The sequence below is a fragment of the Scardinius erythrophthalmus genome (assembly GCF_964197995.2).
Source record: "Scardinius erythrophthalmus genome assembly, chromosome: 1".
Taxonomy (NCBI): domain Eukaryota; kingdom Metazoa; phylum Chordata; class Actinopteri; order Cypriniformes; family Leuciscidae; genus Scardinius; species Scardinius erythrophthalmus.
Window position 1 is genome coordinate 21,073,575 of NC_138221.1, and position 72,089 is coordinate 21,145,663.

Here is a 72,089-nt window from a genome sequence, read left to right on the forward strand (position 1 = left end):
CGGATTAACTTATGTAGCTAAATTTATATTACAATCAGTTAATCAGTTCGTCCAGTGAACACTCATTATTGATCATTTATTAATTCTAAGAAAAGGTTATTTTTCATGGGCACAGGAAAATAATTCTTTTTTTAGAATGTACAGCGCTCAACAGCATGTACTGTAACAATATCTAAAATCATTTAGGTGACATTAATCTGCAGGCAGAATCAGAACCAGGGAGCTCATATGTATTGTGCACAAGTTTTATTAATTAAATCACGAACACAACTTACACACAATCACACATACATGGGTAAAATGGTAAGTGACAGAAGAAAGACGGAAACGGAAACAGGGAATGAAGCTATGGAAAAGATTAATTCAACATCAAAAGAACATCAGCTTATAATTTTCAAAGCACATCATTAAGAGGATTTTACTGCTTATACTAAACCTCTCTTCAGTCAGTCAATTGTACGATACATGCATTGCCATTGAGGTGAAGAAGTTTTGTGAATTTCCTGACATAATGGTTCTGTGAGTCAATGGCGATGAAGTTGCAATCGGATTTTTTCTGTGTTGAATGAAGAAGATATGATTAACTTGTATGGTTAGTTTGACTCCATCATAGTCGAGGAAGTTGCACATGGCTTGATGTGTTGGGCCTGCTGACCCGCGACCACATGGTTGGACCTTATGGTCGGACGTTTCCGGTCCCACACATGCACAGCGACCAGTGGAAGCAGGGAGAGAGAGAAGAGCTTGTGTAGATGACAAGCAGGAAAATTCCTCTGTTGGGAGGATTTATGACTGCCTCAAGTGTGGTTAGACATGGGCCTTGCCGTTTTAGTCCATTTATACTTATACTACGATAGATATAACAAACACACACTGGATTCTGTAAGGAGGTAACATACACTAAAGTGTGAGTCATTAAAAGAGTATTAATTAGATAGGAGACAGGCGGGGTTACATTAACTAGTAGTTCTCTCATAAAGTATGCATTAAATTAATACAAATGCAAGAGACAGTATACAAGACATAATACTATTAAACACACAATGTCCTGGGATGCATGTTTCATTTATAAATCAGTTTGTCTATAGATTAATCCAGGAAAGTCTGTTTTAAGGGCTATGGATCTTTCCTATAGCCCGATTCAAATTACTTTGGGGGGGATGGGGTCACAGACACCTTGTTTTGTAGTCGAAAGGGGTTTTAAAGATTCTTTGTTATATTTAACAAATACTTGTGTCTGATTTGTCTCAGTTGTTACACAGGTCTCCCCTGTTGGAGTAGAATTGGCTAGGTGGCACTGTGACAAAAAACAAGAGGGTCTTACAACTGAAACTGAAAGTGAAACTGCAGGAATATAATATTGAATCAAACACTGATGTAATAGACTAACAAAGCATTTATGAAAGCAGTGACTGTGTGTTTGAGTGAATAGATTCAGTCCTGCTCTGTTACAGCGTCACTTGCAGTGCATTGCTGCATTTCAGCATAAGCAATGTGACACATACTGTAAGCTTCTCTGATCAACAGAAGCCGAAAAAGAAGCTTTAACATTCATTGTTTTAAGAGTCCATTTCATATATAGTTTCCATATATTTACAATAACAAGAGGACCAACACTTTGAGTTTGAGTTTTGAGTTTGTGTTTGATCATTATTGAATCTCTCATTGCACCTCACACATCTTTTGTCTCACTAGTTTCTGTGTGGCTCTGATTGCAAGTCGAAGTCCCTTTGATGGCTGATTCCTATAAACTCAGCCTCCTTTGACTCTTCTTCTCCTCAGAGCTCACCACCACCTTCCCCATGTCTTCATCTATAGCTGTTATGAAAACATCAGAAATCATTTCCCGTTCAGCTTCCTGTCGTGACTCCTCTGCTAAACGCCAGTACATTTCCTGCCATTCTGTTAAAATGCCCCCTTTCTGCTTCTGTTTGAGCTGTTCCACTTTCTCATGCAGTTTCTGCTTCTGAATCTCCCGAATGCATTTCTCTGTTCCCTCAAACAAATCATTTGTAAAGTGTCCTCTATTTTCTTCTACCATCTTCTCTATTTTACTGAGCAGATCTTTGAAATGTGGGAAACTGGAAGACTCATTGTCTAAACAGAAGAACCTGTTTCCACAACTCTCTACAAGTTTTTTAAGATCTGGATCACTTTCCTGTAGAAACTCTTCAATGGTTTTCTTTTTCTTCTCTAACTGATCTTTATGGGTGAAGAGGATCATTGTGTATTTGTTTATCTTTTCTCCAAACACTTCTTTAAGCTCCATAATCGTGTTTTTCTCCTCCTCAGTGAATCGACCCAGTTTAATCACGATAATAAAAGCGTGCGGTCCAGGTGACGAGTATGTTATGCATTTCACTAATTCAGTAATAACCTCCTCTTTATTGAGTTCATTATCATAAAGTCCAGGTGTGTCGATCACTGAGATCTTTTTACCCATCCTTTCAATGGTTTCTAACTGGCACTGTTTCGTCTGAGAGTTTGAACTCATGGAGGATTTGAACACACTTTTGCCAATGATGGTGTTTCCAGTGGCACTTTTCCCAGCCCCAGTTTTTCCCAGCATAACCAGCCTGATCTTGTCTTTCTTCTCAGGAATCTGAATCTCATCTTCAGAACTTTCTCCTGAAACTACATCAAACAGAAAACACAAATCAGTCATGGTATCAGTGTGATTTTTGAATTCTACAACACATGTAAGGCATTTGCAGATAATCATAACTAATTACAGCACAATAATATCACTGCTTTACATTTAATGAACAGGTAAGCATAATCCACCATCTATTACTGAAGTAATTAACAATAATAGTCAAGTCAAGTCATCTTCAATTATATAGCGCTTTTAACAATGTAGATTGTCTCAAAGCAGCTTTACAGAGATAAGCGTATAATTTAAGGTAACAGAGATTGTTTCGGCTTTACAGCAGAGTTAAGTTATTTCCATCTAAAGTTAGTTTTAATTGATTTGGTTCCGTCGCAATGATCATTTGTTATTAAATTAGGGGCCGCTAAGACGACACCATTCTCTCTACACAGACTTTAAACGCGAACCTGTGAGAAACACTGATGGCGTTCACATGCGCATTTAGAATGGGTTCTATAGTTATGTGCGTTTGAATATACGCAGGTTTGGAATTCCCTACAAGCCAAGCCTAAACAAAATACTTGTCTTTCCTTATAAATTTTGATAAGGAATTTTATTTTATTTGTTGCTTTGGGGTAGGACCGCGAGACGAATTTTCCCGACAACGCCTTATCTGTAGAGTGGTAGTGGGATCCTCCATAGGGAGAGACTAGTTGGCACTTCAGCACTGCGTTGTCATCGGTCCAGGCGCAGGTCCTTCGTCAGATCTGGATACGGCCTGGATCCGGCAGGCTGCAAGAAAAACCTTGGGATAAACACAGACACTAAAATTAGCGTAGATGCCATTCTTCTCATGATGTAACGAGTACATCAGGATTTTTGGGAAGTGTTCCCGGTTCCGGCTGACCTAATCTATGCAGCATAACATTAAATTATAGAAGTCTATAATGTATTGTGTATGCTAGGTCAAAGAGATGTGTCTTTAATCTGGCTTTGAACTGACAGAGTGTGTCTGCTTCCCGGACAATGGTAGGAAGACTGTTCCAGAGTTTTGGTGCTAAATAGGAAAAGGATCTACCGCCAGCAGTCGACTTTGATATTCTAGGTATAATCAACTGGCCGGAATTTTGAGATCGTAATAGACGTGACGGACTATAATGCGTTAAGAGCTCGCTCAAGTACTGCGGAGCTAAACCATTCAGTGCTATGTAAGTAATCAGCAATATTTTAAAATTTATGCGATGTTTAATAGGGAGCCAATGCAGTTTTGACAGAACCGGGCTACTATGGTCATACTTCCTGGTTCTGGTAAGAACTCGAGCTGCTGCGTTTTGAACCAGCTGTAGTTTGTTTATTAAGCGTGCAGGGCAACCACCTAGTAGAGCATTACAATAATCTAGCCTTGATGTCATGAACGCATGAACTAATTGTTCCGCATTTGTCAATGAGAGCATATGACGTAATTTAGATATATTTTTAAGATGGAAAAATGCAGTTTTACAGATACTAGACACGTGACTTTCAAATGAAAGATTGGTATCAAAGAGCACACCCAGGTTCCTAACCGACGACGAAGACTTAACAGAGCAGCCATCAAGTGTTAGACAGTATTCTAGGTTATTACGTGAGGAAGTTTTTTGTCCAATAATTAGAAACTCTGTTTTTTCAGAATTTAGAAGTAGGAAATTACAAGTCATCCAATATTTTATATCCGCTATGCATTCCGTTAATTTTGTGAATTGATAAGTTTCGTTAGGTTTTGAAGAAATATAGAGCTGAGTATCATCGGCATAACAGTGAAAGCTAATGCCATGTTTCCTAATGATATCTCCTAAGGGTAGCATGTACAGAGTGAACAGCAGCGGTCCTAGTACTGAGCCTTGTGGTACGCCATACTGAACTTGTGATCGATGAGACATCTCATCATTTACTGCTACAAACTGATAACGGTCAGATAAGTATGATTTAAACCATGCTAGTGCATTTCCCGTAATGCCAACATAATGTTCTAATCTATTTAAAAGAACGTTGTGGTCGATGGTGTCAAATGCAGCGCTAAGATCGAGTAACACTAATAGAGAGATACAACCACGATCGGATGATAAGAGCAAATCATTTGTGACTCTAACGAGTGCTGTCTCGGTACTATGGTACGGTCTAAATCCGGACTGGAAATCCTCGCAGATATCATTTCTTTCAAGAAAGGAACACAGTTGTGAGGATACTGCCTTTTCTAATATCTTTGACAGAAAAGGTAGATTCGAGATCGGCCTGTAATTGACTAATTCTGAAGGATCAAGTTGCGTTTTTTTAACAAGCGGTTTAATCATAGCCAGCTTAAAGTTTTTTGGTACGTATCCTAGAGACAAAGATGAATTAATGATATTAAGCAGAGGATCTATGACCTCTGGAAGTATTTCTTTCAGTAGCTTAGTCGGTATAGGGTCTAACATACATGTTGTAGATTTAGATGATTTAATGAGTTTAGTAAATTCTTCCTCTCCTATAGCAACGAATGAATCAAATTTTTCCTCAGGGAGACTACAATACACTGCCTGATGCGATACTGTAGTAGACGGTTGCATAGTTATAATTTTGTCCCTGATATTATCAATCTTATAAGTGAAGAAGTTCATAAAGTCATTACTGCTGTGTTGCTTGGAAACTTCGGTGCTTGAAGCTTTATTTTTCGTTAGTTTAGCCACCGTTTCAAATAAATACCTAGGATTATGTTTATTTTCTTCTAATAGGGTTGAAAAATAAGCAGATCTAGCAGCTTTTAAAGCCTCTCTGTAAGTAATTGAGCTCTCCTTTCATGAAATGCGAAATACCTCTAGTTTTGTTTTCTTCCAGTTGCGCTCCATTTTTCTGGCTGCTCTCTTAAGGGCCCGAGTGTGCTCGTTGTACCACGGCGTTGGACTATGTTCTTTAATCTTCTTTAAGCGCAACGGAGCAACTGTGTCTAAAGTGCTGGAAAAGAGAGAGTTAAACGTTTCTGTTGTAATATCTAGTTCTTCTAAGCTATCTGAGATGCTGAGATGATGAAACTGATTAGGAAGATTATTAATAAAGCAATCTTTCGTAGCAGAAGTGATAGGTCTCACATATTTGAAACACGGAGTCGGCTTTGCAGCCTTGGCTAAATGCAAATTACACGAGACTAGATAATGATCTGAGATGTCATCGCTCTGCTGCAGAATTTCAACGGCATCCACATCTATTCCGTGTGATAATATTAGATCTAGAGTATGATTACGACGATGAGTAGGTCCTGACACGTGTTGTCTAACTCCAATTGAATTTACAATGTCTTTAAATGCCAATCCCAATGCATCTTTTTCATTATCGATGTGTATATTAAAATCACCAACAATTAGTACTTCATCTGCAGTCAATATTAATTCTGATAGAAAGTCCGCAAATTCTTTGATAAAGTCTGTATGGTGCCCTGGTGGCCTGTATACAGTAGCCAGCACAAATCTCAAACGTGATTTATCATTTATATTATATATTTTTACATTAAGCACCAATGCTTCAAAAGAATTATATTTAAAACTTGATTTCTTAGTGGTTTTGAAACTATTACTATAAATTACAGCAACACCACCCCCTTTGCGTTTCAGACGAGGCTCATGTTTATAACAGTAATCTTGCGGGGTTGATTCATTTAAAGTAATGTAATCGTTTGGTTTTAGCCAGGTTTCTGTCAAACACAGCACATCTAGGTTATTATCTGAAATCATATCGTTAACAACGAGTGCTTTTGAAGTAAGCGATCGAATATTCAGCAACCCAAGCTTTAGCATTTGCTCATCTGTATTATAGCTGTTTTTTATTTGTTGAACATCAATTAAATTTTTAACCTTAGTTGGGTTTAAACGTTTTTTGGATTTCCAAATTCGGGGAACAGACACAGTCTCTATATGATGATAGCTAGGTGAGAGAGGCTCTATGTGATGGGATTTATCTGACCTTGGTGACGCGAGGCCGCTAGCAGACAGTCGGTTTAGCCAGTCTGTCTGCTTCCTGACCTGAGCCCCAGATTGTCATGTTTGAGCTCTAAGACTATGAGCCATATTACTAGAGAGAAGAGCAGCACCATCCCAGGAGGGATGAATACCATCTCTTTTCAACAGGTCAGGTTTGCCCCAAAAACTTTTCCAATTGTCTATGAATTCTATATTATTAAGCGGACACCACTTCGACAGCCAACCGTTAAGCGAACATAATCTACTAACTATCTCATCACTCCTGCGAACAGGAAGGGGGCCAGAGCAAATTACAGTCCTTGACATCGTACTTGCAAGTTCACACACCTCTTTAATATTAATTTTGGTGATCTCCGACTGGCGGAGTCGAACATCATTAGTGCCGACATGAATAATGATCTTAGAGAATTTACGATTAGCATTAGCCAGCACTTTTAAATTTGATTTGATGTCAGGCGCTCTGGCTCCCGGCAAACATGTGACTATGGTGGTTGGTGTCTCTATTTTCACGTTCCGTGTAATAGAATCGCCAATAACTAGGGCACAATCATTCTCAGTGGGTGTTTCACTGAGCGGGGCAAATCGATTTGTTATGGTAATCGGAACGGAAGAGTGGTTTTTAGATCCGCGACTAGAGCGATCCCTCACTGTCACCCATTTGCCCGGCTGCGCAGGCTCTACTTCAGCCAGAACCGACTCATGTAAAGTGTGCACTATTCTATGCGCATCCAAAACATCTAAAGCACTAGCACTCTTACTATCCTCAATTAAAGTTTGGATGCGTGTTTCTAATTCTGAAATCTTCTCTGTCAACCTAACTGTCTCCTTACATTTATCACATATAAATCCTATATTGTCGACAGAGAAGCCTATACTAAACATGTGACATGAAGTGCAAGTGACAATAACAGGACAAGACATTACTCACCGTGTTTGTTGAGTGATTCTTACTCACCTGAGCTTTTTATGAACTCAAAGGCGCGGACGCGCGAGAGAAAAATAAATAAATAAAATAGCTGAGCGCACGGGTGGCGCGTTAACAGGCTAGCGAATTACTAGCGTTTTGTGCTAGTAGTACTAATAACAAAAGCTAGCGATGTCAGGTTAATCTGAGATGTTGGGTAAAATGTAGTAGTATAAACAACTAGAAATGGTAGTAAAATGATGGTTCAAAACAAAGAAATATATGGCTAAGACGGAGCTTATCGCACCGAATCAAACAAACACACTCACAGCAGGCAGCGAGGCAGACAGGAGCAATCGATCAGATAATAAAGCAACTTACAATTGCTTTCAATCTCCTTGCTGTCAGTCCTCCTCATTCGTTCCATGATATATTTTCCTCCGTTCTCCATCATCACTCCTTCAATCTTCTGCAGTAGATCTCGTTTCTGATCTACTGATTTACTCCTGTTATTGAAACAGTGAAACTTCCCTTCACATTCCCTCACCAGTCGCTGGAGATCCACATGGTTTTCCAGATATTCATTAATGGTCTGTGGTTCATCCAGATTCTCCAGATCATCCTCATGTGTGAACAGAATCATGATGTACTTCTGAACTTCAGGACCAAATAAACATTTAATGAAATCCAGGATCTCTTCCTCATTTTCTACAGGTTCCTCTAGAGGAACGGTGAGCAGAACTGCACTGAGACCTGCTGAACATAGTTTGATCAGCTTCTCCTTCATCATCTCCAGCTTCTCTTTATTCAGATCTGGATCCAGTAGATCTGGACAATCAATCATACACACCTGCTTCTCTCCGATCTGAGTTACTTCATCACAAACTTCAGACTCATGCTTCTTAAGCTTAAACCTCTTTTGTCCCAGTATAGTGTTTCCAGATGAGCTTTTTCCAGAACCCTTCCTACCCATCAGAAGAATCTGGATCTCTGGATCATCTGAACTGAAGCTGATCACTGACATTTCTGAAAGAGAAAGAACATATGGATATTTATGGTATGTTTATTAAATATTTTTTAAAATTTGACTTAAAATTTGTGATTTTCTCCTTCAGTGATTCTGCTAGTTGACATCAGGTGTCTTCAATAATGATCAATCATCACTCAATTAATCACTTAATTATAAGTGATAAGGCTAACAGCGGTGTGCTCTCATTGGCTGCTGAGTTTTTGATTGACAGCTTATTGACCTGGAAGTGAAGACGTCAGTGTGTGTTGTGTTTACAACGCAAACACTGATCACCATAATGGTGGCTTACAATTGTGATTATTTTCTCCTTCAGTGATTCTGCTTGTTAATATCAGGTGTCTTCAATAATGGTCAATCATCACTTAATTATTCACTTAATTATCTCATTAACTTTAACACTGATTCAGTGTTAACACTCTTGAGTGTGGAGTCAAATAAACTCCCAGGAGAGTTAAATTTAACACTGGAGTTTTTGCAGTATAGAAACAAATTCTGATGCATTATTTTCCTGTTATCACTGTAAAGCTGCTTTGAAACAATATGTCTTGTAAAAAGCGCTATATAAATAAAGGTGACTAATTACTACTACTATTACATTTTGAGAAAATAATTACATTATATACATTTTATTACAACAATAAGGTAATACTTATTACTTAATACATTATGTGCAGTTTTTACATTTTGAGCTGCTTCAAACTGTTTTCTGTTGGTTTTTGGCTTTGCTACTAATCTTGATTATAAAACTATTTTCTTGTGCACTACAAATACTGCCTCCCACCACATACACACACACACACACACACACACACACACACACACACACACACACACACACACACTTAAACAGAACTTTAATGTGAATCTCTCCCACTAAAGTTACAGTTCCCAAACTTTTATTTAGAGTAAACAAAAAGTCAATTGCAATCCAAAATGAATTGTTTAGAGTTTAATATTCCCCCCACCCATCTAAACTAAACTATCCCTCAGACGGTGTCTCTTACCAGAAGCTGCTGGAGCCGTCGCCATCTTCCATGGATCTGACCGATCACAAGTCCATGAAAACACTTCACAGGAAAAAAAATGTGATTCACATCATAAAAACATCTTGATATATATTTGCAATGGTTTATAGTGCCATCTTATCTGCATAAAACACATCTTGTTCAGCTTTAGTTTCATTTCTGTTCTGCTCCTCACTGTTGCAGTTACATCATCTTCCTGTTGTTTTCCTGTGGAAGATTCCTGGACATTACTATTTTTTTAGTACAGTCTACAAAAGGTCCTTGACTGGAAGTTGAGAGCAAGAACGATCACGGAGACATTCAGCACAAATGAACCAAGAAACAGCAAGAGTTTGTTCAATAAACTTTATTAATTCTGTCAGTAATAATCTCCCACAGATGCTGAACACACTTATTCCACTAATGCCAAGTTCACACTGAACGATTTTAGGCCCGATTTTTGCTCACCGACAAATGTCTGAAATCACAGGAAAATCGGTGCTCGCTCAAGCGTGACAATCACGCAGTGTGAAAGATGCGATCTGAGAGAATCGCAGACGAGTCGCCAACGCCCATGAGATATATGGCATGCTAAATATCTGGACCTGATTCACAATCCTGCTGTGAATGTGTTCTGACTGAAAACTACATCGACAATGACCTACAGCCAATGAGAGTGCAAGATACAGGGCATATTAGATACAATTAGATATATCTACAATTATATCAAATAGAAACAAAGCACAAACATTTGCTTGACCAGCAGCACATTGCAAAATTATTTATTTACCCCCAACTCTCTTAGCAGAACACACAAACTTTGCTTCCCTTGTCTCCCCAACCATTTCCTCCTGCATAATGTTTTTTTTTCTCCTTTTCACTGCAAATCAGCGCACAGACAATGTGGATAGCAACTTCTTGCAGGCTATCATTTTTCATATTTAATGTCTCATGCACACGTGATCTCGCATTATTTCCTTATCACTTCTCGCTTGTGTTTGGTTGTGAAACGTAGTTTGAGGACCAAAAGCAGAAATTGTCAGCTATTCTTTCTTTTGTAAAGTCATGCAGTGTGAAACCTGTTGCAGATCCATCGTGTAGTGTGCACACATCAGCAACTGAATGTTTCCCCAGATAGTCGTGCAGTGTGAAAAGAACAATGACCCGACTACTTTGACAATCGTGCAGTGTGAACTCGGCATTACAGTCACATGACCAGATCAATAAAGCCCTGTATGAAATCATCTTGAAGCAAGTTGATCGCCTGAAACCCCTCCACCAGCCGTAGAAATTGAAGTGAATCAGCACAGAACCGCATTCACACTACATGTGTTTCCATTAGAGATTTGCACAAAACTTTTGCGATATTTTCTAAATGACGATAAAAAAATATTGCGAAATGACGCCGTTTCCATTAACCAATGTTATGCGACTAAAACATATTTTTTTCCTCTAAGTCATTAAAAAATCATGGCGACTGATGTTAGTACTGTAGGTTTACGAAGGCTATATCCCAGCCACCGTACTAGCCATTATTATTATGGAAGGAGACGTAGGCGTGTATCCAAGCATTAATGGCAAGGACAGACTCTTATACTGTGAGCGCCACTATTTTCTGGGTGTTTCTCCCTCATTTCTGCTTCAAGATCTTGATAAATTGTGTTATTTCTTTGTGGTTTAGAATCCAGTATTCCTGTGAAACTTTTGTTTTTATGAGTTTAATGAAAATCTCTGTCCCGTATTCTGTCCAAACACACCATGCCATCTACGTCAGGTGATCTGTAAATAAGCAAAAACTGTTTCCATTGCAGTTTTGCGAAATATTCCTTTGTTGAATTGCCTGAAAAACCACCTCATGCGATTTAGCGATATATGAGAGTTTTTGCAAAATTAACGTGTTTCCATTGGGGGTATTTTAAATTTGCAATTTCAGTTTGCGAAATTTGAAGGCTAATGAAAACGCGGCTACTGACATCAGTTTGATTCAGATTCATGGTTAAAGTTTCAGTGCAGCTCTGATCTGAGGTCAGGTCATTAACGCTCGTCAGTTTCACAGTGTCCACAAAGACAATGGGCTAAATGTACTTCGCAGAATCTTCTGGAAGGCTTTGGCCGTGTGCAGCACCTGAAACACACAGAGACTCACTTCAAATGCAACACATTCATACTGTAGTTCACACATGAAAAAACATGTACACTGTAGAACAATCAATAAATCAGTAGCTAATTATTATTAAGGCTTATTGATTGATAATTTAACAGGAAAATATATACAAGTCTGTTTAAACTGGAACACTGGAACACAATCTGAGTTTGTCTTAGTGACTGATGAACATCTGAAGCTCTGCTGACACCTACTGGCTCCATCTACTCACTACAGCCCATCAATTACACTGATTTTGTCCAATAAATACTTTAATATGAATGAATAAAGTGCATGACATCTAATTTTAGATTGATTAGTTAGATTATGTTATCAATTTAATTTAAAATGAGTAAATTCAGACTGTATATGTTTTCATATTGAGTAAATAGATTTTTTTAATAATTTAAAACAGTTGTTTTTTTGAAGGTTAGATATTTTTATCAATTGAATTTAAAACTAGTATTTAAAACTGTATTTTTTCAAATATTTGAATAAATTGATAATTACATTTTTTAGATTTAGAAAAATACATAGGCTATATATTTAAAAATGTTTCAGTTTTTGAGTAACTGGTTAATCTTCATTTATTTTAAATTGGATACGCTTAGACCGTACATGTTTTCATATATTTGAGTAAATTGCCAATTTTTTTTTATAAAAAAAAAATGTTTTAGTTGGTTAGATTTTGTTACTAATTTCATTTAAATAAAGTATGTTTAGACTGTAAATGTTTTCAAATATTTGAATAAAGTGTGAAACAAGTTGTTGTTTTTAGGATATTTAAAAAAGTGAAAATTGCTGAATGATTGCTCCATGATGTTGCAAAAGTTAATAACTATGAGAATCACAAAGATCTTCTTGAAATGCATTTTTCTTTATTTTCTGCTGATTCATGTTTTCTTTTGTTGAGACAGGAGAGCGAGTTTGACAGAAAGGAGAACTAATGAGTCAGTCTCTCCCTGGTCAGTGTCGTAAAATGGTGGAGTTTATGATCAGCTTTGGTTATGTTGTGAATTAGGTCAGACTGCACCTTCAGGTTAAAGTTTAACAAAATGCATTCAAAATTAAATAGCATTGACACATAATGCTAGAAAACCTTGGATCACACCCCAACACAAAAATTGCTATTCAAAAAAAGACACTAAAAAGACCGACTTTACAGAGACGCAAACAAGCTGTTTGAGCTGAATGTGTAAAATTTAACGTTCTTTCACTCTTTTGTCCTGTTGTTGACAGACTAAAGTGTGTCGAGTGTGTCAGAAACTGAACTCGCATCTGTATAGAATGAGAGAAACACCTGAACACTGTTAATCAGCTGCTCTTTTATGTGCAACTGCCAATAGGCAATTTTAAATACACAAAGAAGCTCCTAAAAAATGAAAGAAGAAATAGTTATAGTAGATAATGAGTCATTTTTGTTCAGCTGTTTGTCCAATGTTGTGTGTGTCTGATCCTTGTCTCTCACTGATTCACACACACGTCTGTTTTGTTGGTTTCTCTGTACTCCTGATTGAAAGTTGTAGGAAATGGTGCAAACAGAGTGACTGTGACATTACAACCCCTCCTGGAAAGGTGTGATCCAGGAATGTTGATCTAAAGTCTTGTTTATACTTCCGATTTCCGTGTCGAGGCCTTTATACTTGACGCACTCGCTGTTGTACTACTGTATTCTTTGAAATGACAGGAAGCGACTCAGAGTAATTGTCCTCTAAACAATCAGGAATCAGCGGTGAGAAGAAGAAAGCTACACACGTGAATGTTTATTTTAGTACACTTCACCAAAACCTCACTTCAAAACAATCGTATAAAGCAGGGGTGCCCAATCCTGCTCCTGACGATCTACTGTCCTGCACAGTTCATCTCCAACCCTAATCAAACACACCTGCCTTTAATTTTCAAGTGATCCTGAAGACCTTAATTGGTTGCTTCAGGTGTGTTTGATTAGGGTTGGAGATGAACTGTGCAGGACAGTAGATCGGCAGGAGCAGGATTGGGCACCCCTGCTTTAGAACAAAATAAATGGATATGAGATCGTAGCCTATACAACTATATTAACGATCTTTCATATTTTCTAATTTCACTAAGCATTTTCATTTCGTTTCTTGAACATTTTTATAAAACATGGACCTTTATTTTTTTATTAAAAAGGGCTTATGTCTGCTATTGTTGGCTCATTTTTTAAATGTAAGCAACTACTAGACGCACAAATTGGCGGTGGAGACGGACACGCCACCGGTGAGGTGAGATGTACTCGCTCGGCCAGATTCGGCTCGAAATCATGCATCTTTGGATGTGGAGCCGTGCGCGCACTTATAAAAACTGCCGTGCACACAGCCCAGTGAAATGAGGCCATGCACACCCAATGCACACGACTGCCCATACTGAGATTACCTCATTTTTACGAATTAAACGATATTTAGTACGAGTATAAACCTAGCTTAATGGTGCTCCAGGCCACAGCCAGGACGGCGTCCCACTGCGGTGTTGCTGGTGGTGAGGGTCTCCACGCCACCCTGGGGACGAGTGGCGGGAACGGAGTCGATGGAGGTGGAGCCCTATACGCAGACAAAGATTGAGTTTTACAGAATAATGACACTATTGTCTTTAAAGCTGCTTTAAAGCTGAATCTGAATTTGTCTGTATTTGATTCTGTTATTTTCCTGTTTAATACTGTGAAGCTGCTTTGAAACAATCTAGCTTGTGTAAAACTCTTTAAAAATAAAATTGAAAGAAATGACGGTATTGTTATTGCAAAACCACCATTTATTTTTTAAATCTTTACTTGGTTAAACACACAGGTAAGTAAAAAAAAAAAGAGTAGAGCTAAAAAAAGAGTTACAGTAAAAACGGTCAAGTAATTGGGATTGACCCCCCTAGTGTATTGTGTGTCTGATCATTGTGGTTTTTCACTGAATCACACACATGCTTTTTCTGATAGAAAGCATAAATGCCCTGAAACGACCGGTTCCTTTGCTCTCTGCTTCCTTTCTGGCTCTCACTCCCTCCTCACTGGTCAATGTCAGGGTTTTCCCCTGGGGTTGCAGATTTGTAAAGGAAAGGTCAGAAAAAGATTGCTCAGCTTCTCGTCGTGACTCCTCTATTAAACGCCAGTATATTTTCTGCCATTCTGATTGAGTGACCTTTTTGTGCTGCTTCACTTTCTCATCTAGTTTCTTCTTCTGAATCTCCTGAATGTGTTTCTCTGCTTCATCAAACATGTCATTAGTGAAGTGTGTCCCTCCATTTTCTTCCACCATCTTCTCTATTTTACTGTGCAGATCTTTAAACTGTGGGAAACTGGCAGACTTGTTGTCTAGAAAGAAGGACCTGTTTCCACAACTTTCTACAAGTTTTTTAAGATCTTGATCACCATTCTGTAGAAACTCTTCAATGGTTTTATTTTTCTCCTCTAACTGATCTTTATGGGTGAAGAGGATCATGGTGTATTTTAGTATATGTTCTCCAAATACTTTTTTGAGATGTTGCACTGTGTTTTTCTCCTCCTCAGTGAATCGACCCACTCTTATGACGATAAGAAAAGCATGTGGTCCTGGAGAAGCGTATGTTACACATTTCACTATTTCTGTTTTAATCTCATCCTCACTGAGTTCAGTATCATAAAGTCCAGGTGTGTCGATCACTGAGATCCGTTTACCGATCCTCACTGCAGTTTCTGACCGACACTGTTTTGTCTCAGACTTTGAACCGGCTGTAGATTTGAACACGTTTCTGCCGATGATGGTGTTTCCAGTGGCACTTTTCCCACATCCAGTTTTTCCCAGCAGAACCAGCCTGATCTGGTCTTTCCTTTCAGAAGACACATAAATCCCATCTGGATCTTCAGCTGGAAACTTTGCTGAAACTAGAGATAACATCAAATCAGTAACAAAACACTCCAGGGATTCTTGCCATATGCCTAACAAACTAGTGATGTGCACTTAGTGCACAAATCACTAAATATATATATATATATATATATATATATATATATATATATATATATATATATATATATATATATAAACTTACAATTGATATGAAGTCCTCTTTTACTGTCAGTCCTCTTCATTTGTTCCAAGGTCAATTTCCCTCCGTTCTTCATCGTCATTCCTTCAATCTTCTGCAGGAGTTCTTGTATCTGACTATCTGATTCTCTCTTGTTATTGAAACAGTGAAACTTTCCTCCACATTCCCTCACCAGTTGCTGAAGATCCGCATGATCTTGTAGATATTCATCAATGGTCTGTTCAAGATCCTCCAGTTCGTCTCCACGTGTGAACAGAATCATGATGTACTTGTGAACTTCAGGACCAAATAAACTTTTAATAAAATCCAGGATCTCTTCCTCATTTTTCACCGGTTCCTCTAGAGGAACTATGAGCAGAACTGCACTGAGACCTTCTGAACATCGAGAGACCAGTTGCTCCTTCATCATCTCCCTGTTCTCTTCATTCAGATCTGGATCCAGTAGATCTGGAGAAATAATCACATGTACCTGCTTCTCTCCAATCTGTGTTTCACCTTCACAAACTTCAAACTCATGCTTCTTTACTTTAAACTTCTTTTCTCCCAGTATAGTGTTTCCAGATGAGCTTGTCCCAGAACCAAATCTGCCCATCAGGAGAATCCGGATCACTGGATCATCTGAACTGGAGCAGAACGCTGACATCTCTAAAATAAAAGTATAGAATAAGATCAGAACCAGGTCAGGTCAAGTTATCATTCTTCTCACTGCAAGCCAAGAGTAAAAAAAAAGTGCAAAACACACATTCTAAGAAATGCTGGGTTATTTATTTTAATGTTATTATTTATTTTGGGTTGTTTTTGTGTAACTCAGTTGCTGCGATCATTTTACCAACAGTACTAATCTCTGCCTGTAACACTAGTCTTCTACATACAACAGAGCAGTGGAGTAGCCTACTGACAAGGGGGTGTTTGAACACTGACAGTATGCTAAATATCCCTAGCTAAAATACATAGGTTGTGGCCAATTTCCACAAGTATGCAAGCCCTAAGAGGCTTTTCAATATTTTGTGTTCTTGTCTTTTTGTAAACTTGACATAAATACCCGGCCATTATCTGACAACAGCATTAATTTAATGCCATACCCAGTCAACACTATGATCTCACAGTGATGTCACCATGTGGTCACAACGTCAGCAATCTGAGTTCACAGTGTTCTAAAAGTGTAACCTCACAGCACTCTCACTGTGTGCTCAAACTATGACCACAATATGAGCTCATCCCAGCTAGAAATGTTATTGTTCTATGAATGTTTTGAGAGCATTATGTTATGTTCTTGTAATATTTTCTGTAGCTAATTTTATTTTTGTAACCAGAACGTTCTCCTAAAAGGTAGGATAACACTCTCTATAAACATTTCAAACATGTTTAGTGATGACATTGATAGAACATTATCCCCCCTAACATTCTTAGACAGTTATAGCGGGAAGTTTCGATGTTTAGAAACAATGTTTAAGAGGTTTACATGTTGAAGTTTGTTTGAAGAGTTTGGTTTGGTCACCATTGTAGAGGTCAGTGTTTGCTGTAGTTGGGCTCTTTGGTCTTTACTAGGGCTGGGCGATTTTGTTATGCGCATCTCATCAGTTAAGCCGGTTCCTTGATTGTAGTAAATGCCGCTCCATCTGAAAGCAGGTGAAGGCGATTTACTACAAAGAGCCGTAGTTAACTGACAAGCTGAGCCATATCGCATTAATATCGCGGACGTATCGGCAGCAATAATTAATGCGATATGGCTCAGTTTGTCAGGTAACTACGGCTCTTTGTACACAGCAAAAACTCCAGTGTTAAATTAACACTCCTGGGAGTGTATATGAGTCCACACTCAAGATTGTTTAAGTTAATGAGATTAATTTAGTGATGATTGAACATTATTGAAGACACCTGATGTTAACAAGCAGAATCACTGAAGGAGAAAATCACAAATTGTAAGTTACCGTTATGACGATCAATGGTTGCTTTAGTTGGACTCTTGACCCATATATTATTAACTTTAGATTTTTGTCTGTTGTTTCTGAATTATAATCACCAGTTGAACAAAAAAGTGACTAATGATGTTGGTTATGTTATAATCTTGATCACTGAACTCATTAAAATCCTTCTTTCTGACTTCGATTTATGTTGTTGGTTAGTGAATCTGCATAAATGCCAAAAAAGGATTTCTTAAAAGTTGTAAAAACAAAAATCATTCTTTTAGGCACAAACAGATGTCAAGATTCAGTCTATGCATCTCAACAATGGTGAGGAGCAGAATATTCAATTAGGAAAAGTAAATTGACAATTCAGATCATAATTTATCCATACCGCAATGCATGATGGGAGCCATTAATGAGTTGTGATTGGTGGCAGCCACTGCAACATGCTTTATTATTGTCACCATTGTTGAGATTCACAGGCTGATTATTGATGTCTGTGTTTTAAATTAATTTATCTGAATGTCTTTTGAGCAGAACAATGTTTATTACATATTTTGAATTATAAGTAAAATACTAATAATCATAGACTGAAGAATCAGTAAACTGCTGCTAACAAGTATACCCAGTCAACACGTTGATCTCACAGTGATCTCTCCATATGACTACAATGTGAGTTCACAGTGAGCTAAAAGTGTAACCGCACTGTGCACTCACTGTGTGCTCATATTATGGACACAATGTGAGTCACCCCAGCTAGAAATGTAATTGGACATGGACTCCAACATCACTCAGATGTTTAATTAAGTGATTAATTGAGTGATGATTGAGCATTATTGAAGACACCTGATGTTAACAAGCAGAATCACTGAAGAAGAAAATCACAAATTGTAAGTTACCATTAAGGTGATGGGTGTTTGCTTTAGTTGGGCTCTAGACCATTATATGTTTACTTTAATATTTACTGTTGTTTGTCTGCTGTTATTGATTTATAACAGTTAAATGAACAAAGTAAAATGTTATCTTATAGTGTTGGTTATGTTTTGACATAATCATGCTGTGATCTGAAAAAGGAAACTTATTGAGACAGATTGGTTTAACTTGTTAGCAGCAGTTTACTGATTCTTCAGCCTATGATTATTAGTATTTTACTTATAATTCAAAATATGTAATAAACATTGTTCTGATCAAAAGTCATTCAGATAAATTAATTTAAAACACAGACATCAATAATCAGCCTGTGAATCTCAACAATGGTGACAATAATAAAGCATGTTGCAGTGGCTGCCACCAATCACAACTCATTAATGGCTCCCATCATGCATTGCGGTATGAATAAATTATGATCTGAATTGTCTATGTAATTTACTTTTCCTAATTGAATATTCTGCTCCGCACCATTGTTGAGATGCATAGACTGAATCTTGACATCTGTGTGTGCCTAAAATAATGATTTTTTTTTTTTACAACTTTTAAGTAATCCTTTATATTATATCAAAAATTCTGGGCATTTATGCAGATTCACTAACCAACAACATAAATCGAAGTCAGAAAGAAGGATTTTAATGAGTTCAGTGATCAAGATTATAACATAACCAACACCATCAGTCACTTTTTTGTTCAACTGGTGATTATAATTCAGAAACAACAGACAAACAAAATCTAAAGTTAATAATATATGGGTCAAGATTCCAACTAAAGCAACCATTGATCGTCATAACGGTAACTTACAATTTGTGATTTTCTCCTTCAGTGATTCTGCTTGTTAACATCAGGTGTCTTCAATAATGTTCAATCATCACTAAATTAATCACTTAATTATCTCATTAACTTAAACACTCTTGAGTGTGGGCTCATACACTCCCAGCAGTGTTAATTTACTGGAGTTTTTGCTGTGTACAAAGAGCCGTAGTTAACTGACAAGCTGAGCCATACCGCATTAATTATCGCTGGCGATACGTCCGCGATATTGATGCGATTTGGCTCAGCTTGTCAGTTAACTACGGCTCTTTGTAGTAAATGCCTCTCCATCTGAAAGCAGGTGATGGTGATTTACTACTAATCAAGGAACCGGCTTTACTGACGAGATGCGCATAACAATATCGCGATTTAAATTGCCCAGCCCTACAATCAGTGTATATGGGGATGATTAGAGGCCAAGGGGAAAATTTGGCCAGGATGCCGGGGTTACACCCCTACTCTTTTTTTCCGAAGGACATCCTGGGATTTTTAATGACCAAAGAGAGTCAATACCTCGGTTTAACGTCTCATCCGAAGGTTGGTGCTCTTTGACAGTATAGTGTCCCCATCACTATACTGGGGCGTTAGGACCCACACAGACCACATGGTGAGCAGCCCCTTCTGGCCTCACTAACATAGCTTTTAGACATGCACTTGCAAACTTCCCTAAGCACATCCCCTCGGGGGAATCTCTGCCGCCATTTTGAAGTGTGTTCCACTTAGTGAAGTGGACGAGGGAAGTTTATATGGACAGACCCTCGCTCCCTCAGGACAGTCAATTTTGACTGAGGGAGCGAGTCTACTTTATATGTTCACTTCAGTCAGCTCTATATACCACAATGCAACACGATTGTGATGTCAATGCATATTGCGTTTAATTCACCCCATCACAAATAACTCTATGATATATAAAAAATAACAAAAAAATGTAAACAACTTAAACACACCAATATACACATAGAATGCTGCATGAAACAATTTTGTAAGGAAAAAAAAAAAAAATCAACCCCAAAGTGATCAAGGGCTTAGCACGTTCCAGTTCAGCCTATTGCAGTTTCCGCCAGTAGTGGGCACTCATGTAACATAAGCAATGACGTACATTTGAGTTAACGAGGCAGAGGGAAGTTAGTGAGTGAATTGCATGACAATTTTGAATGCAGTCTTAGTTGTTTTTTTGTCTTCCTTTGTTCAGTTTTCCCAACCCTCTTTAATTGTCATGGTAACAGATATGATTAGTTTTCAGTTCAGCTGTGTGTTATTAATTACCCTCGTTAATTAATTACCCCTGGTGATGTACAGATGACACCATTGTCAAAATGATCCCCATTTACACAGATCAAAATGACTAAAAACCCTGTATTCTGCTGCCAGGCCAGTAGATGGCGATGACTGAACACGTAATACCGCATTTTTATCGTTTACACAGAGACCGTTTTCAAAAACTTGTACTTTGAAACCCTTTTTCAAAAGTTTGTGTTTTCAGGCACCCAGAACACCATTGTCATGTAAAATTTTTTTTTTACATTTTCATATTTTTTTTATGTTTTTAGGTGAAAAACAGCCCTAAGTTGCTGGTCATGTCAATGTATAGCGGTTGTGTTTGTTTGCCTGCCTTGTTTGGAAAACCTTCTGTGTGGAATATTAAAGCCTTTTGACCCTGATCTTCATCTTCATCATGTTTCCTGCAACCGTGTGTGACACTATTGCTCTTAGAAAAATGAAAACGGAATGAAAAATTTAATTAATATACAGGGAGGGTTTTTTTGGATCAGAAAGAGACCACTTACTACATTTAAAACATTTGAAATGACAATGAACATTATTTGATATTCTTACATATTTGGCTATTTGACATCAACCAAAGAAAAGCTAACACAAGAAGAACGGGGACCAAGAGCCCTACTAAAGCAAACACCGATCACCACAATGGTGACTTCAAATGAAACAAATATCAACATCTAAACCTATTTTAACTCCCACTAAGATCTTCTATAGATGTCTGACAGAAATAGTCAAAGTATCTGGATTTTATGTCTGTGATTAAGGGCAGCACAAGTGTCTGAGCCAGAAAGTCTTTCCTTCAGATCTGGTTTCTCTCATGATCCAAAGATGTGTGGTTTACATATGTTTCCTTTATGTTCATGATTTTTGGACAAACACAAACTGTCTGTGAGTTGCTTTGCAATTACATTGAAATAAACATGAGTTTTAATTTAATGCATCCTGAGAGTGTTTATTTGGTCCAGAAACAGTATAAATTATGTCTAAATGAGACCATAAATGATGTTGAAATATGTCCACAATGGCCACATTTGAACTAGTTTTTTATTTAAACCTTGTACGGAGGATCCATGAACGTCTATATCAGACGTTCAGAACACGTCAAAAAAAGACGTCATAAAACTTTCATTCTAACTCCTCAGTGGACATCTCTTCAACGTACGACTTTTCTGACAAAGACGTTGAAAATATGTCTTTTAGCAATCATTTTGCTTAGTGGGTAGATATAAACAAATATAAATGATTTCAACGTTACACTTATAGAACAAAGGGGACAGGTAACTGTTCAGGAAGAGACTAAAACTCAAATCCTTGAAAATGAAACTAAAGAGAGCATAACTGTGAAATCTCTGTGAACCACCATTTACATATATATATATATATATATATATATATATATATGTATATGTATATGTATATATGTATATGTATATATATATGTATATGTATATATATATATATATATATATATATATATATATATACTGTATATAAAGTACAGTTACACATTTCCTACATCACATTTCCTACATCAAGTTTTTATTAAACAAAAACAAGAACTGTGAAATGACTTCTCCAGCCGCTTTTTGTATCACTTGCACAGAAATACAGATTTGATATTCCTCAGAAATAATATATGTGGCCAGTGAAATATAAACACTGAACTCAATACAGTCTTGCATTAAAATAATAATGTACATAATACAATTCTATTCATGGATTAATCTCAATGTTTAGTTTTTTCCAGCCACCTACACTGAGAAAAAAATAATACTTTGGACCAACTTAAAAAAATACTCTGATTTGTTACAGCCAAATTTATTCATTTTTCTTAAATTATATTTATGGTTTAGTTCAAACTTTAAATTTTGATTTTATTTTCATTTTGATACAAATAATTATTTTCCAAAGACAAATACTTTCTTATAAAGTAAACAAATAATTTATTATAAAGACCACACCATACTTAATCAACACATTTTCTTTAGTCTTAAGAGAAAATGTTAATTAATGTCGGTCAATGTGGTATTTTTTTTTTTTTTTTTTTTTGCTTTTTACAACTTTATTTTGTAAGGTAAACAAGAATTTTTACTTTCGATGAATGTTTTAAGTCAGTGTTTCATTTAGTTTATAAACCATAAATAAAGACAACTTCAAATGCCGTTTTTTAAAATATAAATCATATACGTAGTTATAAAAAACACGTTAAAAATAACCAAAAATAATTTCTGCAGTCACTGTGTTCTGCACACCAACACCAATTAAAAAAATTGTTCATTGCCATTTTTTTTTTTTTATGGGGAGTGTCAAACTGACCGAAACAGGCTAAAATAGAAAGCATGCTTTTAATAAATTAGCCCATTATAAAAATAAATTAGTCTTTTCACTATTTTTTTCAGAGTACAATGATTGAATTATAGGCCTTACCACAATAATTCATACTTTATACTTTGGATAAACATTTAATAAAAAAAAAAATAATAAATCGGTTTGGCAGCAACAAACACAGTCCTTGAGTCCGTGTGGAGAGATGTCTTACCTGAAGGTGCAAAGGTCCAACTTTTTATTTGAAGGTTGAAGATCGATCTTTAGTGAATGCGACTCCAGACAGATCACAAGAGTAATGCTTCTTAGAAACCAAAACAGCACAAAACATTAATAAAGCACACTCTATAAATAAAACACGTCGAGGATTTAGTCAAAAGAAAAACGTTGAGGACAGTAGCAGCAGTGTTAAGCTGTACTTACACTTCAAATGCTCCTACTACAGTTAGTTTACCTGTTCTGTGTGTTACCTGTGAGAGACGGAGCCTGATTGGTGCACAACACTCAATAAACATGATCAGACACTGACCGATGACCCGCTGAGCTAATGATTATCTACATGATTTCAATAACAGTCACATAAACAGATCTGATAAGCCGCTATGTTCAAGATGGCCGACTCACTTAAGCAGCTGTTTGATTCTCACATGCACAGAACTTGTCATACTCTATCAAAGAGTTCAACTTCAAAACATTATGAATTTAAATAATTATTCATTCAAATGTGCAAAAAAAATGGAAATATCAATCTTAGCAAAAAATAGTTTGTTGTAAAAATAGCAAGTACACATTTCAGTTATTTATTTCTTGTAAATCTATAATTTGTGATAGCAATAAATACTTTGTTACTATATAAATGCTTGATATGGAGAGTTACATTTTCACTAGTTTAAATGTTAATTCCTGATATCTGTAAATGTATTTCAACATGTTTAATTTGGTATTAGTGATATCTAACACAACAAATCCGCCATCTCTCATCACTACACAGTAAAATCCCCAGTGTTAAATCAACACTGCTCAGAGCACATATGGTCCCACTCTACAGAGTGTTAAAATTAACACTGAAGCAGTGTTGGAGTTAATGAGATAATTAAGTTAACACTGAAGCAGTGTTGAAGTTAATGAGATAATTAAGTGATTAATTAAGTGATTGGCCATTAGTGGTGACACCTGATGTTAATAAGCAGAATCATTGACGGAAAGAGAAAAAACAATAACAGAAAAAAGAGAAACACAAGAACTACAACTGACTTAAAGTCATTACACATTGTTGCATTTATTATTACCAGTTTGACTTTATTTCTGTCATACATCGACAAAAGTTCTTGAGATTCAACAGAAGTTTAGACGGTAATGGACTGTTACCATTTTGGTGGTCAGTGTTTGCTTTAGTTGGGCTCTTGACTCTTTTCATTTTGTTAATAGTAGTTTTTCTCTGACTGTTCCATCATTGTGTTTATAAAGCACATTTGTTACTGCAAGAGAAAACATGACCTGCTGACAATATGTTTTGATGATAAATATCATCATGTAGTGTCCTGATTCACTGATGTCATTCAGAGTCTAAATCTTTGACTATATGCTTGATGACTCATTTTAGTATTGGTGATTGTAGCTCTGAGATTCTACAGTTTGAGATCCAACAGCAATATGAAAAATATTGAACATATTTTGTGCTAAGAAGGTTTTTCTGTTAAAACACACAGACATAGAGTATCAGCATATGAATCTCAACAATGGTGACAATAAACAAACTAGTGATGAACAGATCAACTCTGGACATCACAAAACAAGCTACTAAAGTCAGAACAAAACAATAGCAAAATAAAAGCCAACAGAAAAAACAATTAAAATTACAGGACAATTCAGCTGCATAATTTATTCATGCTGCAATGCATGATGTCAGCCATTGATGTGTTCTGATTGGTGGCTCCCATCATGCACTGCAACATTAAGCATTTGTTTGATTGTCACCATTGTTGAGATTCATATGTAGATTCTTGATGTCTGTGTGGGATTTCAATACTTTCAGATCATTAAAATATTGCTGGAAGTAACTACTGTAGTGAAAAATTAATAAAACTTTTGGATAATCAATTTATAATGATGGGTGCCATCAGTAAATCAGGTCACTAGTAATTTCATCATCAAAACATAACCAGGGCTGCATTTGCAAAAGCATCTTAAGCCTTACATAATGGCAGACCAACTGCAACAAATGGTCTGTACAATCAAATTAGGCTTGCGATGTTGTCCGGAAACACAGCCCAAATCATAGTTTCTCTTGCCACAACACATATGCTCTATAAACACAGAGATGGAGCAGCCAGAGAAATACTAATGTTTAAAAGTAAAGGGTCAAGCGCCCAACTAAAGCAACCACTGGTCACTATAATGGTGACATGAAACAAAACATTCCATCAAACATTACCATCTAAACTTCTGTTAAATCTAAATAAGAACGTGTGTAGATGTATGACAGAAATAAAGTCAAACTAGTAAAATAATAAGTGCAATAATGGCTCGAAAGTCAGTTGTAGTTCTTGTGTTTCTCTTTTTTTTCTGTTCTTGTTTCTCTTTCCTTCAGTGAGTCTACTTGTTATCATCAGGTGTCACCACTAATGGCCAATCATCACTTAATTAGTCACTTAATTATCTCATTAACTTCAACACTGCTTCAGTGTTAACTTAATTATCTCATTAATTTCAACACTGCTTCAGTGTTAATTTTAACACTCTGTAGAGTGGGACCATATGTGCTCTGAGCAGTGTTGATTTAACACTGGGGATTTTACTGTGTACTGGTAAAATTGCATTTCTAATATGTGAAACTGGAATTTCAACTAAGAAATTGATTATTGATATCATTAACTGAATTTGAATAGTAGATAATTGGGACATTTAACTAGTGAAAAATACAATTACAGATATCAAGAATTATATTTTTGTACTTGTTGAAATGGTGTTATTTTTGGAAGTAGTTTTCCCTCACATTCTGTTGAATTAATAGGAAATCATCTGATTTTATGAACGAATGAGGCATTTTTTGTCATGATTCTGCCTTCATGTCCTAGATCTTTCTTGTTTTGAGGCAGGATCATGACAGACCCATGTTTTGTGTACAAGCACATGGCCATTTGTTTGGGCCATGTGCTTGTGTTGTCTCATTCTCTGCCCCGCCCCCTTGTTATCCTCGTTTTGTCTTGATTGCTTTACCCATTATCACCTGTGTTCCTGATTAGTTTGCTCCCTATTTAATCCCCTCATGTTTTCTGTCCTGTGTCGGTACATTATCTAACTTTGCCTGTTATTCCTTGTGAGACGTTGCTTGTTTAAGACTGTGAGTACTTTGTCAGTGACCTGTTAAATCAGTTTTGTGAGTTCCTTTCCCGTCATCGTCTAGTCAGAGTTTAGTCATTGTTTGTTATCTTGTCTTAGTCAGAGTTACCTGTCCTCAGTTCTGTTTTGCCCCCTCGTGGGTTTTTGTTTTCTGTTTTTGTGTTTAAATAAACCTTGAGTGTCTGCACCTCGTCTGCTTTTGGGTTCTACCTCCACATCCCATAACATTTTTTATTATGTACACTGTTAGAAAAATCTGTAGAAATTACAGTATTACTGGCAGCTACTTGCCAGTAACTTACTGTAGATTTAAATTGATGTTATTTACTGGCAACAATTTGTTCAAAATTAAATGAACATTAAACATTAACAAGTCTTTATCTTTACAGAATAAAACTAAAATAACATCCTCACGCAAAGCATTCTGGGAACCAAAATCTGAAGGAAAATGAGATTTGTGAAAATGAGATGAAGATTTCTGGTTCCCAGAATGCTTTGCATTAGATTGTTATTTTATAATTTTATTCTTTAATGACAAAGACTTGTTAATGTTTAATGTTCATTTAACTTTGAACAAACTGTTGCCAGTAAATAACATAAATTTAAATCTACAGTAAGTTACTGGCAAACAGCTGCAAAACTACAGCAAATTTTTTACAGTGTACTGTATACCCCAAAATGTGCTTTACAATCATATCAGGTGATCTCTGGTACCACCTGGTATTAAGATGCATTTTGGTCGATCGGATCACAAGTGCACAATGCTAATTACAGGTGTAAATGGGGCCTAAAACGTTTTGAGCTTGTCCACTTTTGACCACTTCCAGAGGTAGTTGAAAATGCATTAGACCGGACTGGTTCATGTGGTCGAATGTGTTCAAACAGCCACAAAAGACCGTCTTCTCTCCGTCTACTGACCTAATGAGTGGACATTTTGGGAAAGAGCTCTAGTCAGACGGGATTTAAACTTTGTCGGCTGAAGACCCAAGTTTGGTTTGAAGATGAAAATGTGCCACAATGTTCTTTCACCATTCCTGATTTCTAACACACACTCAGAGCGTTCGGCTGATCTTGCGTCTGTCAAAACAGAAAATATAGCTGATGCTCTCTGTATGTTTTTCCGTCATCTAAATTACGCAAGCTTATTTCCTCAGAAAGATCTGAATAAGCCCATACATTTACCCACCCATAGACCCTCCCCTCGAACCATGTGGAAACAGGGCCTGTGATAGAGCCAATTCAGTGGATGGGGATTATCAGGAAGCCGTGATTGATAAGAGCCAATGGAGTGAATTTGGCCATGAAATCTATTGAGATCTTCAGAGATTTAACATCTTTTATCCTCAGTTGATTTCTTCTTAGGCTGTGGCTGGAAGTCAGTTGTAGTTCTTGTTTCTGCTCGTCTTTTCTCTCTGTTTTTGTCATTTCTCTTTCCTTCAGTGATTCTGCATGTTAACAGCAGGTGTTCATCACTAATGCTCAACAATCACTTAATTCTCTCTATCCTACTAAGGCTGCGTCCTTCCTAGTCCAATCCTTCTGAAGCTTGTCGACTAGAGTCTCAGCATTAAACACTAGAATGAGACGGTATGTAATTTTCTTTTAAATTGTACACAAAACTCTGTAAAACTTCAAACTGAACTAACAACAGCTATTATTTTAAGAATTTTGATATTACTGACAAATTACATTAATTCCCATTTTTTATACAGAAAAAATTACTGTATTTTTGTACAGTATTTTTTTAGTCTTTCTTTTTTACATACAAATGTATTAATTTGTAATAAAAAAGTAACACAACAGTAACAACATAGTAACAAATGACTGAAATTGTTTATTTCTGTAACACAAGGAGAAAGATATTTCCTCTGGCGACAGAGTTGGCTTTTTTTTTTTTTTTTACCTATATACATGTTTCTAAAAGAGCAAACAGAAATAAGAGATTCACCTGCATTTGAGTCAGAGATATCATCAGCCATGCAACGAACATGGTGAGTAAACTTCACAAAGGTGGTCACATACAATCACAATCAATTAATATATTGTTACACAACATCACTGAACTTTCAATTGTAAAATTAATGTATTATATTACAAATTTTTTTTTTTTTTGCTGGGGCACATGATCAGGTGCACTTCTGCTGGGGGAAGGGGAGTGGTTTCACAAGAACAATTTGAATGTCCCACTAATGTCACCACTAGAGGTCCCACAACAATTATTGACAATTATTAAATTATTAATTTTTGTGAAAGGCATAACATTTCCAGTAACATCTCTTTAACCCTGTTGCAGTTGGCTGACTTTTTGTTATGTAGGGCTACTAGAAGTTTATACTATTATAGAGCACTTAATAATACAATTACAAAATTGAATAATAATTTTAGAAATTATTTAGTTGTTTAATTATTTAAAATTAATTGATATAGTGTCTTAGCCAACCCTAAACACAACCATTGGTAACCTTTTTGAAATATTTATCCTAATCTGTTTCAATATATGAGGCCTTTAATTGTGTTTTAAATTCAGTTTTGATGAAAAGAAAACCCTTATTTTACAGCATGGAAGCAACAGATTTTCTGTGTATGTACGAAACTTCCTTTTCATAAGCCGCAGCTCACCGTGGCGTTTCTCGTCTGATGTGTGACTGACTTAATGCGCAGTAAATGGTAAAATTGCCGAATAAATGCATATTTCAGTATAAGCAATGTGACACATAAGCTTCTCTGATCAACAGAAGCCAAAAAAGAAGCTTCTTTAACATTCATTGTTGTAAGAGTCCATTTCATAGATAGTTTCTATATATTGACAATAACAACAATTTAAAGGGATACTTCACCTCTGGGAAGATGAATGCGTATTTAAAATAGGTCATTTAAGTAGAAGAAATGTGAAGAAATTTTTGAATTTGGAGCTTTCTAGACTGAGAAAAGCCAGAAAATGTATTTTTGGCTTATGTGGATGAAAGACAACAACTCCCATAATGCACTTGCTTCACTGCCCTAGGAGGCCACGCCTACCGGTAAGAGTGCGCAGTTGTAAACAACAAAGCTAGCCTACGTGATGAGTTTTCGAGGGATTTAGAGATCGTCCAAAATGTCCGGGATTCGGCTTTTGCGTTCTACAGTCGCCATTCATCATGCTTACTGTGGCGAGCAGGACGAGGCTGACGGCCGCGGGAGAACAGCGCGAGGCCGGTGGCGTCATTACTGAGACGCGCTGGGTCTCGCATCTCTCACGGAGGAGCGGGAATTTTTCTTAGCAATGGTAAAACGCACATCAACTGATCACTTGTTTAGCGTTCATGTAAACACTACATTCAAATTCACCAATCGGAATGAATTCAGTTAGATTGAAAGGTGTGCATGTAAACAATGAATGGCGACCGCAGAAAGCAAAAGCCGAATCCCGGACATTTTGAACGATCTCGCCCGCCGGACAAGTCCGGGAAAAGGAGGATGGTAACCCCTACTTACTCAGCTTTCTCCTATTATTCAGCTTTCTCCACAGAACAAGAGCATGCTAGCTTAGCTTCCAAAGAAAGACGGCTGATACTGTGTACATTCTGTGAGTGAGATCCCACCCTCTATGGGCGGGCTGAAAACATGCGGAACAACGCCATCTACTGGCTGTAGTCTTTAGCCTCTGGCCAGAAAATCCTCAGATGACGCAAAATGACGATTTTTGCGTCATCGGAGGATTTTTTCCAGACAAAAAATACATAAATCTCTCCTCTCAGGGGGATATGAGGGTGGAAAGCATGGTAATTCGAAAATACTACAGGTTTTCTACTAATACAAAGCTTAATGCTAAATCCTGAAGTAACCCTTTAAAAGGACAATTTAATTGAGTTTGTGTTTGATCATTAATGATTCTCTCACTGAACTCCACACATCTTCTGTCTTGCTAGTTTCCCTGTGGCTCTGAATGTAAGTCGAACAGCCTCTCCAAGACTGATTCCTATGAGCTCAGCCACCTTTATGGCACTCTTACTCTTCTCAGAGCTCACCGCCACCTTCCCCATGTCTTCAGCTATAGCTTTTATGTACACATCAGAAATAATTTCCCACTCAGCTTCCTGCCGTGACTCCTCTGATAAACTCCAGTATGTTTCCTGCCATTCTGTTAAAATGCCCCCTTCCTGCTTCTGTTTGTGCTGCACCACTTTCTCACGCAGTTTCTGCTTCTGAATCTCCTTAATGCATTCCTCTGTTCCCTCAAACACATCATTTGTAAAGTGTCCTCTATTTTCTTCCACCATCTCCTCTATTTTACTGAGCAGATCTTTAAACTGTGGGAAACTGGAAGACTCATTGTCTAAACAGAAGAACCTGTTTCCACAACTCTCTACAAGGTTTTTAAGATCTGGATCACCATCTTGTAGAAACTGCTCAATGGTTTTCTTTTTCTTCTCTAACTGATCTTTATGGGTGAAGAGGATCATGGTGTATTTATTTATCTTTTCTCCAAACACTTCTTTGAGCTCCTTTATTGTGTTTTTCTCCTCCTCAGTGAATCGACCCAGTTTGATCACGATAATAAAAGCGTGCGGTCCAGGTGACGAGTATGTTATGCATTTCACTAATTCAGTAATAACCTCCTCTTTATTGAGTTCATTATCATAAAGTCCAGGTGTGTCGATCACTGAGATCTTTTTACCCATCCTTTCAATGGTTTCTAACTGGCACTGTTTCGTCTGAGAGTTTGAACTCATGGAGGATTTGAACACGTTTCTGCCAATGATGGTGTTTCCAGTGGCACTTTTCCCAGCCCCAGTTTTTCCCAGCATAACCAGCCTGATCTCGTCTTTCTTCTCAGGAATCTGAATCTCATCTTCAGCAGTTGAACTTTCTCCTGAAACTACATCAAACAGAAAACACAAATCACAAATCATTTCCAGATAATCTTAACTAATTACAGCACAATAATATCACTGCTTTACATTTAATGAACAGGTAAGCATAATCCACCATCTATTACTGAAGTAATTAACAATAATAAAGCAACTTACAATTGATTATAATCTCCTTGCTGTCTCTCCTCCTCATTCGTTCCATGATATATTTCCCTCCGTTCTTCATCATCACTCCTTCAATCTTCTGCAGTAGATCTTGTTTCTGATCCACTGATTCACTCCTGTTATTGAAACAGTGAAACTTCCCTTCACATTCCCTCACCAGTCGCTGGAGATCCACATGGTTTTCCAGATATTCATCAATGGTCTGCGGTTCATCCAGAGCCTCCAGATCATCCTCATGTGTGAACAGAATCATGATGCACTTCTGAACTTCAGGACCAAATAAACATTTAATATAATCCAGGATCTCTTCCTCATTTTCTACAGGTTCCTCTAGAGGAACGGTGAGCAGAACTGCACTGAGACCTGCTGAACATAGTTTGATCAGCTTCTCCTTCATCATCTCCAGCTTCTCTTTATTCAGATCTGGATCCAGTAGATCTGGACAATCAATCACATGCACCTGCTTCTCTCCAATCTGTGTTTTACCCTCACAAACTTCAGACTCATGCTTCTTCTTATGTTTGTGCACTTTAAACTTCTTTTCTCCCAGTATAGTGTTTCCAGATGAGCTTTTTCCAGAACCATTTCTGCCCATCAGAAGAATCCGGATCACATGTGGACTGGAGATGATCGCCGACATCTCTGAAAGAGACAGACCATATGGAGTATGATTATAAAAAAAAAAAAAAAATTGTGATTTTCCCCTTCAGTGATTCTGCTTGTTAACATCAGGTGTCTTCAATAATGCCCAATCACCACTCAATTAATCACTTAATTATCTCATTAACTTTAACACTGCTTCAGTGTTAATGCCATAGGCTACATTAGCCAATTGGGAGCACTGCACTACTCTAATAAAATCACTAATTACATGTAGAATTACATAACAAAGTGTGCACATAATACATCAGCCTAATTTTGTTTCTGAATAAATAAAGCAGTAATTGATGTCAAGATCACGAATCTGTTTTAACTTAATCATCAGAAGCTATCTGTCACAGACACTCATTCTTAGTTTCATTATCATGGACTTTTAGTTGGTTTTCACCAGTTTTTTGTCTTTCTTTGTTCGGTTTTCCCATCACTCTTTAGTTGTCATGGTAACAGATATGATTAGTTTTCAGTTCAGCAGTGTGTTATTAATTACACCCGTTAATTAATTACCCCTGGTGACGTACAGACTACACCATTGTCAAAATGATCTCCATTCACACGGATCTATGAAAATGACTAAAAACCCTGTATTCTGCTGCCAGGCCTGTAGATGGCGATGACTGAACACGTAATACCCATAGACTGTAAAAAATATGGACAAAGCGTCTGTGATGTCATAGATTTTCTGAAGAACGGTTTTAAGGCCGTTTATGGGGGGTATGGGCGGCACCATCTTGGAAAATCTTGGGAAATTCTAACCCCGCCCACCCTCTGGCCAATCCATATATGGGTAAAGGACGCGAGTCCGGTTATTCTGCAAATGGAACAGCGCGCATCACTCCGCTCGCTCTGCTACTCCTGTTATCTCTGTATGAATATTTTAGGCAACAATAAAACGAAATATGTTATAAAACACCATACTAACTCTTTTCGTTTTCATTTAAAGAAATCTTAAACATTATAGCCACACAAATGTGGTTCAGGCAACGCGTATTGATTCACTGCATAACGTTAGCCTATTTATAACAAAACGAAATATAAAACACAACCCTGCCTCTTTTCGTTTAAATATAATATAAAAATATTAAACATTTTAATATGGTCCAGGCAATATGTGCATTTGTACTAAACAACAGATGTTGTAGTAAACAACATTACAGACCATCTTCGTTGTATTAAAATGTAAAATGACAAAACTCAACCCAGTCTCTTTTTGTTAAATTTCAGTTTTATCAATATAGCCATTATAAAAGTATAAGTAAAAGGTACAAGAAGCTGTACAAATAAAGCAAACAATTCAGTCAAACATACAAAGTCAGCGCTCTAGTCTAACCATACAACGGTAAAGTTAAATAGTTTATAAAGTTATGAAACTTCCCCTCAGCCAAAACGATTGGCCAGGGAACAAATTATAGATTCACGAGACCAAAAATAGCCCGTTAGATATAGACAAGATGAATTATATCTCATGTTTAACCACTACAGAGACGCCAGAGTTAGTGGCAAACCTCAGAAGGACTAGCCGAGGAAAGGCTGTTCCTGGCGGGGTAGCCTACACTGTTAACCCTTGCTGTAAAAAAAGGCCAAATTCTGACAATATCATACCATTTTCCATTAAAACAGTAATATACCGTAGAAAACAAAACTAGCCAACAGGAATATACTGTGAATTAACAATGCTCAAAGTCGACACTCAGAGGCTGTTTTCCCAATCACACCCTATACCCTCATTCACTATTCCCTACATTAGTTCACTAATATAGTCCACTTGAATGAAAAGAAGTGAGTGAATTGAGACACTGATGAACACTGATAAGCAGAATCACTGAAGGACAGAGAATCAAGAACAGAAAAAAGAGAAACACAGAAACTACAACTGACTTCCACCAACACTGAGTGTGAAACCAGTTTATGATTATTTCTTTCATACATGTACAAAAGTTCTTGTTGAGAATTAACAGAGATTTAGTTAATAATAAAGTTTGTTGTCACCATGATGGAGATCAGTATTTGCTTTAGTTGGTCTCTTGTCCCTTGACTTCTTACCATTCATCTCTCTCTGACTGCTGTAACAGTGAGTTTATAAAACACAATTGTTATGACAAGAAGAAGTCAAGAGGAAGATGATCAGTTGTTTTTGGCTTGTGTGATGATGTCACATTCATCCTGGACATGCCTGATTTTCAGATCTTTCCTCTATATATTCTTTGAATTTATGGGTATTTCATATTTATCTGTGAATCTACAATATGAAATTAATGTGTCTGTAATCAGGTCTTCTGTAGAATATTGTAATCATATAATGCATTAAAACATGTTTAACTTCTGCTTGACATAGACACACACAGACATCAACAATCAGCACATGAATCTCAACAATGGTGACAATCAAAAGTTTCATGTCGCAATGCATGCTGGGTTCCAGGATAATATAAAACTCCCAGCATGCACTGCTGTGTGAATAATAAAAAAAACATTGCCACCATTGTTGAGATTCATGTGCTAAATTGTGATATCTTTGTGTTTCAAAATGACAGCATAGCTCTGTTTTTTTTTTTTTTTGTTTATGCATGATGTGTTAAAAAAAATAAGTCATTGTAATGTATTGCTGTGGTTTCACAGTGGTGCTAATGTAACACTTTTGATTGAGGATTAAACTCTGAATGAGTAGGAACGAATTCCTTAGTGAATGAACAGGCAATATGATGATTTTGTCAACATAACCGCAATCATTCATAAGCTGTGTGTGTGCACAAGTGTGGCTTGCACAAACACAGCTCAAGCAGCAAAAGAAACACTAATGTTTTAGCATCAGCATCCCAACTAAAGCAAGCACTGATCTCTATAACGGTAACTTCAAACCAAACATTTTCAATCAAACATCTCAATAACAACTTCTGTAGATGTATGACAGAAATAAAGTCATACTGGTTAATAATAAGTGTAATAATGTGTAATGGCTGGAAGTCAGTCTTAGGTCTTCTGTTTCTCTATTTTCTGTTGTAACTGCAGGTGTTCATCACTAATGCTCAACAATCACTTACATATTCTCTTAATTATCTCACTGCAACACTGCGTCAGTGTTACTTTTTACTCTTTGTAGTGTGGATTTACCTGTGGGGTTGAAAGGGTTAACAGTGTAAGATAAAAAGACACACCCACAAAATGTATTTTAACAGTAATAAACTGTAAGTTATAAAACAGGTTTATACTGGCAACACTGTTGCCAGTAGTTTACTGTAAAATCTTGTTTTTTGGGTCACCATTGTGCAGAAGAGTAGAGCCTGTGCTTCAGTCCAGGAGAAGATCTACAAACATTGATGATATGCTGCATGTTGCTTTATTTAACAGGTGGTGACTGTGTAGTTGCTGGTCCAGTGGGAATCTCTTTATTTACCAAAAACTTTTTGTGTTTTCAAATGAAATAAGTTCACAGTAATACCTTGCTCATTTTATTAATGCATTATAAATTTTAGTTAATACATTTAAATGATAGTTGGTCAATTTAAGAGTCGGTTTCTGCAAGTGAAATTAGTTAATTTGAATTTTAGTGCATTTTTACAGTAACATACTGTAGATTACAGTAAAGAACTGTACAATTAACAGTAAATTACTGGCAACAGTGTTGCCAGTATTTTACTGTAAAAAAACCCGGTAAGGTCTAACAGTGTACATGAGCGCAGAGCGCCCGGTCATTGCTGGATCCCACAACCTGAATAAAATTTTCATAAATCTTTATAAATAAACCACAAATTTGAGCTTTAAACAACTACATTCTCGCCTGAAAAACTGTTAAAACTACATTTCATGATACAAAAACAGTAGTATTAGATTTCAACTGTATATTAAAAAATGGCGCTTCTTATGTTGTCATTCTCCTTGGCGCAGCCTTGTCAGCTGTCAATCCAGCTGTCAATCAAAGTTAACCACGCCCTCATTTGTCATACATTTTAAATCTAAATACGATCTAAACTAACGAGTTAGAAAAAAATTCACCCCCCTCCCAGTTGTCAGGCACTCGGAAGCTATCGGAAAATGCAATAAAAGTCCATGGGACCAACCTGTAAAAACATGAATTTATGCTGTGAAAACGGACATTTTAACATGGGGTCTATGGAGATTTGCTCCCTTTTGGGACCTCCCTCTAGCGGATTTTCGATGTATTGCAAGTTTTCGCACTTCCGGGTAGGCTTCATTTTTCAGATTAGAATGTTGCCGCTTGGTAATACCGCATTTTTATCGTTTACACGGAGACGGAGAAGTTTGCGTTTTCAGGCACCCACAATGCAATAAAATGTATTAAATTTTCACACACGTACACACAGAGATTTCTTACCTGTAGATGCAAAGGTCCAACTTTATTTAAAGGTTGAAGATCGTTCTTTACTGAATGCGACTTTTTCTTTAATAAAGCACACTCTTTAAATAAAACACGTCGAGGATTTAGTCAAAAGATAACGTTGAGGACAGTAGCAGCAGTGTTAAGCTGTACTTACACAGTAAAAAACGTTGGGTTATTTGTGTAACCCAACCGTTGGGTTACACATATTGGGTCAATATGTTGGGTTATCTTAAAATTTATTGGGTCATTTGTTTATGTCGTTGGTTTATTTTTAGTTATAACCTAACCGTTGGGTTAAATAACCTACGGTTTCCGCAGCGACAGTTCAAATTTTAACGGTCCAGTGACAGACAGTCAACACAGAAGCTGCTGCTGCATCTTGATTATAAAAGGTAAGTCATATCGTTTTTATATACGTATAACATTAAGTATTGTATACTGAGACGTTGAATATAATTACTCTAAAACTGAATTTTATATTTTAAAAAAACGAAGTTCCCCTTAGTCCGTTTTAATGATCTCCGGGAAGTGAGATCGATTGGAAATTAATCCTAGCTATCCCCGTTAGCTCGCTAGCAGAAATAAAATAATTAATTAAAAATTATACTAGTAAAACCATTTAGAGATGTACGTTACTACTACTGAGTTACCTACTACAATATTATACTAAGTAAGTTATGTCTAATCTGAAATCATAGCATTACGCCTGTTTTACGGTATTCGTGATAGCAAATTTAAGGGACTTTAGTGATGGTCTGTCACAGCTGAAGCAGTGCTCCAGACTGGTAATGTACTTTTTTCGTACAGGTGCGACTACAATTGTCACTAAATGCGGAACGAAAGAGCTCTGAACCGTACTAGTGCACGGACCATTTATCAGCTCGGCCTCGCGGCGCGAGCTCAGACATCGGTCACACGACACCACAACAGTGCGGATGAAAGAAAGATGAAAAAGTGCAGATATTCCTAACAAAATTGAAGTGGAAAACATGAGAAACACTTTGTAACAAATAAACTATTAGTTCATGATTAGTTAAAGAAAGTTTGTTATGTTTTCCAATACACAGATTACCTTGATTTACTGTAGTAACAAGTTTTTAAGGACTAGTTTACTTTTTTGAAAATATTTCTTTTTTTTCTGATTCATTCTAACACAGGAAGGAGTAAATTAAAGTTTTACGCTACTGGATGACAATGGTTCTCAACTTTGGTCCTGGACAGTGTACAATAGTACACATTTTGGATGTCTTCCTTATCTGGCACCGGTCTTGGAGTCCCTCTACTAACAAGCTGGTAAGTTGAATAATGATTAGAGATACCAAATGTGCAGTGCTGGGGCTACTACAGATCCAGGTACAGATAATTACTTATGTTTTTTTTTTCCAGCTGTCTTCACTTATTTTAATACAGTATGTTTTAATTTCAATAGAGTCTGAGCTGTCTGATGACTGACAATGTTTGAGTGGCAAAAGAAAAGCAAGAAGTCCTCACAGCCAAGTCGAGGAGTTCATGAGAGACACACAACACCTCAACAAACTGCAGTGCATGGAATTGATCCTCTGGAACAAAAACTACCGAAGAAATCATTAGAGAACATCCTAGACTTCACAATTTTCTTGGAATGGTGAGTTTAATGAAGTTCAGTACAGAGGGTATGCGCGTGACGTAGTAGTGGGAAGTTCGGATAATTTTACTGACTTGGATCTTTAAATCTCGTTCATAAAAATGAACAAATCTTTTTTCAAGTCATTTCGTTCATTTCATATTTATTTAAATGTTATGTCAATAGCCAAATTCCCCAAACACATCAAATGTTGATCACATTTAGAATAAGAAAAAAATTGCAATGCAAGGAAGAGGCCAAATTATGAGAAACAGAAACGATTAAAGGTCCTGTTCTTCGTGATCCCATTTTTCAAACTTTAGTTAGTGTGTAATGTTGCTGTTAGAGCATAAATAATACCTGTAAAATGATAAAGCTCAAAGTTCAGTGCCAAGTGAGATATTTTATTTAACAGAAGTCCCCTTTCAAAGTCAACAGTGAACGGCTTGTTTGGACTACTTCCCTCTACTTCCTGCTTTTAATGACGTCACTAGAACAGTTTTTTGACTAACCTCCGCCCACAGGAATACACAAAAAAAGGGGGCGTGGTCTTGTTGCGCTCCCACGGAGAAGAGGAAGAGTTGCGTTTGTAGAGTGTGTTTGTCGCCATGTCGTCGAGACGCTGATATTTTCTTCCCGGAGTCAAATCACCTTTGTTTGGCCTTCCCAGGGGCGCTGTACTTAGAGATCAATGTGATCATCTATGTTCTTTGGGTCTGATTCCGGCTCAAATTGAATTTAAATTAAAGACATGTTTACAATAACACTGAGAGCATGCATCTCCACGTTATGGTTAGAGGCGTGACCTTTCCGGGCAACGTGCGCTAAGCTGCTGTCGAATCACAACACAGGAACCACTGCACAATCAGAACTCGTTATGTATTTCTGAAGGAGGGACTTCATAGAGCAAGGAAGTTATCAGCCCGTTTTTAGGACAGTGAAAACAGCGGTATACAGATAAGGAAATTGTGTGAAAAATACTGTTTTTTTTTTTTACACGCGAAACATGAACACATATTATATTGCACACTGTAAACACAATCAAAGCTTCAAAAACACAGGAAAAACGGGACCTTTAATTGATTTATCTGGGTCTTCAGGCTATGCAGTCTGTTAGTTTACCTCAACTCCCAATCTAAGCCGTTAAAACATTAGTAACTCATTTATGGTCCAGCGCTGTCATGTGACAAAAGAATGAAAGACTCAGAAGAATCAGACCCGAAGACTCGAGAGGTGAACTAATCCATTCTCTTTCCGGTACTGACAGCATAGCCTCTATGAGACTGACAGGAAGAACGAAATATGAATATCCATGATCACTGGATCTTTGATAAGTTGTAAGGAACACTATATCGAGTCCAACCTTTAGTTTAAACTGATAATCATTTGTTTTACTCACGTTTTCGCAGTTACCCCTATTAAATCCAGTCATGCAGCAGCTCTTCGGCGGGAAAGTGACGTCAGTGCATACCCTCTATAGGGAAGGAGTGTCTTATTTTGGAAAATTGTTTTGGCTGTGTCTAAGTGCATATGAAATTAGGTTGACACACGTGTGGTATAGTTGAAAACTGGAATTTTTTTTTCTTTTTTTTTTTCTTGTCTTTCAAAGATGATCCCGGAGAAATGGCCTGACATCCTGCCATCATCGCCATACCTCACAAATGGAAAAATGGTGTGTCCAACATATGCTGAAATGAAGTGCAGCTTTTTGACATTAAGCCTGTAAGTAAAAGCAACACTATCAAATCAACTTTGATAAATTACACTGCTCTTCGGCTTATGTTCGTCCACTTCTTCTTTTCTTCAATGATTCTGCTTGTTAATGGGATTGTTCATCCAAAAAAAGAAAATTCTGTCATGATTGCTCGCCCTCATGTCGTTCTAAACCTGTAAGACTTTCTCTCATCTTAGGATCACAAAAGAAGATCTTTTAGATGAAATCTAAGAGATTTCTGTCCCTCCATTGACAATCTACACAAGTACCGCTTTCAAGCCCCAGAAAGGTAGTAAAGACTTCATTAAAGTAATCCAAGTGACTCCAGTGGTTTAATCTTAATTTTAAATTATGTTTAAGGGATAGAATATACTCATGTCACTTCATACAATTGAGGTTAAACCACTGGAGTAACATGTATTACCTTTATGATGTGTTTGCTACCTTTCTGGGGATTATAAGTGATAGTTGTGTAGCTGTCAATGGAGGGACAGAAGAAAAAGATCTTTATTTGTGTTCCGAAGATGAACAAAAGTCTTACAGGTTTGGAATGACAAGAGGGCGAGTAATTAATGACAGAATTTACATTTTTGGGTGAACTAATCCTTTAACGGCAGGTGTAATGACTAATTAGAGTGACCATAATTTAATTCAATACAGCACTGCTTTGATGTAACTTTTTCATAATTTAACACTGTTGATGTTGTCACAGTGCATGCCCAACTGAACATTATTTATTCTTTTAAGGATGGAGACAAGTGAGAAACAGTGAGACAAGCCCGGATCCACATGGCTTGATGCTTAATTGGGGACGAAGAGAACTCACAAGTTTTTATCATATTCAGTGTGGAAGCAGTTGAACAGAAGACTTTATTTCAAGCAATGGATGTGTTTCAAAAATGTTTTACATCTATGACAAACTACTTCAAGACCTCTGCACCCATTTTGGGAGTTTTTGTAGCATGCAAACTTTAATATATCTAGAGATATATCTGGAGGAGTTCCTGCCTCATTAAGAACTTTGATCATCATCATCATTAGGTCCAGTAGTCAACATATGTATTTGTAGTTTTATTACTCAAGGTATGTTTACACTAACACATCAATGCATTCAGTGTACAGTGAAGAACTTTTAATAAAGTTGTGATTTAGGATTTATTGTTATTAATTTGTGTATTCTTTCCATATTTGTATAGGTTATTGAATTAAATAGGTTATTAATGTGTAGTTCTTAATTTAGTGTTCATTTTGAATTTTTGTGTGCTGTATGCTGTACAATTGTATGTATGCTATGTGTATTTTTGTGTAGGTTTTGAATGTATTCTGTTTGTACATATTTGCATATGTTTTGAATTTATTATGTGTGTTGTATGTACACTTGTGCATTTTGAATGTACACAATTATGTATATTTACATTAAATCCTAGACTCCACAATATATAGTTTGTAATTGAAAAATATATTTGTTGAAACATATGTATTGTTTATACAAATAAACAATCTGTATTTGAAAACAATGTGTATTTTATTTATTAAAATAAGGTCATAAATAAAAATAAATATTTAACTCAACTGTTGGGTTATTTTAACCCAACTGTATTTTAACCCAATGCATTGGGTTAAAATAACCCACAGTTGGGAAGGTGCTATACCAATCCACAGTTGGGTTATTCGTTGGGTTATTTTTAACCCAACATTTTTAAGTGAGTATCAAGATCCATAAAACTCATTCAAGAACAATTTTCAACGGACTTAAAAACATCATACATCATTCTATGTGTTTCTACGATATATATGTGTCCGTTTAATATGCTTTGATCCCATATAATTCATGTAATTGTTATAATTATAATTATTAGACGTGTGAATGTGTGAAGTGTGTACTGTTTCATATCAATGCTATCTTACAAACACAAATAGCAAGATGACGGGAATTAAATCTGTTTAAAAATGTTCATATTCTGATAATTCGAAATCATGCCTAAACTGCATCTGGTCTTTAAACCCCCAGGGAAGACATGATTTATGACTTTCTGTGTCTAATTGGTCCGATCTCTTCAAGAGGGGGGACAAAAACTTTTAGTTAAAACCTTGAGAAAAAAAACTAAGTTCTCTCTCTCGCTGCTCTCGAAGCTCTCTCTGTGCTCTCGCTCTCTAAGTTCCGGCAGACCAGTAACCATGTAACAAACGCGCAGACCGAGGAACCCAAATTAAGATCAGAAGAACGGGTTCAACAGCTTTATTCAAGCCATCTTACTACTCTAGTCTAAATCTTCTTTCCTTTTCTAAGTTTTCCTTTATTTTCCGTTGTGAGTCTCGGTTCTAAGTTAAGTTTTGCGACAAGATTCCGACCACATTATCTTCTGCAAAGCCAGCTTCAGACAAAGACTTTCAATTCATCCGCCAGCACAACACGTGACTGGAACGCCGCAGACCCAGGCACAAGGAGACCACAGCCGACGAACGAACCCGGGGAAACCCTCTGTTACGCAACGAAGGGAATTCCCAAAAAGGAACGCAAAGACAAGCAAGTACCTCCAGACTAAAAGCTGCACTGGTGTATTTACATAAATTTAATAACCTGTCTAAGAAACGATAGAAGGGTTAAATTAATGATTGATGGTTCGTTCCAGGTCATGTCTAAGTGCATATGGAATTGTGAGATTTCATCCTTTCACCCTTAAACCCACTCTTTCCTCACTCTCTTCCTTTCTGCAACTCGTATGTGTGTGTGTGTGTGTGTGTGTGTGTGTGTGTGTGTGTGTGTGTGTGTTTGTGTTAGAGATTAGCTGTATGTGTTAGTATATAATCAATAAAGTATTGTTTGTATTTGAAAAGAGATTACTTGTGTATGTGCTTATCAGATTTATTGTCTTGAACTTCGATCAAAAGTTACCTATGCTTTTACCCTATTTCTTAATTTACTGTTAGGGGGTTATTCTTTCTTGGCCAGGAAGATATTATATTTCCTAGAGTTAATAATTGTTTATGCCTTCTGTTCATTGGATGAACTGATAAATGATCATATTATTGATTCTGTTACAGTAAATTTTGAAAATAATTAAATTATTAATTATTGATCATAATTCGTTATGAATAATAATTAATTATATTTATACGTGGGCGTATAAACGCTACATTATTTATGGTGGAGAGAATGTGGGAAGTTTAACCTAAATTGTAAGCATATACGAAGTAATTTATATTTTCATTTTCATGCGGATGAGAGATCCGAACCTCTGAGAGTCTGTGTATGACGTATGCAGCGCGCGCTGCGCGCTGTTTGAATGGATGTCTGCTGCTTGAGCTGCTACTCTAGTCTGCCTCCCTTCCCGTGTTATTTTATTTTAAACTGCAGTAAAATAACCCAAGATATAAAATCTCACACAATGATAAGGTAAGGATTGAGCGTGTCCCTCAATCTCTGAAATACTTTGATTATAGCGTACTGACGTCTGCGTGTTCCAGCGTCTTTCAAAGCTGTAACTTATGTGTGTTTGTATCAGTCAGAGAGCTGAATGAAATTAAAACTGCAGTAATTAAAATAACCATATTAGAACGAATATTCTCCTCATAGAGCGATGAGCGTGGTTCTAACGTTATTTATCTGATTCACCGTGCGTGTTCCACGGCGATGCGTGATAAACATCATAAGTAGGCTATAACCTTATATTTGTCTGACTCAGTGCGTGTTCCACTGGGACGAATATTCTCCTCACAGATTAGTCTTTATTTCTCAGATTGTCAGTGCGTGTTCCACGGCAATCCCCGTGATATAAGCTTATCTGTGACTTTGTCTGTTCAATTAATTCGTGTAAACACTGCGTATGTCCGAGTGTAGTTGAATAGGAATTATTTAAAGTTGTGTTCAAGTAAAGCTTGACGTTGAAACTCAACCAACAGTTAAAAACCCTGTTGTCTTCGTGTGCTCAGATAAAATTGCACAGAGACGATCCACAGAGATCGCTATAATTGTTCCATCTATTACAGCACAAAGCTGCCCTTTAAAGTTAATCTCACTCCTAACAAACTGAGTGAAGCCCCACGTCGTAAAAACAGCTACGAGTGGTGTCCCATTTGTACAGTTTGAAATGCGCCGTCATTTCACATAATATTATCAACTGTACGTGCATATTTCTTTGAACATTGTTGAAATGCGCCGACATTTCATGTAACATGCATTACTGTTTACAAACTGCAATTCACTTTTTGCCCACTATCGTTTGTTTTGTCGCCATAGTTACAATCGTGACACGGAAGTCTTAACCAACGCTTCCGGGTGAACTCTGACCAACGCCACAGTGTAAACAAACTGAAACAAAACCCATTTGTGGATAAGCTAAGCTAAGCTAAAGCTAAGCTAAGTAGTTGTTTACATTGAGGCCTAACCTATATGCTAAAGCCTTAAGCATTATCTACGTTTGTCATTAGTATTAACATCAGTGGTTAAATACCGTGTCTGTTTGAACAACGTTAAAGTGATTTAACCATTTAAACACCTGTTACACCTGTTGGGTTTTTCTTCTTTCCTATTTTACCTGTCTCATACTTTACCCATATTTTTCTGTGAAAAGGAAATTTCGGTTCACAATTATTAATTTCATTTACCTGCATTTTACTTGAAAAGAAAATACTGGTTTATGATTATTAATTGCCAAATTCTAATTTGATTTAAAAAAGGGAAATATTAAATCAAGATTTAAGTTTTATTTTTCTAAACAGGTAATTTCTAATGATTTCTAGATTTATTTTTAATAAATCTAATTTCATAATTTTCCTAATTTCTAAATTTCTCTTTTGATTCCTAGCTTGGGAGTGAAACACCTGAGCCTCAATAGGAGATATTTGGCATCTCACTACAAGTTTCAAATAAATCAGAGATAAACCTCTCTTACAAAGTTTTATTTGTGAATGTTTAGTTGTTGGCAACTATCAATTCTAAACTCGTAGGTTGACAAAGGCTCCAGAGCCATTTGTGGATCCAATCTCCTTCCCTCCTTTCCTTCCTACATCCTTCCTGTTTTGTCCTGCGTTCCCATCCTTCACATTTGTGGGAAACAAATCTGGAAGAACCATCAATCGAGTCTAAAGAAAGAGAAAGATAATTTTTCCAAAAGAAAACAATTATTAGGTATTTGATTTGTAATCAAACCCTCTCTTGTTCTCCATACTCTCTCTGTCTTTGTAAACACAATTTGCAATTTAACATCTTATCCAAGATCAGTTAACAGAGACAAGTGTTGAGCAACCATCGCCTTCATAGCATCCCAGCTGTAAGCGGTCCAACTGACGGTGTGTGGTGTCAATCCTGTAAAACTCGGAAAAAGGTATCAGCATTATTATTGTATTATTTTTCCTTGTAAACATAAACAATAATATTGTTTACCTTTCTGGAAACAGATTCTCACCTACAGGAAGCATTTACGAGAAAAATAATATTTCTCCCACTTAAGAATTTTCTTTCTTGTTTTATTGAAATTAGTTTAACCTCTCTCTCTTTTTCCCTTACTCAGTGAGTGACATAGTCCTCACAGCACGAGTTTAAACCAGCTTTTCATTGATAGAAAATATTTATAAAAAAAAATATTTCTCCCATTGAAAAAAAAAATTTCAATTGAGATTTGTTTTAACCTTTTTCTCTCTTTCCCTCACTTAGTTGAGTGACAAAGTTTCCACATCACTAACCTACCTGTCTACACTGAGACCAACACTTAGACATTACAACACTTCACTATTGTTGTACGGTCACTTAGACAACATTTAGCTGTTCAACCACATAGGCTTACACCCCACACAGATCTGTGTCAGTCTCTTCACCCCAGCGTGCCAACATGCCGTGGACGACGAACCCCACTGACGTGGACGCCTGGCTCAGAGGCATCACAGACTGCCTCACACCAAAGACAATTGAACTGTTATTATTTTTAATAATAATCATAATTCTGAGAAGACTCCTGACACATGATTCAAGCCAGAATCAGAACCACAACCACGTGGAACTAACCAAGATCATCTGTTCCCTAAGCAATGCCTTCACAGCCCAGCTGACACTAAGCGACAAGCACATCACCCACCTTCAGGAGGAGTTGACACGTGCTCAGAGCCGCATAGACAAGCTGGAAGTGAAAGTCCAGGACGACTTCAAGCGTCAGACTGCTGAGTTCCTGAGAGAGCTGATGCACACTCAACGCTGCACAGACCAGCTCAAAGCGAAAGCTCAAGTGCCTGACGAAGTGGAGCAAGAAACAAAGAAACAAGTTGACAAGCTCCAAGAAGCCCTTGCAGTCACTGAACGTGACAAGCAAGAATTAAAGACTGTCCAGATGCACCTGGTAAACCAACTCCAGGCTGCTGAACATCAGCTAGAGAAAGCCAAAGCTGACATTAAAGACAAGAACTCTGAAATTAATGCTCTGAAAGACCACCTGGAAAGGTGCAGTGCTGAAATTGACCATCTGACCCAACAGCGAGATGACGCCAACGACGAGCTCTACGCGGTCAGAGATGAACTCCAGCACATTTTCCAACAGAAACCAGAGCCAAGAAGGGAGAGACCTCCCTCAGCATCACCACTGCTGAGCAGAACAGAGTCCTCCATCCAAGAACTGGCATACAGAGAAAGAAGTGAATGGCCACAACCCAAAACATCACCAGCTTTCACCACAGAACTGTTCACTGCCAACAAGCAACAAGAACTCATCCAGGCAGACTCCAAAGCTGCACAGGGGATGACCTTTAAAGATCTCAACCAGCTGGTTAAGAATATCACTCAGTTCAACCCGAACTCCACGGAGGGCCCAGACATCCAGTCCCACATCCGAGATATCAACTTCCACCTAGAGGTGAGACCACATGTGACTGACAGAGACAGGTTCTACCTCCTCAGATCGACATCCAGTTCAGAGGTACGAAGCTTCCTAGACCGACAACCTGCTCATGTCAAGTCAAATTACCAGCTGCTATGTGAGACACTGATTAAGGAATTCACAGGCCCAGAGTCGGAACACGGTGTGTTAATCGCTTTGGAAACCAAACAAGGTCGACAAGAGACTCCTCAAGCCTACTACCACCGTTTTCGACAAGCCTTCTTTGGTGCACATAACTCACCTGAACAAGAAGAGGATGTGAACTTCAAAAACCTCTTTCTGAGAAACCTGCACCCTGGATTAAGTCATCATCTTGGTCTCGAGGCCTGTGCAGACACAATGACAATTCAGGAGCTACGTGACCTGACACACAAGGCCCACATCAAACAGAAGATGTCCTCAAAGAAAGGTTTGAAAACATCCACAGTTTCAAACTCCTTCAGCCAAGACACAAGCCTTGCACTGGAAGACAACCAGTGGCACGACAACTCCACAGTTCTTCGTAAGAAGCACAGAGAACGTGACTCCCATGCTGATGACAGCTTCCGCACCAACCGCATGGAAAAGACATGGAACCAGCCACGCTTCTCAGGAAACCCACCTCGGCACCACTCAGTTAAGCACAGCACTGAGTATGCCCAAGAACAAGACAGTTTAACCTCAGAAGACATGGAGCAACTAATGAGGCGACTGGAAGTGTTCCTAGAAAGCAGGCTGAACAAGGATAACCAACAAGATGAGTCAAATTTGCTATGACTAGCGATGGAACGGAAGACCCACGACTCATCTGATACACCTTCATAATGAAGATGACAACCACTTGTTCTACAACAACACAGAACAAAGTGGTCTCTCACAGTCAACCACTGAGGTACCAGAAAACACCATCCTGGCTACCACTCATAAAGAAACCACCAAACGAGCTCCAAACCCAAGAACCATGTGTGTGCTACAGCAACAACAGTAAGCACAGAAGGTCAGAAAGTCTGTCACAACCCGAAGGCATCATCGGAGGAATGCAACAATGGAGACAAAGTTTTGCACCACAGCTTCACGCAGCCATGCCAAACTGCCTCCCAATGTCTGCCAGAGAACTTCCTGCCTTACTGGTTTGACCCCAGCAGATCACAGAAGATCCCTTTCTCCAAGGCAAAGAGGCAACAAGCTCATCAAAGCTAAGCCATCAAGCAAAGGGGGGAGCAAAACAGACTGAAACAGATCTGACCATACATACATACATGCATACACTACACAATACCCCTAACATACTCACTAACATACAGAAGTTAACCGCCTCTACTGTGCAAAACATTCAACAAACATGTTTTCCCCCACAGGTAGAAACTAACTTCAGAAACTAGCTTAACAACGTAGCTACACTTACCATAGGAAACATGGTAACTACCCATCCAACAAGTACACCTGAGAACACCTCTCATTACATCATGATCCCTGACACCTTAGCTGCGCAACAGTAGTTATAAGTCATACCAGGAACACTCAACTGCTTTGTTTTGTTTTACCTCTTCCTTCCTTTCCTTCTTCTTTTATTAGGTAAAATGCCTGTCCACCCTATAAGGGTCAAGGTCGCAATAATAGGATTGACACACCACGCCTAATAGTTGTAAGTCACCTTAAAACGAATGTGAGCCAGAGAACTCCCTGCATCATTCGTATCACAAATTGAAAGGTAAATTGGTCCAAACCTAGAACAATTTAGAAGAGAATAAAACAAACAAATCAAATTTAATCACAAAATTGATTAATCACCGTCCCAAAACGAACTAGGATAACGGTCCTAAAATTGAACTAAACTTTATTCAACGTGATTAACTACATTGAGAGAGTGAACCTGTTTATGCCTAGGTAATCTAATGTCCTGCACCAGTAAAGTGACCAGTCATGGGGGTGTTGTCTTGTTGTTTGCTGTTTGTGTTTGCTTCCTCTACCCATTTCTCCAGCGTTCAACGATGTCTTCTACTCAGCCCATCATTGACCGAGGGGGGATATGTAACAACAATGAGAAGGAAGCAACCACCAACTAATCTTCTTTTTGAATATTAATTCAAATTCTCTACTTCTCGATGACTGAGGGGGGAAGACTTGTTCAGAACGTCTCATGATCCTCATCCATCTTGTCATAGGGGCCAGGCGCCAACCAGTCGGGCTGTTTAAAACTGACCCCCAGCACTAACGAAATAACTGGTCAATACTATCTTTGTTGCCGAAATTACTGATTGGTTAAGAGAAAGACAGAGACCAAGGTCCCACAAGAGTCCTCACGAACCAGAGCCATAAATCATCCAGTCTCCAGAAAGTCTGCTTACCAAAGACATTTTTATTGGTTAACTTAAGGAAAAACTGGTCAACGTTTGATAGTTTTGCAAGACGGATCAGTTCAGAAAATGGTACTGCTGACCCCTGCGGCCAACGGACCCCATCTTGGTCCCATGAGAGATGAACAAAACCTCTCTTCAGCAAGAACTATCCATGACCTCAGATTGGAATGTCTAAACTTTGCACACCAAAAAGACTTTACCTATCAAGATCCATAAAACTCATTCAAGAACAATTTTCAATGGACTTAAAAACATACATCATTCTATGTGTTTCTACGATATATATGTGTCCGTTTAATATGCTTTGATCCCATATAATTCATGTAATTGTTATAATTATAATTATTAGACGTGTGAATGTGTGAAGTGTGTACTGTTTCATATCAATGCTATCTTACAAACACAAATAGCAAGATGACGGGAATTAAATCTGTTTAAAAATGTTCATATTCTGATAATTCGAAATCATGCCTAAACTGCATCTGGTCTTTAAACCCCCAGGGAAGACATGATTTATGACTTTCTGTGTCTAATTGGTCCGATCTCTTCAAGAGGGGGGACAAAAACTTTTAGTTAAAACCTTGAGAAAAAAAACTAAGTTCTCTCTCTCGCTGCTCTCGAAGCTCTCTCTGTGCTCTCGCTCTCTAAGTTCCGGCAGACCAGTAACCATGTAACAAACGCGCAGACCGAGGAACCCAAATTAAGATCAGAAGAACGGGTTCAACAGCTTTATTCAAGCCATCTTACTACTCTAGTCTAAATCTTCTTTCCTTTTCTAAGTTTTCCTTTATTTTCCGTTGTGAGTCTCGGTTCTAAGTTAAGTTTTGCGACAAGATTCCGACCACGTTATCTTCTGCAAAGCCAGCTTCAGACAAAGACTTTCAATTCATCCGCCAGCACAACACGTGACTGGAACGCCGCAGACCCAGGCACAAGGAGACCACAGCCGACGAACGAACCCGGGGAAACCCTCTGTTACGCAACGAAGGGAATTCCCAAAAAGGAACGCAAAGACAAGCAAGTACCTCCAGACTAAAAGCTGCACTGGTGTATTTACATAAATTTAATAACCTGTCTAAGAAACGATAGAAGGGTTAAATTAATGATTGATGGTTCGTTCCAGGTCATGTCTAAGTGCATATGGAATCGTGAGATTTCATCCTTTCACCCTTAAACCCACTCTTTCCTCACTCTCTTCCTTTCTGCAACTCGTATGTGTGTGTGTGTGTGTGTGTGTGTGTTTGTGTTAGAGATTAGCTGTATGTGTTAGTATATAATCAATAAAGTATTGTTTGTATTTGAAAAGAGATTACTTGTGTATGTGCTTATCAGATTTATTGTCTTGAACTTCGATCAAAAGTTACCTATGCTTTTACCCTATTTCTTAATTTACTGTTAGGGGGTTATTCTTTCTTGGCCAGGAAGATATTATATTTCCTAGAGTTAATAATTGTTTATGCCTTCTGTTCATTGGATGAACTGATAAATGATCATATTATTGATTCTGTTACAGTAAATTTTGAAAATAATTAAATTATTAATTATTGATCATAATTCGTTATGAATAATAATTAATTATATTTATACGTGGGCTTATAAACGCTACAATATATATATATATATATATATATATATATATATATATATATATATATATATATATATATATATATATATATATATACACACATTAAACACAATTATAACTTGTCATAATTAATTATATTCCCATTTTGAGCTAATTTGCTGGCGTTGTGTGTGCCTCACACACACACACTACTCGAACCTTCCATAAAATAATCATTCATAAAGTTCAGAAAGGTTGAATCACGGGCTTCATCGCACAGGATATGCGCTGTGAGAAACACACTTTGCTTGATGATGCACTTGCAGTGTGTGTTCTCCCTTGCCGTTTTTTTCCTTAAAAATGCTCTATAAAGGCATAATTTATGTCGTTGGGAATGCAGATAAGTGTATCTTTATTACATTAGATAAGTGTGTCATTGATCAAATATTTTAATAGTTCTCTTGACAGAAACATGGGAGTTGTGCCTATAATGTTTTAAAAGTAATAATTGGAAGATCTATGTTCCTCATTCATGGAGATTTTCAGGGACATGCATAATTAATTTATAAAAACTCATCAAAATGATAGGAATATTTTAGGGCTCACTTTGTCCTTTAACTTTATATATCATATTTCTCTCTTTGAATTTTGATGTACTGAAAACGCAATTAAGCTTTTTTCTTTCATTTCAGACCTGATGGAAGTGAAGGAGGAGAGTGAAGAACTGAGTGAAGTGAAAGAGGAGAGTGAAAAACTGAGTGAAGTGAAGGAGGAGAGTGAAGAACTGATGAAAGTTAAGGAGGAGAGTGAAGAACTGAGTGAAGTGAAGGAGGAGAGTGAAGAACTGAGTGAAGTGAAGGAGGAGAGTGAAGAACTGAGTGAAGTGAAGGAGGAGAGTGAAGAACTGAGTGAAGTGAAGGAGGAGAGTGAAGAACTGAGTGAAGTGGAGGGGAAACATCATATGAGAAAGCCTGGAGAAAAACCTTTGAGTCGCTCTTTAAAGAAAATAAGAGCAAAGAAATCTGCAACCTGCACTCAGTGTGGAAAGAGTTTCTCAAACACACGTAATCTTGAGATTCACATGAGGATCCACTCCGGAGAGAAGCCGTTCCCATGTGATCAATGTGGGAAGAGTTTCACATACAAACAAAGTCTTGAGATTCACATGAGGATCCACACTGGAGAGAAGCCGTTCTCATGTAATCAATGTGGAAAGAGTTTCACATGCAAACAAAGTCTTGAGATTCACATGAGGATCCACACTGGAGAGAAGCCGTTCTCATGTAATCAATGTGGAAAGAGTTTCACAGCCAAACATAATCTTGAGATTCACATGAGGATCCACACTGGAGAGAAGCCATTCTTATGTAATCAATGTGGAAAGAGTTTCACATCCAAACAAAATCTTGAGATTCATGTAAGAGTTCACACTGGAGAGAAGCCGTTCGCATGTGATCAGTGTGGAAAGTGTTTCACAAACAAACTTAATCTTGAGATTCACATGAGAGTTCACACTGGAGAAGAGCCGTTCACATGTGATCAATGTGGAAAGAGTTTCACAAACAAACTTAATCTTGAGCGTCACATGAGAGTTCACACTGGAGAGAAGCCGTTCTCATGTAATCAGTGTGAAAAGAGTTTCACATCCAAACAAAGTCAGGAGATTCACATGAGGATCCACACCGGAGAGAAGCTGTTCACATGTGATCAATGTGGCAAAACATTTTTTTGGGCATCAAACCTGAAGGCACACCTGACAGTTCATACGAACGAGAAGCCACATTCATGTTCTGTGTGTGGAAAGAGTTTTTCAGTTCTGCAATCTTTACATAGACATCAGAAAACTCATACTGGTGTGAGAGAGTACATGTGCTTTGAGTGTGAGAAGACTTTTACTACAGCGCAATGTTTAAAACTGCACCAGAGGATTCACACTGGAGAAAAACCTTACAAGTGTTCACACTGTGACAAGAGATTCAGTCAGTCATCAACTCTGAAAACACATGAGAGGATCCACACTGGAGAGAAGCCGCACACGTGTGATCAGTGTGGAAAGAGTTTCTCTATTAAAAGTCAGCTGAAGCGACACATGAAGATCCATGCAGTGGAGAAACCACATCACCACAGTCTGAGATCACGGTGAGTAGTTCATCTTTATACCCTGAGAAACAAAATCTCTTCTGTGTAAGTTAAGCCCCTTTCACACAGAGATTACGGAAAATACACGGATAAAGTGACCCGGGATTTGATCCGGGTTCATTTGATTTTGGTTCATTCACACTGCCAGTGATTTTCCGGAATCAGTCAGTGCGTTCACACACAACCCGTAAAAATCCTGTAAAGACACGTAACATCGATGTGACATTTAATGTCTCAGCAGCGTATTAAGTTTGCTTATGAGCTGCGATTTCTCTCTTGAGAAACCACGCTTGTGCATTTTTTTTTCTCTGATCGATCATAACTAGCACATTACGTACCGTTTAACTAGTTGGTGAACGCTTCCGGCCTCAGCGTCATCATTACGACACGACATTGATTACGGCTTTTGTTCACACAGTGCGCGTTCCGGAACTGAACACGACAATGTTACTAGGTCCCCAACTCGGCATCGATCCCGGCATTAATCCCAGGTCGTGTTTGCGTTCACACAGAAGGCGCTCTGGCAATTTCCCGGCAATTTCTCTTTCTGACATTTCCGATAATGGTGAAGATAAAACGTCAAACAGTATTTTCATGTTTTCTAACTGCAGTTTATGTTTTTGTATTTGCTCTGGTGCTTATCAAGAATATAGAGACGAGAAGCTTCCAGATTCTTCCTCTGTTAATGTTAGAAAGGCGTTGGAAATGATGTGATTACAGATTACGTCAAGCATGCGACATCTAGAGTTTCGTGACCAAACTAGTGATTTATAACACAAATCATCTTCATGACATTAAAATGGATCATAATCGTGCACAGCAGTTGATGACCAGATATGATGGGATTAAAATGACTATTGAGTTCATCAGTGATCTTGACTTTGAGCTTCACTTTTCATTTCACATTTGTCTCTCATTTGAAATCTCACTTGATTTAATGTGTCTTTTAGACCTGATGGATGTGAACAAGAAAGGAAAAACAGAAGCCAAAAATGTGCCTCAGTGTAAAAAACGCTTCACATGTAAATCAAGTCTGAAGATTCACATGAGAGTTCACACTGGGAAGAAGCGGCTCAGGCTTTCACTCTGAAATCACATCTGCTGCTCATTCTGAAGAAAGACCATTTAACTGTGATCAGTGCGGTAAACAGTTTCATTGGGCTTCACTGATTCACACAAAGGAGAAGATTCATTCATAATATTACAGCAGAAAAGACATGGCGGTGTGTGTTTCATTGCAGGAAGTCCTTTACTACAGAAGATGAACTGAAAGACCACAAAATTCACACTGGAAAAAACAACACCGCATCAAGAGATTCAGTCTGTCAGAAACACATGAAAGGATTCAGTGGAGATGAACACATCAGACTTTTATTGTTAATGAATTTCTATCACTCAGTTCTCTTTTATGACGGAAAGCAGTAGTTTTTAAAAAAATGAACTCAGTAGTGTTCTTGTGCTCTCATGGTTCAGGAGCTGAAGAAAAGACTGTAACACTTTTAACCCTCTGGAGTCTGAGCGGTTTTCTGGGCCCTTGAGATGTTCTGACATGCTCTGACATTTGTGCTTTTTTTCAGTTGCTTATAAACATATTAATGGCAAAGGTGTAAATTAACTCTATATAGCACAAACAGGACTACAATAATATGTGAGCCACATGTATGTACATGTTTTCATTTTTGAGAGAATAATGTTTATGCATGGTTATTGAAAAACTAAAAACTAAAATTTCTGAAATAAGGCCACAAAACACATACTAAATATGTGGCAATAAGACTTTTGACTAATGGATGTCGTTGCCTATAGTATTTTCTTCAAAATTATGTGAAAATAGTCTTGCTTTATCGTTCACATAAAACCATACATTGATTTAAATTGATGTAAAACAGGTTTTGCTTGGAAAGCCAATATGCGAGGGGGCGTGAAAGAGGAGTGGTTTACACCTTAGAATACAATGTCCCACCCACTCTGCATAATGACTCTGCATAATGAGCCATTCATTCAGGTGTGAAACTGACTGAGCCACAATGCAAGGACAAAAGATATATTTAGAAGAAGACTTATATTGACCATTTAAGATTTTGCTTACATCTATCTTGTAAATATGTTTTGCTATTTTATTAAAAAGGTTACAATTACAACAATAATTACAATTTCAACAATATTTCAAGTGTACTCTTTCTTTGTAAAAAAAATTGATTATAGGCCTACATTTTATCTATGTATTCAGTATGTAGTATTTTATATATAGAAATTGCTAAACAAAAGCTTATTTGACGAGGCAGTATATTCTACAGTAAAAACTGTATATTTCTTAAACTTTATAAACTTTCATATTTCGCCTGACTGTAACGTTGTTTTCATGAAATATTAGGGCATATTGTTAATTTGCAGTTTAATACGTTGCTTATACAAATAGCCTACATTTTATTTCAACATATTTCAGTCGATTTTTACTCATCTCAGTATAGCAATACAGTTTGCTAAAACATCATCATTCATTCACACACACGATTTAAATTTAAACTGTCTTTGCCAGCTGTGGTAAACAGCGCGCATCTCTGCCGTTCGTTCATTCATTCATAAACAGAAACCCACGTGAAGAAATTCACCTGAGAAGGAAAAAAACTTACTAGAATTCCTCAGCTCGCTCCTCGATATACCCGCACTTCTGAGGGACATTTTCCATTATTATTATTCCTCACAGCACTGCAAGACGGTGTAAACAAGTAATGATCTGAATAAACTTGTGTTTCTCGAGCTGATATGGGGCGTTCACAGGATTGCCTCAGCCATTTGCGTTTGAATAGCGCACGCTCTCCGTGGGCGGAGTCACATTACATCTGAATCAGCTGTAATTAGGTCGACTGGAATCGCTCTCTTTTAATACAGATTTCACAAGATGAGAATATTTGTTTTTTATATAAATTACTTCATTTAAAAGAAGAGAATTCAAGATGCATGCCTGTGTGTCTGTATGCGAGTACTGAGTATTCGCTGAGTTATGATTCATTTTCGGACGCGTTTCAGAATGGACTACACGGACAGAGAGAAGGCAGAACTCGCTTCGTGTTTATTTTTCTTTATTTGGCGAAAAGCACAACTTTGTTTTTATTGTGAGTATACACAAAAATAATACACATTTAACAGAATCGATTGATGTATGAAACTCCTATGGAAAATCAAAGTCAACAGAGTATTTATGAGTTTCTTTTACACTGATAAAAAAAAGCGAGCTGGTATCGCCGGCGATACCGTCGACCTCAGAGGGTTAAGAGAGACATGAATCTGATATTAATTTTTAACTCTTTTATAGTTTTTCATGAGAACATCTAGTTTCTCTCCAACTTCTACTCTTCCAAGCAAATGCAAGATATACTTTCATATAGCTTTGAAACTGGACCATTTTTTTTTCTTCTCTTGAGATGCTTTGGCTCTTATAAGTAGGTAAAAATAGAGATCTGTCTCATTTGCTTTCAATTGTACTTAATGTTTGTATTTGCTTCCAAAAATGATTGATTAAACTCATTGCTCATTTTATCACCAACTCATTGTTATTGTACATTTTTATCAATATAGCTTTGAAATGCCTAATAAATTATATTTCACCACACACATGACTGACATTGAATGAGATTGCTGTCTGTCTACATTATTAATAGTTTCACCCTGATATGCAGCAGACATGTTCACAAGTCCCTAAATGCCAAGTCCAATTCAGGTCTCAAGCCTTATATCTATTTAAAACAATAGTTCTTTCGACAAGTTATTGTAATTATTAGCTGGTTGTCCTGCAACCTCAGTAAACAAAAGATACAGTTAGTCCAAAATGCCGCCGCTAGAGTTCTAACTAGATCAAGAAAATATGATCATATAACACCAATTTTATCATCACTACATTGGTTACCTATAAAGTTCCGTATTAATTACAAGGTATTGCTACTGACTTATAAAGCCCTAAACGGCTTAGCTCCAGTCTATTTAACCGATCTTCTATCGCCCATAATCCATCGCGCTCTCTAAGATCACTAAATTCGCTGGTAATGCTGTTTGAGTTGTTTAATCCTCCTCTGCTGAGATCTTCACAGATTTAATGTCTTCTTTTCTCTTCAGTTGATTTCATCTGAGGCTGTGTCTGAAGTCAGTTGTAGTTCTTGTGTTTCTCTTTCCTTCAGTGATTCTGCTTGTTAACAGCAGGTGTTCATAATTAATGCTCAATCATCACTTAATTATCTCATTAACTTCAACACCGCTTTAACTCTGTAGTGTGCACACATATGAACACTGAGCAGTGTTAATTTAACATGGGCGTTTTTCTGTGTACTGTTACATAAATCTTACCTGTTTCATTTACGTATGACTGACAAATATAAATCACATTCAGTTTATAAATACAATTACATAAATCTTATCTGTTTCATTTATATATGACTTAAAAATATGAATCGCATTCAGATTATTGATTGGTTTATGTTAAAACTATGTAATCCAAATGCATGGAAATTTTACATGCAATTCAAATACATAAATCTTATGTTTAGACACAATTTTTTTTTTGAGTGTAGACACTGGGCAAATCATGAGCCGCTTGCTCAAAACCACGCCCATAGCGGTAAACTTGAGGAATGCCCATCAACGTACAAATGAGGGGAGGCGTCGCGACACCACGCTTCAGGCGTGTTGCAAAAGTGGATCCGTACCATAACCTGTTAACATGTGAGCCAAAATAAAAACGGACACGCCACACAGCTGACAGGCTCACACCACGCAGCCAGTGTGTAGCCGGCCTTAGATCTCTTTGAATGGCTCTCAGACACTGTTTTGCAAGCATATAGTGGTTAAAGTGTGTAAAACGTTTTTAACTTGGCAAAGCTGACTACTGGCTGACTGTTGACGCCCTCTTTCACCACAAGCTGTATAGTGTATATCTGCCAGTCTGAGGCCTTTCATCATGTGCGCAACACTCTGTCTTGGTGGACGTCCCAATCATTCAGCATGCTAAGGAAAATCTCCCTGACATCTCCCAAACTCTGAATCAACATGTACCAATGCTACATTTTCTAAATATCATAATCATTTAAATTATTGCATTCTTTACATTAATACATTTTTAGCTAGCTGTGACTTTGTATATGTACATTTCTGAAATACTTAGTCAGTTAGCTCTGATAACAGAACACTCTAAATTGTGACTACCTGTTTCCTTTGTCAGTTACTGTCTATAAAATGACATATTAGGCTCATTAGTGATTCAGTTTCTCCAGACCAACAGTCTGTGGTGAAGGACAAATAGGGGCCAGCATTCTCTGATACAATTAGTGTCTTAATTCACTGTCCAGCATGGCAGAGTGGTAGTATTTCTCACTTTGATGGTATATCTGGGTTCTGTTGTTGTCAGCAAACGCTGGAAGACAATATCTGAAACTACTGTAAAGGACTGGTCGTCTGTATAATTTTTTTGGATCGGGGATCAAAATTCTTCGAGAATCAACCATCTGTACTACAGTGGGCTGAAGTAAGTTGGCTGCTGCTGCATTTATTTCTCCTTCTGCGTGTCTTAATAAGCTTGGAGGTGGTGGGCTTTCAGATGATTCCACATGTTTGTAGTCTTTAGTCTTTCCTTTCTCTGCTCCCATGCTCAGCAATTTCTGGCAGATATTGCACTTGGCCTTCCCTGATGTTGGTTGAGTGAAATACTACCACACTGGGTTTGATATACATAAATATAGGCTTGTGATATGCATGGAATAATCTAATATGTTTTGGGGGAAAACAGGTGATTGAGAGAATTTGAGTAAATGTTTATTGCAAGGGTTCAAGATAGTAATACTTGTAGTAGCGTAATACATAGTAACAATACATGGCTCAACTTTTTATCACCTTCTCAAAACTAGTCTACGTCATCTGGTTCTGAGCCTTTATTCATGGGAATGATAATATATTCATACTCATACATTGTATTAACCCAGAATACTGTCATTTGTACTTGATGGCTGCTCTGTCAAGTCCTCGTCGTCGGTTAGGAACCTGGGGGTGCTCTTTGATACCAATCTTTCATTTGAAAGTCACGTTTCTAGCATCTGTAAAACCGCATTCTTCCATCTTATAAATATATCTAAATTACGTCATATGCTCTCATTGACAAATGCGGAACAATTAGTTCATGCGTTCATGACCTCAAGGCTGGATTATTGTAATGATATTATGAGTGGTTGCCCTGCATGCTTAATAAACAAATTACAGTTGGTCCAAAACGCAGCAGCTCGAGTTCTTACCAGAACCAGGAAGTATGACCATATTAGCCTGGTTCTTTCAACACTGCACTGGCTCCCTATTAAACATCGTATAAATTTTAAAATATTGCTTCGGGGACACTTCCTATAACACCTGATGTACTTGTTACATCATAAGAAGAATGGCATCTACGCTAATGTTAGTCTTTCTCTTTATCCCGAGGTTTACTGAAGTCAGTCGGATCCAGGCCCTATCCAGATCTGATGAAGGACCTGTGTCTGGACACAATGACAACGCAGTCCTGAAGTGTCAACCTGACCCATCCATGATGCATCCCTGAAGTGCCAGCCTCCTCAGCCCTGTGAAGGCCTCATCGACACGACAGCCATCAGCACTGATCCTCAACAAACTCGTCTACATACCGGCGTAACTCCGACTTCCAATCAGATGGAACTGGATAAATATTCAGAATATTCTGATCCAATCTGACTTCTGACCTGTAATGCTGCCTGAATCATAATCATACACTGTTCGCTCGTTGGCCAGAGGAGAACTGGCCCCCGACTGAGCCTGGGAGTTTTGGTTTCTTGCCACTGTTGCCTTGGCTTTTAGCTTGCTTAGTTGGGGACATTTAATATCCAACAATATTATTGATCTCCCTCACTTAAGGTGAACAATGATGCAATTTTCTTCTAGAAACAAACTTTGTTGTATTATTTTCATGTTATAACTGTGAAGCTGCTTTGATGCAATCTGTATTTTAAAAAGCGCTATATAAATAAAGGTGACTTGAATTGACTTATTCTTTTATTCATGAGAACAGAATAAATAAAAAAAAAATGTCATTTGTAAATGGCATTTTAAATAGCAAATCGCAAATTGTAACCAGAAAATCACAATTATATTTTTCTCCAAATCATGCAGCCCTACTTTTAACCCAATCGCTGCGCTGTATTACGAATGAGATTGCATTACAGCGGAGGATTCAAAACATTCAGAGCACGCATGAGAGCTGTTTCTGCCACGATGAGTTTAACAACGCTTGACGCGTGGATCATATTCATATACCCACCAGAGCGAACGCGTTTCAAGTTTTTATGGACATACTTCATATGCTCTAGTGCTCTAAACATGAACCAGCACCGTGTATGCACACATCTTTAATCATGTCTTCTTCAAATTAAATATATGTGCAAATAAAGACACTGATACATACAGCTGTTCACTGGCCACGAGCGATGACATTGTGGAGGCTATGTCGGACCCACAGACAAATAAGGAAAATTAACGTGCACGTTTTAGCCAGAAGTTTCGTCTGAATCGCACATGTTTCTACTTTCACATGCAAATTACTTGTTGCACTTATGATAAGTATGGTCAGCATCAATTCTAGTAGGCTACAAGTTAGCTAATTAGGCTTTCGAAACGTCTGTTTTCCCCTGCCATTGTGTGTGAACAGGTGAGTTTCTCCGTCTCACACGCACAGTCAAGAAGAGAAATCCTCTGGTACAGAAACAGAATTGATATGAGATGATCTGCTGAAGATCCTTTATTTCATGACAATAGTTCCTGTTTTCACCTCATTTATTATGCTGATGTCTTCAGATCTCCTGTAAATTGACACTTAAAACTCATTTCATTGATGTCAACAGACTGAGGGTTATTGTTGCTTACACTGTTGCAAACACTGTATTTAAGGATCATAGTGCAGCCCAAAAATACTATTAATTGTAATCTTAAATCTTTATAATTTGCCACTATCCTTCAAATCACTAGGTTTTACCCATTTGTCAGCAAGAAGATTTTAATAATTTAAAATATAATGAAATTTTGTATGAGCTTATATATTTTATTAAGTACAGGTCAAAATTTTTTTTTTTTTTTTTTTAAATTTTCACATAAATATTTCTGTTACGCTGAATGACGATGGGACATTATTTCACCTACAGTATATTTTTACATTTTATTTTCACAAAAGTTTTTAACATTAAAATAGACATTTTCATTTAATGGGTTTTCTATGTATGTAATCACTTTTGTCAATTTTATTTGATGCATATTTTGCATTTTTTTATTTTCGCAGATCAGCTCCTCTGATCAGTCTGCAGTTCAGTCAGTGAAGCTCCTCCCACAACAGGCACATCATCAGTGAAGCTCCTCCCACATCACTCCCATCAGGTGTGTTCGACATTAGGATTCCTTATTCGTGCCTTATTTCAGTCTATCAGCAATTAGCATTTGAATGAAAAAGACGTAGCTGAGGGAGCCCAGAAAACAGCAGCTCGAGTTTATTAACCATTATTTCAGAATATATAAGAATATGAGGGGAGTATAACAGAGTTGGCAAATGAGAACATACATTACATCATATGGAATACATTGTATAACAAATCCATATGTGGTCAGTTTCCGGCTATTCCACCACACATACATATGACTCCAGAAAGACCCTTCCAATATAAAGTATAGGGAATGGAAGTCCCGTCCTCCATTGAAACACAGAGGTCCTTCCTAATGAACAACAGATATTGCCAGTACATTCCTACAGAACAAAGAAAGCCTACTGCATAGACTATATGCTGAGACTGTATGCTGAGACGCTGAAATTAGATATTAGATATTCTAACAATGGCCCCTTTGATAAGGTAATTTACCATATAATATAATTACCATATCAATATCATACTCAGCATGTCTATTCTTGTACAATAATACATGAAATCACATTCTTTACCATTTTCATCGAAGCATATTGAGAAGATACAAAATTATTCATAGCACAATGAATCAAATAAATCTTAATAAATGGAATACTACAACAAATAATAAATGAAAGGATTAACATTATTACCCCTATGGGGATCTGTTTCCAACCTGTGAGCCAATCTACAAACCCACTTCTGTCACTCACATCTTTTTCCTGCAATTCTTGACCAATTCTCGTCATGTTGTTTATACCTTCACTAATCAAGTGTCCATCGGAATCATTATCAGGGATGTATGTGCAACAAGAAGTTCCAATAATAGCACACACCACTCCTCTTGCTGCAGTCAGCTGATCCAAGACCAGCCTATTCTGTAGACCAATGAGTCGGAGTCCTCGAAGTTCCTGTTGGAACTTGACTTGACTTCCATTTGAAGACTGGATAGTTGGACCTCGCAGTTTTTGCATTAACAGGGATACAAATGTGCATATACAGAGTATTTCGATGTCTCCGAACTCGTCATTACATGCACACAACACATCCAGAACTTTTCTGAGGATTACGCCGATCGGCTCTTTGCCATTAAAAAGCATGGGCGTTACATCAGTCCATGAATTTGTAAGGCCTCTTATGACATCCATTTCATTTTTGAGATTTGTCACACGTTTGGTATTCTGTGCACAATCGTTTTTCCAACCCAGTCTCATATAAAAACGTAGTTTCTGCATAAAAATAAGTTTTGATTACATTTCTAGCGAGAAACATATATGTTTTATTTTCATAATATTCACTCAGTGAATGTACATATCACTCGCTTGCTTGTTGTTGTTTTTCAGATCTCGCCAGCATAATGTGAAACTGAAACGTTTTGGTTGCTATGGACGCTGCTATCGCCTAGCATAGCTGTGGCCCCAGATTCCACATAAGACTCTCCCTTGCGATTTCGCTCCATCTGACGGATCAAACCCCCGCCCACTACATGCGTTGTGTCTGAGGTTGATTTGCTGATCAACACATTATTCCATGGCAGCGGGAGAAACAAATGTTGACAAAGTGACGAGTTACGATCGGTCCGCTGTGTTTAATTTTGAAATCTACCGGATCCTCTGTGCATTTAACTTCCTGTGTGGTGCGATCTCATTGATGGGTTTTGACGTGTCATGGCCCCACAAAGAAAAAGATTCCTGGTTGATGCGTTCCTGGATGAGTGCAAGGTAAATAACATTATCTCAGTGGTGGAAAAAGCATACTAATTACATGCTAATTACAAGGTCTAAGACCATAATAGACAGGGATATATGTATAGCAGGGAAGAAGTATCAAGGTGCAAAACTGAAAACACTCCAAACAAAGTGCGACTATACGGTACCTGGTTCAATGTCTTTATTCAAATGCAAGCTATAGTGCTGAGCTGAGTTCACACGTTAGAGCCAGTGAGAGTTTAATTCACTATTCTGTCAAAACGTTTCACTTTCTTTTCTTTTTTTTTAATGTAGAAAGGGTTTTATAAATCTGTCAGTACAGTACAGGACCATAACCGTTAGACTGAATATTTACAATGTAATATTATAACATTGGTTTTATAATGAGATGTATATAGGTGGCGATAACCTTTGTGGTTGGTGGTTTATTCTGTGGCTCAATTGTTTATTTAGGTGGATCAGCATGGACACACTACAGGAGGGTCAAAACAATCCACTGTAAGGCCCGCTATATTGATCCAATCTGCCGGTTCGCCAATACACGGGGAAGGTCTCACGTGTTCTGTCCTCACTCATGCAAAGTATTGGTTGGTTAAATTTAATACATTAATCATGTATTCTCTCGTAATTTCATCTGACTCCATAAATGAAAGGTTTTAATAATATCTGTGCCTCACTAAAAGTGAGTGAATGTTTGACTATTCCTTTTAACCATTAAATTAACAATGTCAAAATCAGTTAGAATAATCACATTAGGATTTATTATGTCAGGTAAATGTATCATGCCAATTTCATAATCAATTCAAAGATAATCGATACAAAACATCAAATGCTCTGGAATAGAGAGAAGATGCAAACCCAACTTTAAGAAATACGTGAGGCTGAGAGATCTATCTCTCTCAGCCTCACGGACCGATCTGAAGTACAGAAAAGGCCCCGAACTCTCTGCTGCATCTCATTAAATAGTCAGACCTCTTTCACATGGAAACGTGCTAATAAAAGAAATTTGCATGCAGTGGTCGCACCTTCATGGGGGGGGGTGACCATTTGCTTGAGAGACCACCTTCCTTTGTAAGTCAGTTATCCATAAACTCTTAAAACCTTATTACCTTTTATTTTATCTATCTGGATATGAGATATCTGTACCACTCACTTTGAGACATTTCAAATGACACCAAAAACATAACAGTCAATGATAACCATTCACATTAAACCATATTCTTGTGTGAGTTCTTAGTAGTTTGCGGAAGTGAGGTCGTATGGGGAGGTCAAATGGTAATTAGCCCTTTGTCTCAGACCAGGGCCTCAACCAGTATTTTCAGTCTTACACCACAAAGCTGTGTGTTTGGCTTGATGAGGACAAAGATGGTCAACCTCTGCCAAAAAGATGTAGAGCTGGGGAGAAACGAAAGCGAGATTCAGCTACTGGTTGGTTTTTTGTTTGTTCTTTCATCAGTAGTTGCATTCATTATTCATTGAGCAAGTTCTAAATGGATATTCATATTTTTGCAGTATCTTCAGCAAGCGTTACACCCTCCTGTGCTCCGTCTACCAGCACAACTGAAGACACTGTGACCATCGAAAATTTTGTTTTTTTTCCCTTAATACTTGTTTCCTCATTTGTTATGTGGTAATTGCCCAGATTTACCATTGCCTTCTTCCCTTTTCATTTTCAGACTCCCTCGTTCAAGATGTCCAAGACCTCTTGGGAAGTGGTGCTGAACAACCTCTCCCATCACACTGGGGGAACAGGTAAACTTCGTCTCTGGAGAATTGGACTGTAATGAGGCCCTTCATGGTGAACAATATGTTGTCATCTGAGAAGCCCAAGGAGGCCATCATTTTGGACCAGAGATGCTCACAAGTCTCTGAGCTAGAGTCCAAATCAAGTCTCAAGTCTCTGAGCTAGAGTCCAAGTCAAGTCTTAAGTCTTTGAGCTATAGTCCAAGTCAAGTCTCAAGTCTCTGAGCTAGAGTCCAAGTCAAGTCTCAAGTCTCTTGTGGTTATAATAAGTGTTGCATCATGTACAGCGACCCATCCAGGCTGCTTAGAACACTGCATAGCTATAAGGAATTCAAAGCATGTAATATGTTATTATGACTTCTTTATTTATTAGCATACAGTATCAGCTTTGATTTTGGTATATAATCAGTGTAAACAGGCTATTGCAACATGACAAAAACACCAAGAATGATTTACTTTTAAGTTAATATCTGTATTTTGCCTTGTAGCATGAACATACAGTACAGTACAGACCAAAAATTGAGGTTCTGAAGAAAAAGGACTCCCTTGTCTGTCGCTGAATTATAATGAAAGGCCTTGGCTCCTATTGTGCTGGCTCTGTGGGGCCATAAGACCAAATATAGAAAATGTTATACCTTACAGTACTAAAATTGACATACTCCTATTTAGTGCAAAACTGCAAAACATTACATTGTAGCTAAATGCAAAACACTATTGCAACGAACCAAATGATGTGAAATATACTATTATAAAAATATACTATTAAATGTATAAGCAATAACAATAGTAACTAAACTGAATTTTATTAGGTTTAGTGGCAACATGTTACAATGTTAACATGGTACAATTTCTGGTAAGCTACGTTTTGTTATTATTGCTTGACACAAATTTCATGATTTCAATTAAATTAAATTCTTGTGATTTGATTTCATATTTGGATAAATATTAGGTACACAAGATGGGCGTTCATTTTTCTCAAGAAAAAAAAAACCTCACCTAATGATGTAAACATAGCTACAGAGAGCCCTATCAGCTGGTAGTATTACTTAAATTAAAAAAAAAAAAAAAACTCTAATTAAATATAATGCGTTTTTTTATTATGACCAGTGACCATAAGTGATTTGGTTGAAAGTGGTTACTGGCCAGCCACTGTCAATTTTGAGACCTTGTACATGGTGGACTTGTTCATCACGTTTGAGGATCTAAAAATCACTGCCCCAGGGATGTCGAGACAAGCTTCTGTCAGCATGCTCGAGAGTCGTTCAAAACTCTTCGGGCGAGTGAGTGGACTTATCATTTAAGTTATGTTTGGGTCACCTTTTAAATAACTGATTCATTGTTAGGACTTGTTCTTACAATCCCCAAAGTTTCAGCACATATTTATGACACAGCCCTTTCTTCGTCATGACCACGGTCTGAAGCCAACCTTCGAAACAGTTACTTACTGTTTTTTTTTTGTTTTTTCACTTTTGCTCTCAGAGTGGTAAGATATGTGGGGACACAATGCAGAGGGCCTTCCTCGAATGGGCCTATGCCAAAATTGAGGCTGAGAAGCTGTCTCAGGTCCAGCATTTTCAGTGCCCTGCATGCACACCCTCCATGTTGGCAGTTGCAGTGGATGGGAACCGCAAATTATATCGTTTCAAATGCCAACCAGAGTGTGTAACATTCATGTACAATGAAATGCTAGTGAGCCACAAATTACTTTTATACAGTAAATTTAACCCACATCTATATATTTCTTTCAAGACCTGATGGGTTTTTTGATGGAGTCTTTTTGGCCAATGATGCTGAGGTGTCCTCCTTTGTTGATTACATCCATGGAACAACTGGACATGTAAGCTAAATTTATATTTCTTCATGTGTAACACCTCAATTTCAAATTTTTATGAATGCTTGCCAGATTTTTTTTTATTATTATTTAAACATTATTTGTTTTATTTAAGTAATAGAGTGGCATTACTGCATCAAATGCCATAATACCATGATTTACAGCTTATTTTGTAAAATGTAACTGTGTAAATGTCTGTATGTTCCCTCATCTGTTTAAGAATCCAGGGAAAGGGAGATGTGATGCGGGTCAGTGGACAGCAGCACGAGAGTCCGCCAACAAGTCTGCAAGCAAACTAGACGAGGAATTTTAGAGTTCCAAGCATAGGTGCTCCCTTAGAAAACAACTGGCTAGTCAGCACTTTTACACTGATCAGGATTCTCTTTAAAATAATTTAACTTCAGGACCTGGAGAAACTTACCGCTGAGTTATCTCTACAGCAAAACACAGTCCAGCAGTGGGTGTCTGATGTTCAGCAGTGGACCTCAGGTACTTTGAAAAAAATATTTAATGGCATATTTTAAAGAATCATTGGCTCTGCTCTTGTACATGGGATCTGAAAAGAGGCTGATTGTAAACTGAAATGGGCATTAATTAATTTGTTTGTTGTAAAAGGATTTGCACCTGCCCACACTGCCAAAATAACCAAAACCTGGTTCAATGACCATGGTATCACTGTGTAATTACTGTGTGATTTTATGTAATATTCTAATTTTCTGAGATTTTGATTTTGTGGTTTTCACAAGCTGTAAGCCATAATCATCAAAATTATAACAAATAAAGGCTTGAGATATCTCACTTTGCATGTAATGAGTCTATATAATATACAAGTTTCACTTTTTTAACGGAATTACTGAAATAAATCAACTTTTTGATGATATTCTAATTATATGACCAGCACCTGTATGTACCTTGAGGTCCAACAGCAAAAACTCCAGTGTTAATTGAACTCTTCTGGGAGTTTATATGACTCCAGTTAAAGTGTTTAAATATGCGTGTTAAATTAACACTCAAGAGTCTTAAAGTTAATGATATAATTAAGTGATTAATTGAGTGATGATTGAGCATTATTGAAGACACCTGATGTTAACAAGCAGAATCACTGAAGGAGAAAATATAATTTTTTAAGACACCGTTATGGTGATCCGTGTTTGCTTTAGTTGGGCTCTTGACCCTTACATCAATCATTTAGATTTTGTTTGGCTGTTGTATCTGAGTTATAACTAGGGATGTCCCGATCCGATCCACGGCATCGGTATCGTGCCGATACTGGCCCAAAACGCTAGATCGGATATCGGAGGGGAGAAAAAAAATTATCCGATACCTATGATCCGATACCCATTAGGGGTGGAACGGTAAGTATTCGTACTGAACGTACGTTCGGTGCATGGATTTACACAGAGAATACACGGTATAAAAATAAATAAATATCGCGTGCACATTAATTAATGTAATACGGAACTAACGTTACTGTTAGATACGCGCATATGCGGGTTCTTTAGGGACACCTAATCTGTAGCTCTGAACACGCGTCTATATCGCTTCAAACGCTCACTTTATCATTATACGCGCGCGGCGCGTCCTATTCACTTTGGACGCGCGAATGGATTCAAACTGTTCAAGCATCGAACTAGACGCGATAGACGCAAATTTGACGCTCTATTCGCATTTGGTGTGAACGCAGCAAAATGAACAGGCTGCGATGTCAAGATTGCAATGCTGGAGTGTGTGTGTGTCAGAGAGAGAGAGGCACGGGCGCGATCGAACAGTGGAAACATAAAAACATACTCCGTCATTTTCATACAGGACATCATTAAAACTGCAAAAAGTGTTTAGCCTACTTATATTTGTGTAAAACCCAACATTGTGCTTTTGTCAAACTGTAAACTCTTGTCAAACTGTAACTGACACACACACACACACACACACACACACACACACGCACGCTGTTTAAAAGCAAAAATGATATCATCTTTTGGACATTCATCATTGCATTGGTTTTCATTTCTTGTCCTAAAACAGAGCACTAATCTGTTTATTTTTAAGTTACACATTCTACATTGAATAAAAAAGAAAATCAAATGTGTTTTTAAAAGTAGTACTATTTTATACAGAAATAAATTATTTATAATTCAGATGAGAATAAAGTTAAAGTTAATTAAAATTTAAAGGAAACAAATATATTGATCTGAAATATAGCAAATTAATTTTAAATTCATTCAGGTTACCAAACATATCTCAAGGTCTTTTGAATAAAGGGTGGCAGTCTTTCATTATCAACTGTTGTTGTGGACTATACTGGAGAAGTATTTGTTCTCCATTTGAGTGAGATGTTTTTATGTGGCTAATTGAGCAAAGTGCTTCCATTATATTTTATTATTATTAGTATTAGTTCAAGAATAAAATAAAAATATCGGATTGATATCGGTATCGGCAAATAGCCAAAGCTGCGGCATCGGTATCGGTATCGGAAGTGAAAAAGTGGTATCGGGACATCCCTAGTTATAACTGCCAGATGAACAAAGAGAAAAGTTGATCAGGTGGTGTTGGTTATGTTTTGACATAATTATAAATTGCCTGAATCACTGAACTCATTTAGAATTTAATCTCAAACTTAAATGTTTATTGTTGATTACAGCAGCACTGTGATTCTACAGCAAATGATTTTCAGCATTTTCAATATAATCCAAAAATTCGTAAAAGTTGTTCTGATCAAAAGACTTTTAAAAATACTTTATGAAGAAACACTGACATCAATAATCAGCCTATGAATCTCAACAATGGTGACAATAATAAAGCATGTTGCAGTGCATTCTGGGTGCCACCAATTAAAACTCATTCATGGCTCCCATCATGCATTGCGGTATGAATAAATTATGATCTGAATTGTCTTACTAATTTCCTTTCCTTAATTGAATATTCTGTTTGTCACCATTGTTGAGATTCATACACTGATTCTTGAAGTCTGTGTGTGCCTAAAAGAAAGATTTGTTTTATCAGAACAACTTTTAAGAAATCCTTTAGATTATTTAAAAAATTCTGGATTTTATGCTGTAGAATCACAGTAATGCTGTAATCAACAATATACGTTTAAGTCAGAGATTAGACTTTAAATGAATTCAGTGATTCAGGTCAAATTATGATTATGTCAAAACATAACCAACACCACCTGATCAACTTTTCTCTTTGTTCATCTAGCCGTTATAACTCAGATACAACAGCCAAACAAAATATAAAGTTAACAGTTTAAGGGTCAAGAGCCCAACTAAAGCAAACACTGATCACCATAACGGTGTCTTAAAAATCATACTTTCTCCTTCAGTGATTCTGCTTGTTAACATCAGGTGTCTTCAATAATGCTCAATCATCACTCAATGAATCACTTAATTAGCTCATTAACTTTAAAAATCTTGATTGTTAATTTAACATTCATATTTTAACACTTTAACACTCTTGAGTCTGGAGCCAAATAAACTCCCAGGAGAGTTCATTTAACACTGGAGTTTTTGCTGTGTTATAATGATTTAATATAAGTAAATTGACTTACAAAACTTTTATTTCCTTTATTTCAAGGCTACTCAAATATAGTGATAAGCTAACATCTACCTTAAATGATTAAGGTTTCATTAAAACCTTAAAAAAAACTTTTTTTTTACAAAAAAAAAAAACTACTTCGAGAGGCTTTCTTTTGATATTGTACCTTAACCTTTAAAAGAAACGGTATATATTTGTACCTTTTAATGCTTGGGGACATATATGTACCCTTTTGACCCTCAAAAAGGTACATATATGTACCTTGGGGGACAGAAATGGACTCCTGCTGTACCCCTATTTCTGACAGTGTACCCCAAAACTTTGGAATTTGTTACCAGTTCACATCAGATTGGCTCAGACTATTTTGAGTTTTAAATCATTGTTAAAAACTCATCTATTAACTCAGGCTTTTAATTCCTCTGGGCATTGAATCAAAATTATCTGTAGTTGTTTTATGTTGTTTTTGTGTTATGTTGTTTATGTATTTATTTTTAAATATTTATATCTCTGGAAAGCACATTGGTGCAACTGCAGTTGCAATGAATTGTGCTATATAAATACAATAAAGAAAGAAAGAAAGAAAGAAATTAAGATTTCTTTACCATGAGTCCAGCAGGCGTAATGATATGACGCAGCGCCTGAAAATAGTCCCCAGCTCGGTAACTTCCAACGTGACCGGGACTAAGTTTGTCTAACCTATTAGACCTATTTTCAGGCGCTGCGTCATATCATTACGCCTCCTGGACCCATGGTACGGCAGCAAAGTTTCTTGATTATTATGCAGGAATGAGAGTATAGTTCCTAGCCATATCAGCCTAGAAAATCGCAACTTTACATTTTCCGTCGGTCTTAGTACACGATGTAACTACAGAAGAGTCAAGTTTTAAATAGGAAAAATATTGAAACTCTTTGGTCATTTTTTTGAGAGAGATGCTAATGGTCTTGTCCGATTCAATGATCTATGCTAAGCTATGCTAAAAGTGGTACCGCCAAACCCAGATCGGCTGAATGGATTCGAAAATGGTAAAACTCAACTGTTTAACTCTGGGGGAGTTGTAAAATGAGCCTATTTCCAAAAAAAGTGGAGTATCCCTTTAATGTTAGTTCATGTTTGTTTTTAATGAATCTATTGTTATAAAAAAAATATTTTAATAGCCTAACAATTAGCATTTGTAGAAATGCATATAAGCCAAGTTTTAAAAAGGCTATTTTGTAGAATAGTGTTAATGGATACATAACCTTAAAGTGTTCCTGGTACATTAAACATCCTTCCATGGTGAGACTAAAAATACCATGAACTTTCCCAACTAAACCTTAACTAACTTTTCCTCATGGAATAGTAAGAAAAGCCATCTTTGTTCTCTTTATACTGAACATTTTCCTTATGATTCTGAAAGAAAACGTGCCGGGTGTCTACTTTTGCTATATTAACGATTACGAACGCAACTTTTAATTCGCATCTGATTGATTGATTGATAGATAGATAGATAGATAGATAGATAGATAGATAGATAGATAGATAGATAGATAGATAGATAGATAGATAGATAGATAGATAGATAGATAGATAGATAGATAGATAGGATAAACCATGCACACTTATTTCAGTGTTATTAATGTTGTAGTTATTTCAGCAGTTTCCTTCGTACATTCAGTTTAGCTACATCAAGTCATTCATGAATCATCGAATGAAACTCATCTCCATACCAGTGTGATGACTCCAATCTTCAACCAGATGGTAGGGCTCCAACAACGATTATTTTGATAATCGATTAATCTAACGATTATTAGAACGATTAATAACCTAATCGTCGATTATTTCGCCCACTAATCAGTAAGTTTGGAATGATTATTCAGCTTTTTCATTTAGTTAAAACACTGAGTTATACATATTTTAACTATAATATAAAAAAAGAAAACCACTTTCTTCTTTTGAAATGGTTGTTTTAATGAACTTTGAGCCAACTAAACAGGTCATTCTCTTTAAGTTTTCAGATTTCTGTCCAACTCAAATCACACACAAATGCTCTCTAAGCATTGGTTAAATATTCTGTTCTCTTTCAATAGAAAAAATAAACAAAAATGAATCAGCTGAACAATAAAATAAAATAAAAATTGAAATGACAATTGAGCTGACAGAGACATTCTCAGGTGTTTCCTTTTTAAGTGCTTTAACATGCATGTTGTGCTCCCGTGAAAAGCAAGTTCCACCTTGCATGTATTGCACACGACAGCATTCTTGGTTTGAAGTTTTGTGAAACTTTCACACACCTAGCTAGTTTGCACTCCTTCATATTTCGCGCTGTGTTTTATT

At 37.2% G+C, this 72,089-nt stretch overlaps 3 protein-coding genes and 1 long non-coding RNA gene across 5 annotated transcripts; 1 reads left to right on the forward strand and 3 right to left on the reverse strand.

The window, feature by feature from the left end:
* Positions 1-225: 225 nt before the first annotated feature.
* Positions 226-9,892, reverse strand: LOC308696910 (GTPase IMAP family member 8-like). Of its 2 annotated transcripts, none has more exons than XM_081375863.1 (3): positions 9,518-9,892; positions 7,865-8,509; positions 226-2,634 (listed from the first exon to the last, which is right to left on the reverse strand). In XM_081375863.1, exons 1-3 carry the CDS (start codon positions 9,540-9,542, stop codon positions 1,745-1,747), a joined length of 1,560 nt encoding a protein of 519 aa, XP_081231989.1. In that variant the 5' UTR covers positions 9,543-9,892; the 3' UTR covers positions 226-1,744. The 2 variants fall into 2 exon arrangements, with proteins under 2 accessions (XP_081231989.1, XP_081231990.1); XM_081375864.1 differs by having other exon boundaries at positions 232-2,634; positions 9,637-9,892.
* A 4,209-nt stretch (positions 9,893-14,101) lies between these two features.
* On the reverse strand, positions 14,102-16,332 carry LOC308695227 (GTPase IMAP family member 8-like; the record flags this gene model as incomplete). Its single annotated transcript, XM_081373290.1, has 3 exons — positions 14,102-14,218; positions 14,663-15,525; positions 15,693-16,332. The coding sequence occupies 3 exons, from the start codon at positions 16,330-16,332 to the stop codon at positions 14,102-14,104; spliced, it is 1,620 nt and encodes a 539-aa protein (XP_081229416.1).
* A 13,827-nt stretch (positions 16,333-30,159) lies between these two features.
* On the reverse strand, positions 30,160-31,942 carry LOC308695233 (GTPase IMAP family member 8-like; the record flags this gene model as incomplete). Its single annotated transcript, XM_081373308.1, has 2 exons — positions 30,160-31,142; positions 31,294-31,942. 2 exons carry the CDS (start codon positions 31,940-31,942, stop codon positions 30,160-30,162), a joined length of 1,632 nt encoding a protein of 543 aa, XP_081229434.1.
* A 5,394-nt stretch (positions 31,943-37,336) lies between these two features.
* LOC308696996 lies at positions 37,337-40,562 on the forward strand. The gene is made up of 4 exons (XR_014030880.1): positions 37,337-37,591; positions 37,728-37,922; positions 39,511-39,623; positions 40,363-40,562. It is a non-coding gene; the product is annotated as an uncharacterized lncRNA (long non-coding RNA).
* Positions 40,563-72,089: the final 31,527 nt, after the last annotated feature.

Bases quoted from the DNA above. Each gene is read 5' to 3' on its own strand.
- LOC308696910 (XM_081375863.1), bottom strand. From the start codon at position 9,542: ATGGCGACGGCTCCAGCAGCTTCTG. The intron at 8,510-9,517 runs GTAAGAGACACC...TTTCTCTTTCAG, and splicing joins GACGGCTCCAGCAGCTTCTG to AAATGTCAGTGATCAGCTTC. The intron at 2,635-7,864 runs GTAAGTTGCTTT...TGTTTGATGTAG, and splicing joins CAAGGAGATTGAAAGCAATT to TTTCAGGAGAAAGTTCTGAA.